The 60,948-nt window shown below is 35.2% G+C and overlaps 1 protein-coding gene and 1 non-coding gene across 2 annotated transcripts; one reads left to right on the top strand and one right to left on the bottom strand.

Annotated features, from left to right (window-relative positions):
• Positions 1 to 1,135: 1,135 nt before the first annotated feature.
• On the bottom strand, positions 1,136 to 45,116 carry LOC128555951 (uncharacterized). The gene is made up of 5 exons (XM_053539797.1): positions 44,926 to 45,116; positions 23,569 to 24,189; positions 18,845 to 18,923; positions 5,511 to 5,763; positions 1,136 to 1,201 (listed from the first exon to the last, which is right to left on the bottom strand). The coding sequence occupies exons 2-5, from the start codon at positions 24,176 to 24,178 to the stop codon at positions 1,136 to 1,138; spliced, it is 1,008 nt and encodes a 335-aa protein (XP_053395772.1). The 5' UTR covers positions 24,179 to 24,189; positions 44,926 to 45,116.
• Positions 33,589 to 33,660, top strand: Trnat-ggu (transfer RNA threonine (anticodon GGU)). The gene has a single exon. It is a non-coding gene; the product is annotated as a tRNA-Thr (tRNA).
• Positions 45,117 to 60,948: the final 15,832 nt, after the last annotated feature.

Below are 60,948 nucleotides of genomic sequence, written 5' to 3'. Positions count from 1 at the left end.
ACTGCTATCATGTTCACAAGGTAAAATTAAGAAATTTTGGCTCTTTCAGGGGTCAATCAGGGACCTATTATTGGATCTTACGATTTTATCATGGAATCCAAGATATATTGTTGCTAAAGATATTTTGCAATTTTGTTTCAAAGAAATCATAAATGAAATATGTATAGGTCTGCAAAAGTCAAAATAGCACACCTTACCCCTTTACAGAGCGGTGGGGGGGGGGGGGGGGGGGGGGGGGGCATTACTCATGGACCCATGATGGGATGTGGCCAGTTTTGAACGGAACCATGCCAATACAAGTTGTTTGCTAGTTTGATTAAAATTGATTGCAAAATGTGGTCTCTATCGTGTTCACAAGAACTTGTGAACGGACGGACGATGGGCAGACGGACGACGACGGACGATGGAACAAATGCGATCACAAAAGCTCACCCTGTCACTACATGACAGGTGAGCTAAAATGTTTAAAAACCATACCGTGTACCAAATATCCGGTTTCCGTTTCCCCAACGTGAATTTATTTTTCAGAAAGAACGTAGAATCAGGAAATTTCACATAGATGCTCCGAAAAGATGCATCTGTCAAACCAAATGATTTAAGTTTTCAAAAAATTTGTTCATAAACAAAGACATTTGTGTAAAACATTTTGTTAGTTTTTCCTTTCAGACTAAAACAATTGTTATTGAATTTCTAAAAAGATTACGGTCGTTTTCAGACCACAGGAGTTGTTTACAAATGTAAGCCACCATAACTGCAAAGTTCAATTGCAAGGATTGTTAAGTTTTTATTTTAATAAAAAACTCTACCTATAAGGTCGACCACGTTTTTTGAGCCGTGACTTATTTATGCGAGACAGTTTATTCGCCAAAAAGGGTAGGAACATATATTTAATACATAGTAAAGCGGTATACGTTATCGATGAATGTAAATGAATGCATGGCCTAAAGGATATGGCGGTGGCTTAACAAACTCGCTTTTCGAGGTTCGAGCCTTGGTAAGTTAACATTTTAAAAAAAAAAGAATCAATGGTTTGTTTCAATAAACATTGCACGTTAGATACTGCTATAGACGATCTTCCAGCACCGGTGGTCATCGATCTTAACTCGGATTCCGATACATCATCTGATTCAGAGACTTACACAGCTGAAGGGTCGTCAACAAACACAGCAAGTAAAGTTGAAATTATGTGACATGAATTAAACTGAAATAAAAGCAGCAAAATATTAAAAATGCAGAAACAATGAAAACAAATAAGTCAAACATTAATCCGTAATCTCGTATTGAACGGTTTGTAATCATTACGCTTTACCAACTGCGCCGGTGATATAATCAAGATCATGGTAAACAAAACATAGAACGTAGAACATAGTTTATTCAACTTGTACACATATACAAGTACCTTATGGTACAAAACATTCATACAATATTCATAATGTGCATGGTCATTTCAAAATAGATATTTTATCGATAAGTCTACAAACAATATTTTCTCTAATACATCTGTTACATATAATGATCTTTCATCATACCAGTACTTGCTTAAATAGTTAATGACTCTTGTTGTAACAAGCACAATGGAAAGAAAAAACTTAAAATAATAAAGTTAGGATTTGGAGAATGAACTGTAACGTCGAAAATATAGTAAAGTGTAATTTCTCGTTTTAAGAGCTATTGACTCATGTAATTATAAAACTCGTACACACACAAACATACTACGTACTACGCTTCATGATTCAATAATTCATTTCTCTTCTTATTAGCCTGAAGAATGTATTTAGCAAGATTTCTTATAACAATTATATTTTCTGACTTGAGTAACTGAATGAATTTGTACGTACCGAGACGTCTATAAAAATAATATTTTTTATGAATTGGTGTCGTAACTGCTCATATACTTTACATTTAATGACAAAGTGGTACTCGTCTTCTATGTCACGCGACTCACATAGCTGACAGATTCGTTCGACCCTTTCGATACGATTTCTACCGTGTTTACCTGTTTCAATTCGCAACTTATGCGCTGAAACCCGTTGGCTTGTGCCTGACGTAAAGTTTTTGTATCAAGAACGTAAAGATAGTCACTTGGGACAAATTCATTCTTTACATAAAAATATAAATGGTTAAGAACATTGTTACTTTGTAAATCTGCCCGCCATTTTGCACGTAACAAACTATAAGCCTTTGTTGAAAGAATTATTTGGAATCTACATTGTCCTGATAATTACAGACGCCCGGAAAGCCATACTGACATATTAAGTGCTTGATTTTTCTAGCCCAGTTAGCTTTACCATTTAAGCATTTGTTAAACGAATCATTATAAATATATTTTAGTAGTATGTTATTGGACGATGGAAGTTGTGACAAGTATTTAATAATTTGAAAATGTCTCGAGATAAACAGCGGATATCGTCCCAAATCTCCGTATACGGTCGCATATCCGGTGCCTTGTCTGACTCCCAAAGTTGCCTTACAATACTTCAAGTACACACGTTCTATTTCTTTGGACTTGGAGAATCCCCAAATTGGACAGGCGTATTTAAGAATTGAACCAACGAACGAATCAAATAATTTGAGAGATACAGATGGTCTTAATTAAAACTTACTTACATTGCACAACAATGTTGCTTTTAGTGCCTTTCCTACTACATACTGGTTATGCAATGCAAATGAACCAGTGTAATTGAATACAACGCCCAAATAAATAATGTCATCTACTAATTCTAAAAGATGACCATTAAAATACCATATCAACATTCATTGCGTTTAACTTGACCCCTTTTCCGAAACACTACCACTTTGTTGTTTTTTTTTCTATATTTACCTGTAAACTCCAGTATTCACAATACTCGTATAGCCGGGTTAAGCTATTTTGTAAATCCTACACAGAATTTCCAAACATAACCATATCGTCAGCAAACAGTAAGATGATTACACATATATCATATAAAGTCAGCCCTGGTGTATTTAAATTTTGTAAAAATAGTTCTAAATCTTCTAAGAAAAGGGCGAATAATGCCGGTGAATTTTTAAGACCTTGTCTTAAATCAATGGATATTTCGAAGAATTCTGAGCACAGGTTACAACTTTCAACACATGGTTTTACCACGGCCTTGAACGTTTTTAGTATATTACCATCGAAACCCATACCATAAACCATAAAGTTTGAACCACAGGGCATTACGATAGGCCGAGTCGAATGCATTTTGCAGGTCGGTTAACGCGCAAGGCAATCTTAAATTCTGTTTTTAGCATGTTCAATTAAACTTTGTAATATAAATATTGCATCGACTGTACTACGACCCTTTCGAAAACCGAACTGTGAGTCCGAAATAACATTGCTTTCCTCGAACCATTTTTTTTACCTAATTCTGCAAATTTGGACTCAACACTGGGATATTGTGATCGATTTATTAGTTTTTGATTTAAAATGCTTCCAAAAATCTTGAGGTTTTTTATTCTTCAACTTGTCTAGCTCACGTGAGTGCACTTTTATATGCCCGCAGTAAATTTAAAGCGCTTTCTTAAGTAATACAACTATACCCTGTTATACTCAGACTTGCTACTATTGAAAATCCTTAACGCATTCTTATATTCAGACTTTACATTCCGCATCGAACCAATCGTCATTGTTGTAAAAAGTACGCCTCGTTTTGGAGCCGTTCTGTTTGAACTCATTCTTAAACAACGGTTTTGTCGTTTCAAGAGAAAATGCATTGACCATAGAATTAACTTCTAAGATTTCGTTAAAAATGATATCATTAAAATCATATAGTTTTCCAATAATATTACTTCTTATTTTTTCTTTATTGTCGACATTCCACTTATAATAAATATGCATGCCTGAAAACTGAACCCCTTCCAATAACTATCACGTTCGCAAGTGTTAGCTATCATGTTCGCACGTGGTAGCTAACACGTGCGCACGTGATAAATAAATATTTTCCTATGTGAACGTGATCGCTATCACGTGCGAACGTGATAAATAAAATATTTCCTATGCGAACGTGATAGCTATCACGTGCGAACGTGATAGTTATCACGTGCGCATAGGAAATATTTTATTTATCACGTTCGCACATGTTAGCTAACACGTGCGCATGTGATAAATAAAATATTTCCTATGCCACCGTACAAAAGATATCTGCACTTAATAAAGTAATTTTTATGATGGTTTGTTGGCAAGCTTCTTCTGAATTCATAAAACGTTTCATAATAGTACATGTTGCATATTAAGTAATCGACATAGAAGCTAGCATATCCTATTTCTACAGCATACGTGTTGTTGTTGGTATATTTAGCCATTCGGACGAACGCAGTGAGGTACAAAAAAAATCTATCTTTGATACACCCGGAAGATTTATTGATCTTGCCTTACTTCGGTTGATAAATATAAATAACGTTTTATTCTGCACTTCACAAGGAAGTTTTAATACCTTGAATTGATATCATGCCAATTCTCAAAATTTTGAAATGTTTCATTCTTTATCAAATAAAAAATTTATATTTATCAAGTACGGTGTCCCGTTAGGGCCATCGTTAAGCGATTAATGGTTAAATTTATTTCAAAAGGCTTATATCCGACAATGACTGTGTGGAGTAAGCTTTATTTAATCCGTAGGACATGAAAATAAGAAGCGACAGACTCGCCCGCACTCTGAGAGACATGTTGTTTTAACCATGACGAGAACTGACCTAGATTTTAACTATATATCAGTAAGAGCAGTCTGTCGCTTCTGACTATTGACAATAAATAACAAATGCTGATTGAATGGGATAAGGCCGTGACTTTTATTATTATAATATCATTACAGAAAATTAATGAAATATCATGGCATATTGTATGAGATAGAAGTATCATGAAATGAAGCATGAAATGATAGAGTTTTAGCCAAATTGCATAGAAACAAAATAGGCAACGCTATGATGCTGAAGCTCTAAATTTATGATAAGTACACATGTACTAGACAATGGAAGGAGAATGCAAAATTTCAAATTCTGCTAGCAAATCCAGCTGACGAAATTCCGAGGCCAAGATGCTCAACGAATTCTCAACATCATGATAATGGATTTTGCTCTAATTGCCTAAATTATACTGATGACTGTGTGTACAATATGCCATACCGAAATGCACAAAGTATGTTGAGGGCCACCAAATATTTTATGAAATAAAATTCGTCCATAAAATGGTACATTGAATATTGTATCTAATTACTGAATAGCCACATGCAAGCATTCATTTCTTTAATAATACCAGATTTTCCGGATAATTTACTTTCAAAGATGGCAATACAAGTTATATTCAACTCTATTTGGCCATTATTTCTGTTGATTTTATCTAATCAAGAATATGCAGCAGTTACTTTTCCCCTCATAATTTGTTGGATTTAACCCGAATTAGGTCAGGCGGTAATCTTTATAAGACACGCACTTTATAATTCAGCCTTTATTCAAGTATGTAATTACGTATATTTGAATAGATAAAAAGTTTTACTTAATAGTGTTTTGCTTACCCTGCTGACAAAGTTTCCATTTACTTTCACCAGTCTAAGGTGAAAGAACTCTACCGAGGTCATGCCACCCTGCCACTCCGAGTGTATATTTAGAATTAGCAAAGTCTCATGCAATCCACCAAATGGTTCGACAGTGCTCTCAGGCTGCCCTTCTATTCCTAGTGTATTGTTTGACTCGACAGTGCTTCCTCCTTGGTTCCGGTATAATGACATATATCGACAGCACAACGCCTGTGACAAGAGGATATAGAAGCTGCATACACAAGCATCTAAATAAAAGTAAATATAATATCAAAATTATTATCTATTATGTTGGGTTAACCCTCTCGGAATCAAATAACTAAATAATAGAAATACTACACAGTTGTTGATTATTGATAAATGATTTCGTGATTACGATAAAGTCACAAAGCGCACAGCCCTAGATTTGGCACTGTGGACGAAAATTATTAAATAGATGGCGGCATTAAGATACCATACTAATGCAATATTCAAGAATCAATGTTACTGCAATTCCTGTACGACTAAACCACTGACAGTGTAATACGGAATATTTTCTTACATAATACATGCATGCGCAGGCACCATCTAGCACTGAAAACACAGTCAAAGTCGTAATTCGAAAGCAACATTTGTATGACATATGCCGTTCAAATCAGTTCGATCAAATTAACCTCCTTAGAAATTTTGATTTAACAAAAGCCACAGTAAAACATTTTAATTACAAGCGTAAACATAGATATTACAGGCATAAACCAATGTATAGTCTGTATCATATACGGTAGAACACGGACCAAATACAACTTTTTAAATAACATCGGCTTTTTATCTTTCGCTTCTACAACATCCACATAAAAATAGTTTTTGATAAAAAGCGTTAACATAAATAATGTGGTCATAAACCGATTTAGATGGTAGAACAAAAGGGACCGAAGACAACGGTTTAATAACATGTAGCCTTTACCTGACTACTTACCTTCAGGTATTGTTACCAAATAACATATTTTAACTACTTTACCCAACACCAGCATAAATTTCTATTGTCCACATGCCCGTTTTCTTTACCCATCGCCCAAAAGAAATTTACTTTCAATATCTGCTTAAAATAAAAAAAAATACCCACAATAGATTGTACTGCTGTATAATGGACAAAATGTGACGCAATCTAATACTTAATGTATGATTAATTTTAAACCATTTCCAGTTTCGAAAGGTCAACATAGTACTGCTGTAATTATTACCCGATGTACAGTAAAATGCATAGTCTAATCATCATCATCATAACCGCCGCTACCGTCATCATCATCACACTATTTTAATGTTGCGTTCAAAGGTATGATTACTAGCCCAACGTCATCATCAACATCATCATCATCATGAGGATACCATCAAAATTATAAAATTAGAACAATTAGTAAGTAACCACGATATTATATTTTTAAACTAGAGATGCTTTTGAAAAAGACGCATGTCTCCCACAACTGCCTTATCAGACTTTCAGTGCTTTGATTATAACGCGACTGCCTTATCAGACTTTCAGTGCTTTGATTATAAAAAAAACAAGTTTCAAGGGCCTTTATTCCGAAGTGCCTGAGCCGACTTGGCAAGTTAACAAACTTGGCCGAGATATTATGATCAAACACATTTTCGTGAAATTTGGTGAAGATCGGATGTGGAATGTTCATCTTAGAGTGCGGACAAGCTTTGTGACAGACGGACATATGCACACAGACAGACAGACACGCACGCGCGCACGGACACACACACACACACACACACACACACACACACACACACACACACAAATACACACACAGAGGAATTAATAATATATGTGGACCTGGAAAACTGAAAAGATAAATTGATATCCAACGCACAAAATGCTGGAGAATACTATTCTACAAACAGATAAATTTATTTAGTTATACATTGTACGCAACAGACACGGGTGCAAAGGTGAGGATCGGGCACATTGTGCCGCGCAATAGTTAACCCTCCAAGCAATCAACTGCACTAAAAGGTAAAAGGTAAAGGTAATTTTATTTACCGTCGCTTTGTGAAACAATTGAAACAATTAACATAAGTTCTGCAGAGCTTTTGAGCGACCCTATTTTAAGAACAGTTAAAACCATTTATACCTTACCCCCAGCAGTTTGCTGGTACCCATTTACAGCTGGGTCGACTGTGGCAAACGTGATAAAGTGCCTTGCACAAGGACACACCGCAATGGGCGTAGCCAGGATCCGAACCAGGGGCCTTCACCTCCGTGGGAAAGCGTCTTAGCCCTCTCGACCAATGCGTCCACTAAGCGGCACTCAAGGACATAAACAGGGGGGTGATGTCTGTTTCAACATACCCAAATGTTAGAGGTTTGTAGCAAATTGATCCACAAATATATAAAATATATAATTTGTACTGACCTACAAGTACACATTTATAAACAACTTTCGACGGGTCAAAGACCAATTGGCCGAAGAGTTGTAAACCCTGTTTAATATAAGATACAGTCAATTCGAGGAATTTGGTTGAACGGCCGACCATGTAGGTCAAGGCCCCCTCTAACGGTTAAGAAGCGCACGCCCTTAACACCAATAATAAGAGAAGGCCAGTCGAACGCCAAACTTAAGATGCAGATCTAGTGGCCAACCTAGGAAGTGAGCTTGAATTTTAAGATACTACCGCAGTATCAAATCTTTAAAAGGCAAATTGTAGATCATATAAATTTTATATAGCTCACGTGATCAACACGGACAGCGTAAAAAAGCATTTTTGAACAAACAAACAAACAAAATTAATTCTCCTGTACGAGTGCGTTGGACCAGTATCTCCTCTTAGAGACATAATAACAATGTCAGTAATAAAACTGTTAAACATTGTGATCATCATCAAAATCGTCCATTCCAATATCATCATAAGAACCGTCTTGACCACTAGTCGTGTTCACCAACATCGACCTTTTCTGTACATAAAATCTACTAAATGCGTTCTAGTATACTTAGTATTATAACCATCTGCAACGACAGCAACATGACCATAATGGACAGCATGATAAATTATTACGCTTTATAAGTATTCAGCTGCTAGTAGCAACAACCATAGAAAGATGCGTTCATTCATTCTCAAATTTTCAATCATTTTTTAAATTTTTGCATTACATTTGTAATAGAGTGTATATCTAAGGCAGTAGTGAAACAAATAAAATGTTGTCGATAATGCTGTTGTAAAATATGCAGGTATTGATGCCTTCGGTCTTGAAATGTTCAAATATATTTCATTTATTCGTTGAGGATAGTCGTTTAGTTTTGACTGTATAAGCAGTGTAAACTGTAAGCTTTCATCCTAAATTATTAGAATTTTGCGACGTGTCAAAGCTTTGACATGAGACATGTAAAGCTTTCACCCAATAACCAAAACTCAACGTCCCAACAAAACGGCAACAAACAAATAATGACGATTGCTGCTACTTTTCAATAGAAACGGGGATTTCCCTCGAAAAGAACCCAGCCCCTGATACCGCAAACAACAAATGACTGTTGGATACAAACAACACATGAAAACATCCAAACCACAATGCATTCATGTGCCCCAGCGGCCAACCACTGCAGCCTTGCACCCTTCTTTAATTTAATGAAATACACTGTAAAGGAAAAAGACAATTTGTTCAAAACTTATCTGCATTTTTCTTGCATCCTCCTTTCTGTGGCAACATTACTGGAAAACGCCAGCTCTTCAAACATGTGATGAACATATTTTATACACGAAGTGTCGACTTGCCTGCTTAGTTATTTGTGAAGGAATGAACCGGTTTGAAATATAAAAATGATCAAAACGACCCAACCCGTGAACCACTCGTGCGTGAAAGTGATTAATCGAGGTACGTTATATTATATGGACTGGATTAGAGTAACAGAAGCAGAAATTATAGCTCATGCGTACCTACTGAAAAATAACATAGATTTATTTCTCAAGAGAATATAAATTCCTTCATTTTCCACTTTATAGCAGGCCAAACACGTTTAAACAACCTTTTATACATTTTTTTTTCTCACTTTTATATTCTATAAGAGATTTATATTCCATTACATATAATTAAATCCGTATTAGAAATTATATTTTGTTTTAGTAAAATTTTGTACTTCCTGCTGCTATGTAAAATGTTTTAAAAAGCGGAATATAAATTTTGATTTTAATAGTTTCTTGCGTTATCAGATTCCCAGTTAACAGGTAATGGGATATCCTAAAAGAACAGAACAGAACATACGTTTTATCTTTAAGTGGAATTATGCGCATTTTTCAAGTATAACCAAGGTGAAATAGATGTGTGTGTAAAAAGGGCGGAGGAAATTATAGTTTTTAACCCAATATACCAAACTCTTCCTATTACCAGTACGAAATAATAAGTTTCAAAATATGACTTTTTCTTATTTTGACTGGGACAGTCATTTTTAGAGAAGTCAACCTGCATGCAGGAGTTGATTCTCTTCAACTACAGAAATCTCTACCTATAGGTAAGGGAGATCACTGCGTAGAAGATTGAAGAAAAGAACTACTATTTCATTAGTCCGATTTCGATTTTTTTAAAGCATCAGCTTCAAATACTTATGTGGCATTATCGTTAATTTAACACATATAAATGCCCAGCGACCGACAAAAACACACTTTGCCAGTAAGATGCGCATAATGCCTTTAATTTAAGCTAACAGCTGATCGCCATAACATAACATAACATTAAATGACAGTCACAATTTTACAAAAGATAATGTGTCATATCATAAATACAAGGAGTATAAATTTACATTTGAAAATTTAGAAATTTGAGAGTGATCACCTTTTAAGATGGTCTTATATTGTTGAAAATACAAAAAAACAACAACAAAAAACATACGCTAGAATGTCTGAATAATCTTGACCAAAAGACAGGTATTAATACTTCGTATAGCTTCGGAATTTCTTTATTTCCAATTGCACAATAAAGATAAGCAAAGTGAAGTAATGATAATTTTACAAACTTGCATTTCTTATGAATTTCGGTTAAACATCTAATTCCTAAACAAATCCTTGACAAATATAATACAATATTCTTAGACTAGTAGCATTCTCCAGGATAAATATACTTATCAAATTTATATTTATGCTTAAATTACTCTATCTTGGTTGAGCAGCCAGGGTAGGAACATCTAATTAAAAAAAAATACCTCATGTGAAAATCAAACATGTATTAAGCACTTAGTGAACATACCTAAGAACAAATGACGATGTGTTAATTTAAAGTATGGCCGAAACTGACTTACCATCTTTATGCTGAAGCAGTGAGTGAAGAATATGATTTTACACATAAGGGTAAAAAGTATTACATAAATTATAGTTTCGAACCGGTAAAGTATCTTGCTGATTATGTCTTACTGTCTTATTTTGATTTGAACGCGCTGATTTCTGTAAGCTTTAATTAGCGGGCCGTGCCGCCAACTTTTATATCAAATAAATGTATTTATCACATACTCGTTTCTATTCCCCATTAAGTTACAATGGTACCGGAAACGTCAATATATTTCCATACACTGACGCCTGATTTTCATATCGGGTGCGTGACGTAATTCAGTGTGTGTTATTGCACTATTTTTTATTCAGTCCAGTATTGCCAATCTTATTCAGGTTATTGAACAAATTCATGATATTTACAATATATTTATACGTGTAGATGCGTATGTAATAAAAAGGGTATTATCTTTGCATGGGTAAATGTGTACTAGTTTTTCAGAGGAAGAATATTGCGCCCCTAAAGCAGTGCCATATTTTCACTGAAGAACTCGTATGAAGCTAATCACCTGTAAGTAAGTATTGGACACAACAAAAGAACACTGCACCCTTTGAACTTTGAGAGACAAACGTTGTTCTTTTCATGATTCCAGTATTTATTAACTGAAGCAATTGGATAGGTAAAGTCGAGACATTCACTCTTAAGCTAGCCCCTTTCATATCACTGTTTTATCTATGGGTTTGGTTTATTTGTTTAAAAAATAATTAATCATAAACAGTGATTTGTCATTGAATTAAAGCATTGTTTGGAATTTAGATGCGAATGAATATATCATGTGGGCGGAGGGCGTCCTAAGTATCATGAATAATAAAGAAATTTCCACACTGTCATATCGGGTACACTACTACTTGCATTACCGAACAAAGCTTCTAAATCCGATTACATGTGCTCCCTTTTCCGAAACCCTTTGTATTTTCAAAGTACATCATTTATGTCTTCCAAGGCAATATATTTATTTATAATACTTAATTTTAAGCACTAAGTATAATACTTTTATGCTTCAAGGGAAGGAAAATGACAACTCCTCTAGCCAAAATTCCTGTTTGAAGTAAGTCACAAAAACTTAAAAGTAATATAATGTTTACCTTTCAGGTTTTTAGATTCGCATGCAATGACAATTTAATTACCTACCAATCAAAGTCTTTGCAACAGCGTTAGATAAATTATGAAGAATAAACATGGACAGTGAAATAAATTCTGTCATGATGCTTTAAGTCATTGTTGGAATATGTTCCGACCAATTCACCAATTTATGACTCTTCATCAGGTGTGTAGGTCCAAACAAAGTATTTAGTACAATTAATATTTGGTTACTAGTACAAACAGTAAAAAGTAATTTCATGTATCATACGAGTTTATGTGACATATTGCTAATGCAGGTTTACACTCTCCAAAATAATTCTTAAAGAAGGAATGATACATGTATGTAATACTTCATTTGTCAATTCAATATGAGATAAGGTTGTCAAAGCATTATTGAAAGTATTTATGATAGGTATTCCAGAGCTCTAGAAAGAGGTGGTCAAATGATGCGAATACTGACAATGCATCATGCTGTTTAAATAAGCAGTCGAGAAAACATGCACAGCATGAATTACTGTATGCTTTTTCCGAACACCTTCACAACTCAGACAAATTGAATCCAAATCGTTTTAAGAATTGTTTCATATGAATTGTACATGTGTATAAGTTAAAATTTTCATATTTTCAAGTTATATGTTGAATGGATATCAGGCCGACATCCTTAGAAGTTTGGTCGTATATGTTTTGAGATTTCGTAAAAATCACATGGTACAAATGCAACCAATACAATGTGGTGAATTACAACATAATCATATATGCTACCGTGTTGTTACTTGGACAGATCTATGAGAAACAGGGATGCAAATTAGTGTTGATTTTATTTTAACCATTACTTTTACATGTACATTTTAATCAAATTTTTAAAAAAAGATCAAAATTACAAGCACGTGCGACAATATCCGTTCCCGCTTTAACAATTGTGACGTCAGAAAAATGAATAGTTCAATAATAACACAGTTTTCAGCCTTCTTTGTTTCGTGTTGTTTAATTGGAAAACAAAACGGGTCGTGTTAGAATGGGTGTTTAACGACGTTTTTCAACAGTATTTCGGTTATATAACTGAATGCAGTTAATCTGTGAGTGAATTTCAGTGTTGCAGCATGGTCGAATCAGACAATAAGGAAAGTAGGTATTAGGGCTTATATTTTCTTGGTATGGTAATCTTTTATCCGATGCTTATGCTTCCTACTCAAAAAGTTTTTTTTCTCGAAATTTTCGTGGCTGATGGTAAAAATTAAAAATCAATGTGGAATTAGATCTTTTTATGAAAAGGATGATTATTTCCTGGCTTTCATGCATGTATAAACCCTGCCATCGAGTGTTAAAGGGACAATATTAATCTTTTAAGAGAACGGGGGAGGTGAAGACGACGGTGGTATGTCGCATTAGCATATTTAAACGTTCTTTGCGAGGAGTCAAAACGAGCATCCTGAGTATCATCTTGTACAGATGATTTTATCAGATACTACCTGTATATGTTAAAAAGTTTGCATCAAAAACTCACCAAGTTAGCCGTTGAAAATGTTGCTGATTGCGTGTAAGAAGAGGAACTTGTTGAAACAGACATTCCGGGATGATTGGTTCAACGAATTTCATCTCTTCTAATCTTGTTGGGGAGGACCGTCATCTGATGTTTTCAGAAAAAAACTTGCAGCCCGACCCAGTGGCGCCAGACCAGAAAGAAAATGCCTCTGTTCATGTTATACCCTACCCCTAGGTATTCTATAAGAACCATGGTCATGAAGGGGAAAATATACTAACCTGTTTCAATCGCGCGTTTCATACCTAAAACACGCAGTTCGGTAAATGTGTAATATGGATATCAAACAAGTGGTAAGTTATCGCTTGTGTACCGGTCAGATTTCTTCAATACTTCTTATCTTAGAAAAACAACGCGTAGTTTATAGTTTTTTCAACGTTAAACAAAAAACTTGCTTGAACTTCCCTGGTGAAGTTCCGTTCTAGATTACAGAACCATTCTGATTGGCTGTTGTGAAAATGTATGTCAATCGTTATTTTACTACACGTGTTCGCTTAAATGTGAAAATGCAGCATAAATGTGCAAAATGAATAAAATAAACAGAACAGATGTAGACCAATGTATGATTTCAAATTTAAAATCATACAGAAGATGAATTTCATTCATCATTTTGAGTTTTAGTGTAAAATCGTGATTTTTGTTTAATTCTGTTTTTGTTTGTTTACATTTCGCCTTGTTCAATATACTAGGTATTGATTCACCGAACTGCGTGTTTTAGGTATGAAATGCGCGATTGAAACTGGTTAGTATATTTTCCCCTTCATGACCATGGTTCTTACAGAATACCTAGGGATAGAGTATAACATGAACAGAGGCATTTTCTTTCTGGTCTGGCGCCAGTGGCCTGACCCATGTATTTGCTTATTTATTTGTGTTTGTAAAATTGTTACATATATTTTTGTAAATATTGAATGAACAATAAAATATGTTTAAACTAAATCTTCTAATCTTTGCACTTAATAAATTTGATAAAATTTCGGGATTGAAAATAAACATTGAAAAGACAAAATGGCAAAGTAACAGTTGTCAAATCCCTTGTAATTTCGACATTTGTGCATTTGTTTATAGCATTACCGAATCCCCTGTCTATCTTTGTTACACCAGGTTAATATACTCACTTGTTCAGTAAATAGATGTATTTTCTTACTGAACTCATGTACACACACGCACCCATACAACATATTCACACCACATGAAACGAACACAACGAATACACTTGCAATAGTTTTATTGTGATTTTAATAGTGTAACATTTTATGGTTTGAGTATTACATTTATACAGTCTCTTGTAAATCTATACAGAATGGCCATTTGCTTGTATGATATGTGTTATTTTAAGTTTGTATTTGTGTAAAATATGTAAATGCATGAGACTCTAATAAATGATCTAATCTAGAATTATAAGTTTGAAATACATTTCAGCCATAAATTATTAAATATCCGAATTCGAAAAGAACTGGTCTCAAGTTATCGAAACGATATATAACTAAGCTACTATAATAAAAATAATGTTAAATATTTCCTAACCTGCCAAAATATTATCTTTAATAATACCAAAATATTAAGAAATAAATACTTGTTATTTCCGATCTTTTATTAATAGGGCTAACCATAAATGTCTACTAAGAGTTATTGAAATCGAAGGGATTTTTCATTTCTTGTTTTGTAAATTGTCAATCAGTTTTCTTCATTTTCCCCATTTTCTTTCATTTGCAAATACGTTTCATACATATGTGTTCTTTTTCCTGTCTATATTTTTGACATTTATTTTCATACACACTGCTTCTTAAACATTTAATATGTGAATATTACCCCAATTTGAAAATTGCCAGATAACAAATGGTAATGACAATGTATGACTGTACCCAGTATGTGAAGTAGTTATAAAAATGTGTATACATTAAATAGGTCATTAAAATTACATGTTAATACATCTTGATATTTACATTATTTATTCATGTGATTGTACGTATCCATCATGTGTTTGTATGTATCTATATATGTTTACAATTTGAAATAAACGGGGTTTCCCGAACTGGGGCCTGAAAAGAAATCTTCTAATCTTACCATCTCTATTGTTATGGTACGTTGGTTCTATTATTGAATTACGAAATAGAAACCTTTAATCAGGTTAGCAGGAAGTTTTTGCCAGCTTTTTAAACTAATAAGGCGATGGTTTGTTAACCTAAGCATCATAATTTATTCACCTTGAAGTTTAAATATTCTGTGTCAGTCGTGTTTCATTTTTACTTCAGGTGGTCCTTACAGTTTGTGTTTATACAGCTGAAATTTGGATAAAACATACGGAGGTTAGTTCTTTTTAAGTTTATGTTATAATGTATCATTATGAATAAACTATTTATAAGACAGAAAAGCTTTAAACCGACAATATAATTTGATGATTATGGGTGTCTTAAATCAAATTTGGTAGTAAAGTCCACTTGAATTTTTTGTCTGAATCACCCTAGTTTCTACTAGTAAATGTAATGCCTGAAAGTGTGTTAAGTTGGCAAAAATAAAGATTTACTTTCTTCCAATATGGTACTTATTGTTTGTTCTTAATTTCATGGAGATTGTTTTGAGAGGCAAGTTTAGCTATTTCATCTCAAATGTTTCTATAAATGATATTGAACATGTCACTATATTTTCTGTGATTTTTGAAATATTTTTAGTATTAATCAACCCTTTTCATTGGAACGTGAGAAAATGTGTTAAAAACGAAAACCATTGAAAATAATAACAACAAAACAAAAACCGTTTCAACTAATTCTCGCGTTGCTGGAGCGTATTTTTGCTCTGTTTATCACAATTGGCTCTAAGTTACTAGCAAATTGCACATCGACTCCTAAAAATACCAAATCTAACATCTGACAGCTATAAATGGGCAAAATCAAAAGTCTTCATTCCATATTTTCGTCAAACAATTGACAAAATATCTTCTTTGAAAGGTTAAAAATACAAGAAAAATAAAGTATATTTAATTGCCGAATTGTCCTATGCATTACCACTACTGTCGACAGAGTATCAAATATATTTTTGAATGTTTGAAAACTACAAGGTGCATGGATAAAACATTTTTATGTTCAAAATTCGCTCGTGCTTTTTTCTGCGACATTCCATTTGAAAATATCACAAAAACTACCTAAATCGAGGCAGAAGGTAGTATCCGACGTGAACCTGTCCTAAAATTATGTCGGATTGTAAAGCTGCATTAAAGATACATCAAAAATATTGAAAATATATTTGTTTGGTTTTTATCAATTTATCCTGACACCAGTTTGAAAAACTAACCTAAAACTGACATACAATGCAGAGGAGAGTATCTACTAAGCGTAATTTTTCCAGCCATTTTTGCCTATTGCACAAAATCACATCAAAATCACACCGCTGTGACCTGGGGCCGTGTTCATAAACTTTAAGCATCTTAAGTATAAGTTTTGACTTAAGTTTAAGATTTTACTTAAGTCTGTGGTGATTTCAACTTAAGTCTAAGTAAAAACTTAAGTTCTAGTCATAAAACAGCTAAAACTTAAGATACGTAAGAAATGACTTAAGTCAGAAAATAAAATAGCGTGGTGAGTACGATTAAAGTGTTGTTTTCAGATAAAAGCACTTTAAACATAATTGTGCATGTTATATCTGTCTGAAATTAATGTTGTGTTTTTAATGTTTTCGTCCACAATAAAAAACAAGAATTACTTATTAAGTTGTTTTATGAATAACAAATATACTTAAGTAAAATAAATTTCTAACCTAAGTAATACTTACGATAATTGTCTCTACATCTGGGTAAAACTGAATCTATTATATTTGGTTCCAAGCCTAAACTTAGGACTTATAGGGACCTTAATATAAAGTGTAATGGTCAAAATATTAACCCTATCTCAGCTGTCAAATACTTGGGTGCAACCTTAGATCAGAGTTTAACTGGTGAATCTATGGCTAGTTCCATTATTAAGAAAGCTAATGCCAGGTTAAAATTTCTTTATAGAAAGAAGGCCTATTTTAATGAACCTACTAAAAAGCTTTTGGTTTTATCCCTTATTCAATGCCATTTTGACTATGCTTGTTCATTTTGGTATCCTGGTTTAACAAAATTTTGGAAGGACAAACTACAGGTTACACAAAATAAATTGATCCGATTTGTATTGAACTTGGAACACAGATGCCATATTGAACAACATCATCTTATTTCCCTAGACTGGTTACCCGTTTCCAGAAGAGTTGAACAAATTACTCTTTGTCATGTTTTTAAAATAAAAAATGGTCAATCCCCTGATTACATGGGTCATCATATCGTTAAACAGGATTCTGTTCACGCATACCAAACTAGATCTAGCCAAAATGGGTCATTTGTGCCACAGAAAGTTAAAGGTTTTGGTCTAAAGTCTTTTTCCTACTTGGGCTGCAAGTTATGGAACATGCTGCCTCCCCACATAAGACAATTGCCCAACATATCTAGTTTTAAAAGGGTGGTAAAGGACCACTTTCTTAACGATAAGCTTCGTTGCTGAACTTATGTGTTCTTTCTGTTATCTAGTCCCTGGTTGTAATGCATTTTTTAAAGAAATTTTATTTTCACAATGTACTGTGATATTGATGTGATATTGGTGTCTATTTATTCATCTGTCTTTCGTTTAATTAAGAATCATAAATTGATTAGTTTGAGCAATTATAATTACATATGCATAACATATACGTTATTTTATAATAATTAACTCAGTATTTTTTTTATTTATATATATGTTAATGTTTCATGCCTCTCTATGTCAGACCTTTGGTACCAAGGACCACAATGGAAATAAGAGATTTTTTTTTCTCTTTCTTGTGTCATCCTTGATATTGATGTGACTGACATAGTTCATAACACATTACTTCATATGACAACTTTTATATGTGATTATAAATTTTATTATATGCATGTATTGTAACTATGTTATGTTTGCTCAATTATCGAAATAAATCTATCTATCTATCTATCTACTTAAGTAAATAATCAATTTCTTATACTTATACTTAAGATGCTTTATGAATACGGCCCCTGGTGTTACTACACATAATAAAACTGAATTTTACTTCACCAAATACAAAAGCATCTCTCCCATTTCCCCACAAATAGGTCAAAAATACATCCACTACGTAATTTAAACAAAAACAAGCTTTATTTAATAAGTGCATATTTATGAACTATAGATAAATATTCCCAACCATTTCCTAGATATGGCTCCGGACGGACGGAAAGACGGAAGGACGGACGGACGGAAAGACGGACGGAAGGACGGACGGACGGACGGACAACGCCAAAACTATATCCCTCCGACTTTCGTCGGGGGATAAAAACTTGCCGCCATTCGGCTAAAGGTTAAAAGGCAACTCTGTTTTGTTCAAAAATACTTACTGTAAACAGACAGTATGGCTTCGTTATCATCACGTTCAGCCACTCTTCTAATTTCTTCTCGCAAGTTACGCACCTCTGTAAATACACATGTTCGTCATTTTAGAGGTACCGAAATAAAACGCCAGAATTATAAATAAGGAATTTTGTAAAATGGTTAATTATTGCAACAAAAACCACTTACTTCATGATAATAATAATTATCATCAAATTTCGTACTTCAAAAAAAAGTAGTCTCCCCGTTCATGGATTTTAAAACCTCTGACACTAAAGATTTTCGACAGCTTAACAGATTAATCTAATTTTGTGTTCATATCACCTCTCTCTCCCAACTCCTCCTTTCCCTTTCCCTTTCCACCTCCCGCCCCACATCCACCAACATACATCTACTAAGTTTCCCATGTTAAATTTGACAAAGGCGGACATAATCTCCGCCCGCCATTCTTTGGTTGTATACAATTAGATAACTATCATCTTTAATTAACTTTTATTTAACAATACCAAAGGATTAGGTCGCGGGGATGATGGCCGCAGCGGTCAAATTTAATAGGGTTGGATGTGTGTGTGTGTGGTGGGGGGAGAGGTCAGGGCAGCTGACCTCCATTATGACCTTGACCATAGAACTAATAACTTGGTCCACGTGCTATCGCCACCCGTTTATGTGCCAAGCTTAAAGTCAATACTTTGAAAAGTTATTAAGTTATGCTCTGACTTTTGAGCTCCATTTGTGACCTTGATCTTTTAGCCATCGTCCTTGTTCGTGCCTACATCGTCTCATCGCTACCTATATACATGTACATGCAATGCTGGAAATCAATTCTTTAAATGGTTAAGTTCAATTCCGGACATGAAATATGTCGTACAATTTGACCTTCGATTATTATATAGTAACTGACCCTAGTTTACATGCTCTACACACTGTTTCATTACCACCTACCTTTATGCCAAGCTCAAAATCAAAACCTTAAATTTTTATTGAGTTATGCTCCGGACATGAATTATGACAGCAAAAAGACGAACAGACGGACGGACAGAGTAAACATCATCAAATAATACGTCCTTTGTTTTCAACCGGCATACAGAAACTTAATGAAACATGCATCCACTCAAATTTTCGATCTTGAATTGGTGTTGGGTTTTTTTTCGATCTTGAACTGATGTTTTTTTCTGAAATGTTCCGTGAAACGTGAAAGAAGAGACAAATGAAATAGTTAAAGTAACTTATATATTAATTATTATAAGGTTATTATAATACAATATTGATCTGCAATATTGTATTCGGTACGAGTGGAATTTGGCTGTAGCCTACTGGACCCCATGAAGCATTTGTGCCGGGTGTGAGTGCCAAATGCTTCTTTGCAAGTCAATGTACTGTTTTAGTGTCCCCTTTACATTTATACATATACCTATGTCTAGCGTTGTTTCAAACAGACGATTGTCCTAGAACTCGCCAGACTTTTTTTTACGTTGGACTTTGTGACACCACAACGTCATTGCTGTTATTATTTATGTATCCCACGGGAGATGCATACAGGGGTTTATATTCGTTAGACTAGGAAAATACATTTTGTACTGGAGACAGAAAATTCCTAGCTATATAATAACAAAGAATTTAACTGCTTTTTTTATCTGTCATTACGAGTAGATTATGGCATTAAAAAGAGCAGTAATATCAAATAACAAAAAAAAGTGTATTAAAAGAATTTCTTCAAACATAAAATCATGCACGTGCCAATTATGTCTTTGATTCATGGGCAAGGTGTATACCAAGTACCCCTGTTCATCATTCTGAGTCTTACTGACCGCGAATGTTTCTAAGGACAGACAAACTGAGTAACAAATACTCGACTTGTTCACAGACCACTAATTTTAGTCATTCCCGACACAACCATCAACTGACCCTCCACAGCGATGTAGCGCGTCATCACATAATCTCCTTTCGATGAATGAAAAATGCTAGAAAACTGTGAAAAGTAAAATTTAACAAGAGATCACAGAGTGATCTTGGCGCCCACCAATGTGCCACTTTTGAGTGTTCCAAATTTCAAGACTTATTGACTAGCTCAAGGTCAAATTTCATTTCTGTACACAAAACTGTGCATGTGGTCCAAATTCAAAAGCTGTAGCTTGAGAAATGTAAAAGTAGGTCACTAGATCAATCTTAAGAACAAAGTTCTTTGTACACAAAACTATGCATGTGCATCAAGTTTGAAGGCTGTAGTTTGAGAAATCTGAAACTAAGTCACTAGGTCAATCTTAAGGTCAAAGTTTTTTTCGGTACACAAAACTATGCAAGTGGTCCAAATTTGAAGCCTGTAGCTACAGAAATGTGAAAGTAGGTCACTTGGTCAATCTTAAGGTCAAAGTTCATTTCGGTATACAAAACTACGCAAGTGGTCCAAATTTCAAGGCTGTAGCTTGAGAAATGTGAAAGTAGGTCACTAGGTCAAAATCAAGGTCAAATTTTATTTCGGAATACAAAACTATGCATGTGGTCCAAATTTGAAGCCTGTACCTCCAAAAATGTGAAAGTAGGTCACTAGGTCAATGTAAAGGTCAAACTTTGTTTTGGTACACAAAACAATGCATGTGGTCCAAATTTGAAGGCTGTAGCTTGAGAAATGTGAAAGTAGGTCACTAGGTCAAAATCAAGGTCAAATTTTATTTCAGAATACAGAACTATGCATGTGGTCCAAATTTGAAGCCTGTACCTTCAAAAATGTGAAAGTAGGTCACTAGGCCAATGTAAAGGTCAAAGTTTGTTTCGGTACATAAAACCATGCATGTGGTCCAAATTTGAAGGCTGTAGCTTGAGAAATGTGAAAGTAGGTGACTGGGTCAAAATCAAGGTCAAATTTCATTTCGGAACACGAAACTATGCATGTGGTCCAAATTTGAAGCCTGTACCTTCAAAAATGTGAAAGTAGGTCACTAGGTCAATACCAAGGTCAAAGTTTTTTTCAGTGCACAAAACTATGCATGTGGTCCAAATTTGAAGGTTGTAGCTACAGAAATGTGAAAGTAGGTCACTAGGTCAAAATCAAGGTCAACTCATGTCAAGGTTCATCTTGCCACTCAAAACCATACATGTGGTCCAAATTTGAATGTTGTAGGTTATTGACAAGAAGTTTTTAAAAGCTTTTCCCTATATAAGTCTATATGAACCATGTGACCCCCAGGGCGGGGCCATATTTGCAGTGTTCGAAATTCACGGTAGTCCGACAGCCCGTGGCTACCAAATTTCAGCTCGGGCTACCGATTTTCCACAGGTACAAGCCCGACTGGGCTACCGAATTTTCCTCATTTGTTTAAAAAAACATGCTAATCAAACGAGTACTGCATCGTGATTTTCCAGACTGAGAAACGCTTATGGAATATTATTGGTTTTTGCACTCTTACGTGTTGACAATCAAACACAGTGTCAAAGACGTAACCGCAGCGCTAATTGGCTGAATACAATCACCTCTGGCGTAACGGATAATTTGATTAGCTTTCACACTTCTCGCGAAAATCTCACAAGTACCTGCAGTAGGCGGAGCTTAAATTATGCTATCAGCGTGTGTGTAATTGTGTATTCAGCACTCGGTATTACATCTTACAAATTGTCAATAGTCCGAGTTGCAGTAATTGGCGAGTGCGGATCCTAAAAAATCGGGCAGAACAGTTTAGATTTCGTTTTGGCAAGGAGTGTCATGTCCGATGCTTTTGGACACTGACGATGCTGATCTGGACTGGAGTATTTCGAGTTAAAATGTTTAAAAAACATGGCAAACATGTACTGTAATCTCTGTATGTCTTTTTTATTACTTGAAACATGCATAGAGATGTCTGTAAAACAAAATGTTATATGGTGCAAAAATTATGTATTTTAAGGTGTTAAAGTTCGGGCTAGTGAAATTGGTGTCGGGCTTGGGAAATTTTTAATCTGGTAGCCCGAACGGGCTATTGGATTCAAATCTGAATTTTGTACACTGTATTTGACCTTAGGGGGATAATTTTAACAAACTTGGTAGAGAACCACTAGATGATGCTATATTGTAAATATCAAATTTGAATGTTGTAGGTTATTGACAAGAAGTTTTTAAAAGCTTTTCCCTATATAAGTCTATATGAACCATGTGACCCCCGGGGCAGGGCCATATTTGACCCTAGGGGAATAATTTGAACAGTCTTAGTAGAAGACCACTAGATGATGTCACATACAAAATATCAAAGCACTAGGCCCTGTGGTTTTGGACAAGAGGTTTTTCAAAGTTTTTCCCTATATAAGTCTATATAAACCATGTGACCCCCGGGGCGGGGTCATATTAGACCCCAGGGAAATAATTTGAATCATCTTGGTAGAGGACCACTAGATGATGCTTCATACCAAATATGAAAGCCCTAGGCTCTGTGGTTTTGGACAAGAAGATTTTCAAAGTTTTTCCCTATATAAATCTATGTAAATTATAGAAATAAAGGACCATAACTTATTAAAAAATTGTTGAACCAGTCTGATTTTCAGGGGGACATAACTAGGGTACCAATACATCATTCTGACAAAGTTTGGTCAAAATCCCCCTGGTAGTTTCTGAGGAGATGCGATAACGAGAAATTGTTAACAGAAGGACGGACGGAATGACGGACGGACGGAAGGACGACGGACCACGGACGCAGAGTGATTTGAATAGCCTACCATCTGATGACGGTGGGCTAAAAAGATCAATTCAAAGGTCAAACAAACCTTGATAAGTCTGTTGCATGTCCCGCTGTAGCGTCACAAGGTGCCCATTTATCACTCCAAACATCCCCTCTATACGTTCACTCGATTTAAGGTCTAGGGTCTTCAGCTGTTCTAAAGCTGGATGAAGTTCTAATTCTTTGATACCATTTATTACCTCGTCTATTCTTGGTGGCTCACTTGGAGAATACTTATGGCTGATAGTCCTTATAACATTGCTTAGATCTTCAAAATCTCCGTCATCTACTGTGGTGGTTCCGGAATGAAAGTATTTGTTCCTCCAAGCCCTGATTTTTTCTACAGCTCTGTGATCTTCCGAACCCGATGTGGTGAAATATTTACGCGCTAAAAATGCCAGTAAGGAAGTATCCCAGTTTGAAATATCAGCTGTCTGGCCGGAAGATGGATACAAGATTTGTTTTTGCTCCTGGTTAATTCCTTTTGATCTCCTTATTTCTTCTTCATTTCTGCTTAGGAATTCGGAAAGATCCACATTTCTTTCTTGCAGTCCGTTTACTACAATAATTCGGATAACACCAGTACCTTCTTTAATTAGAAGGATTATAAATCTGATAAAATCCAAATTCTCCAGGGATATCTGCCCAGACATCATTGTACACTTTTCTGAAAAAAAAAAAAAATTTAATCGGTTTTCATTCGCAATCAGCCATATTCGAAATAAATTTTGAAGTCGTTTATAATAAAATCAAGAAATAACATATGATAGATGTATAAGATCATGTTGAAAGAGGTTCAGTCTGCCTTACTTGCTTTTTACACGCCGATTGAAAATTTTCAAAATGGCGGCGGTAATACAACAGCGCGACAGGGACGACCTGCTATTTTTAGATAAAGTTGCGACGGCCGATATTATAATCGATTTGATTTTTTGTATCATTTTGAAGCTAAACACTGAATCAGTTAATCATGAAATAAAACGCTAGTGTAGGCGAGTTTAAAAGAAACAAACATTTTTAGGCCTTATCAGTACGATGATTCACGCTTTAAACAAAGGAATACATTGTGTATTGCCAATCACTTAATAAGAATTTAAAGCTTCCATTTAAACAAACCGAATATTCGAAAATATTCGAATATGGCAAACCGAATATTTGAATATTGATTTCAGTATTCGTTCCCATCTCTAATCTATTTGGAGTGCGAAAAAGTACTAAGTGACATTTTGATTAAAATTTGTTTTCTGCCAGACATTCCTTTAAAATGTCCACTAGATTTTTAAAAAAAGTTGTTTTCAATCAGATTTAAAAATATTACAACAGCTGCTAGAATTATAAAGCAACAAGGTTTCTTTTCTTTCTCCTGTAAACTTTCTGAAATGCACTTAGCACTTTGTCGCATTCACCCCTCAATTTTCTTTAGTAGAGTCTAACAGCACTAGAATTATATTTAAGTTTTCGATTTCGATTAGCCTAAACTATTGAAACGGATAAAAATCTCGAATTTATTTATTTCAGGTGGAAATTTTAGAGGAGTTGAAGAATCGTGCAAGAATGACAAGACTTGAAAGTTTCAATTATTGCAAATGTGCTAATTACTTATTTGATAGCAAATTAGCCTACATTGATTATATGGTCTGAGTTTGGTTGGAAAATGGTCCAATAATCGCGACTTCTGGCCAAACGGGATCCGACGTCTAATCTGTTTGCAAGTCCAACTAAACTTCAACGTTAATCTGACGTCGGGAACTGACGTCCATACAACGTCTACCCAACGCCGAATGTTTACTGAGTACTGAACTCCGCGTAGTAATATTGTCAATGATACCTGCTTCTAAGCAAATCACGTGCCGGCCAATACATTTCTAACAATCCGGGATATGCCGGTCACGTGGCGGACAAGAAAAATATTTTGAAGAACAAGTGTTCCGGAGCACGCCGGCCATGTGAGCTGCAAGCTTCCATATAATAACTCAGCGAATTTTGTCTTGTGACATGTTTCTATCTTACCACATATGTCAAAATGTTTATCTGAAATTATACCTCGGAAATATGTATGACTCGCCGCTTAGCCTATCTGAAAGACCGACACAGAGCGGCGTACGTCGGACAGATCCGGGCAGTGACAGAAAGTCAAACGAATGCCTAGCTGATTGCCAGCGCCAAACCCGTTTAAACGACGTTACTGAATGCATCAAATGCGAGTTGACTATGACATTCTAAATCTGCAACACGCTTGGCAACGCCTGGCAAATGTAATGCTTTCCATAACATTTATGTAGCTCTAGACTTACCCTAAGCCTTCTTTACACAAGGGAAACAATCTGTGAATTTGTTTAGTGAACACAGTTTGACAATCATAACCCTGTCCATGTTATACCAGTGAAGAAAGCTATCTATGTTACCTACTATACATGATAACACAGTCATGCTTCTAACAGTCCTGATATTGTTTCCTTTGATTTTCTCGTATTTCTAGATAGTTTTCCCATACTTTGACGCACATGTACGGGTGGCAGAGATCGTTCTCTTTCCAGCAATAGCTTTCTAAACAAATTTTACTATAATTCTGTGGGTTTTAACATTTCTAAACAAGAGGGTCATGAAGACCCTGAATTGTTCACCTGAGTAATATGAGCCACATGTTTTAAATGGCAAATTGTCGCTAAAATATTATAAGGTAGGTCAGTAGGTCAGTAGGTCACATTCATGGTTGCTGAAAGTGAGTTTTAAGATTGGTGTGCAAAAACTGTACATGTCATCCAAATTTCAAGGCTGTATCTCAAAAAACAAGAAAGTAGGTCAGTAGGTCAAGGTCACAGTCAAGTGACCCTTAATTGCTTGGGGTCATCAGATAATTATAATTAAACAGTCTAGGAAATATGATCTGATATTTTTTAAGTATTTATTCCTATATAAATCATATAACAAGTGACCCCCAGGGCGGGGCCTCTTTTCACCCCAGGGGCATAATTTGAATAATCTTGTTAGAGATCCACTAGGCAATGCTACATACCAAATATCAAAGGCCTAGGCTTTGAACTTTCAGAAAAGAAGATTCCCCCCCCCCCACCCCAACCCCTATATAAGTCTATGTTTAATCTGGGACACCAAGGGCAGAGCCTCTTTTCACCCAGGGGCACAATTTGAACAATTTTAGTAGAGGACCACAAGGCAATGAAGCATACAAAATATCAAAAGCCTATGCCTTGCAGTTTCAGGCAAGAAGATCTTTAAAGCTTTTCCCTATATAAGCCTATGTAAAACTTGAGACCATCACCCCGGGCAGGGCCTCTTTTTACCCTAGGGGCATAATTTGAACAATCTTGGTAGAGGACCATACGGCAATGCTTCATATCAAATATCAAAGGCCTAGGTCTTGTGGTTTCAGGCAAGAACATTTTCAAAGTGTTTTCCTACAAAAATCTATGTAAAACTTGGGACTCCTGGGGCCGGGCCTCTTTTCACCCAAGAGGCACAATTTGAACAATCTTCATCGAGGACCATTAGATTATGCCGCATGCCAAATATCAAGGTTCTATGCCTTGCCTTTTTGGACAAGAAGACTTTTAAAGTTTTTCCTCTTGGTTGCCATGGCAACTAGAGCTCTGCATGGAATTCAATTCTTTGAACAATTTTGAAAGGGGGCACTCAAGGATCATTCCTGTGAAGTTTGATGTAATTCTGCCCAGTGGTTTTCAAGAAGAGTTTTTTAGAAAATGTTGACGGACACACGACGGATGACGGACATTCAGCAGTCACAAAAGCTCACCATGAACCTTTGGCTCAGGCGAGCTAAAAGTCGTCCATTTGTTGACAAATTTCACCACAAAAATGTCACACTTTTCCCCAGGGCAATAAATGAATTGATCTTTACAGATTTTTCTTATCAAAGTGCTGATGTTTACAGTAATTGCTACTAATAATGCATGAATTGTTATGCCTAGAGGTAAAAGAGCATGCTTTGCATGAAATACTATGTATATAACCACCTAAGCCTGCAATAAAGTTTTAGCGGAGTTGTCTGCATTCTTTCCAGTTATTTTACCCAGGATCATTTTTTCAGCTCAAATAACTCTTTTTCAGAAAATGATATTTAAAATATTTTTTTCAGACTGCGTACTTCGATACAGATAGCTACATATAATATCTAAAATAGATGGTGGCAACTTGAAGTTTGTATTTCTAGTTATAACATGTTACAATGCCTAATTTATGTCTCATGAATAACAAAAGTCTTCAATGTATCTATATTTTGCAGTAAACTATTTTTTTTTCAAATTCAGTAAAACATTATCCGGCCAAAAAAGAAACGAAAACACTTCCTTTTGATAGTAAAGTTCCCTTAAAAGTGGTCAATCACATTTAAGCAAAATTTAGTGACATCTTTTACTTTTTGTATATTCTGTTAGAGATTTATTTAAGAAACAAAAATACCCATTACTTAGAGACAGATCCCTGTTAGAAATGTATACTTTATTGATTTTCATAAAAATTTGTAATTACTCCACTTTAATATGAAAATATTTAAAATGCTTGGTATTTCTTTTTATTTTCATATAATTCCGAGTTTTACATTCGCATTGGATAGATATACCAAATATTTAACAGTCTAAATCAAAAGGTGGGTTTTAAAATGCATGTAGCTTCTGAATTTCATTTTTTTTTCCATTCTATCTTGGTTGCGCAACCAAGATAGACAAAGGGAGGTAATAATAATTTTTCAAACTTGCATTTCTAATGAATTCAATCTATATATGTAATTGTTAATGCAATTACTTTACGAATATAATACAATATATCGGTTAGTTATACATTTTCTTAGGTAAAGTATGTTTATCACATTTATACTTATGATAAAATAACTCGATCTTGGTTGGGCAACTGCAATAGGAAAACCAATTATTAAAAATATCTTCAGTGAGAACCTAACTTGTATTAAGCGCTAACTGAACATAAATGAGTGTAAATGATCAGATGTTAAAGTTTAAAACAAATCCGTTACTTAGCCAAAATCTGATTATCCACATTTAAAGGATTCGATGGATATTTGATGTCTTGAAATTTGAACATCATTGAAAGAAAAAGTTATATGACACGAAAATTGAATAGGTTATAAAAAGGGTATATTATTCTAAAAACCGATTGTCAATTTATTAATAAATGCTTGAATTCCCGTATAGGGTCGAAATTTAGGGGTCACAATTCTGGACAGTGAAGCGCCTTTAAAATCTCACCGTTGTCAAAGAAATGTTGCTCGTCTTTGTTTTGAAGCATTTGCAGCACTGTCCGAGTGCTGAAATTTCGAATGACAAGGTTAAACAATTAACATCGTTTTCAAGAATTTTGAAAATTGTTTATTTTCATTTCTTTACAAACGGAATTGTTTTTCAAAGGGGGACAACTTTGGAAAATAAATACGAGACAGTACGGAACACAATGGGAAAGAGTATATTGAATGACTAGAATGTCTGTAAAGACGTTGCTTGTTTGCAAAACATTGTAAGAACTCATTTTCACGGTTTAAAATTCTCTCTTTATTGATTAATCATTTTCTTTTCATGATAATGATGATGCACATTTGCTTAAAATATTGTATTTAGTTGTTTCCCTTGGATCTGATTGCAAATGGCAATCTGTCAAAAATGTGTATGGCGGACAAATAGAAAACAAGAGGGCCATGATGGCCATATACATCGCTCACCAGAGTTGATCTGGCCTGCTGACCTAGTTTTTGACCCCACATAACCAAGACTGAAACTTGACCTAGAAATCATCAAGCCAAACTTTCTGACTAAGTTTCATAAATATTCGGTCACAACTGTGGCCTCTAGAGTGTTAATAAGCTTTTCCACTGTTCTGACCTACTGACCTAGTTTTGACCCAACATGACCCAGATTCAAAATTACCCTAGAGATCATCAATACTAACATACTGATCAAGTTTCATAAAGATTGGGTCACAAATAGTGTGTCTAGAGTGTTCACAAGCTATTTATTTGATCTGATGTACTGACCTAGTTTTTGACCCCACATGACCCAGTTTCGAACTTGACCTAGAGATCATCAAGACTAACTTTCTGACGAAGTTTCATAAAGATTGGGTCAAAAATGTGGTCTCTAGAGTGTTCACAAGGCAAATGTTGACGTACGACGCACGACGCACCCCGACGGACGCCGGACAAGACCGGTCACAATAGCTCACCTTGAGCTCTTTGTGCTCTGGTGAGCTAAAAAAAGAATCTAAGTAAATCAATGACAATCTTACTTTTTTATATATATATTAGGATGTCTGTAATATAATCAATATTTCAGTTTGTCATTTACAAACTTTGCACATATAATGGCTTTCATGAAACAGACATGATTATCCTATAAATAGATTATGAACCGTGAATTGAAGGTCTCACAATTGTCTTTAAATGGACAACATCTTTACCAATAAACTCGGTCCAATACTTTTGTTTAAACGCATTGTCGCTCACTATTCCAAACATCAAATATTCACAAGAAGTTATTCCCCTTTAAAATAGAATTCCATTTTTTAAAAACATAAAAACAACCAATTTTCAAAATTTCTAAAAAAGATGATCGATCTTGTTATTCGAAATTTCAATACTCGTACATTGTGTTGCAAATATATACATCTAAAGGAAGATATGTAACATTTCTCTGAAAATGGTTATATTTTTAAGCATCTTAACTGTCCAGAAGTGAGGCCCCATACCGTGGTCTCTTTCTGGGAACTCGAGCATCTATCATTAAATTGACATGGGAATTTTAGAATAATGTAGTTATTTAATAAACTGTGAAATAATTATTTATTTCTATCATTTTATGATGTTCTAATTTCAAGACGTCAAATATTCATTCATCGACTCTTCAAGATTTGCCAAATTCCAACCAGCGGTTGTTGAGAAATACTCCGGACAAGAAATGCGGGACAAAAGGACGGACGAAGCGGCGACTATAATGCCTCCCTTTGGATGAGCACAAAAATATACACGGTGTATGATCACTCTTACATTTTTGGTACAAAACTTGCTGTGATTTCATTTTTGGTATAAGCAACAAACTTTTACGTACAAAAAATGTAAACATGCTACGGAGCAGGAGGCGAGTACGTGCAAAAATACGACTTTAGAGACGTAAATTGATTTTACTGATGTTATCACGGAACATAAGTACCTTCTGAGCTTCAACAAAATGGAAAGCTTCAGCACTTGTCGCTAAATAATCGTTACAGTTTGAGTACTGCTGTACAAATGACGCAAAAGTAAATGTTTTATTGCAATTCTTTTACAGATTCGTGATGTTTGAGCACAATTTTTTACAAATATATTAAAATTTTATCCGCAGAAACAGTAAAAAAAGAAACCATTTTTTTAAAATCAATTTATACTCTTAACAAGTTAAAGCATAGCAAAAGTTCCTTCTAGGGAACATCTATATAAATATATATTAACCATCTTGTGAAATTTTGGTTGCAATATTTGTTTTAAATATTGGTCATCAGTGTGTGGAACCCAAGGGTCGGACACAAGGCAAGACCATTCTACCTTACTGATATTCCGTATCCCCCACCCCGTTTAAACAGGTAGTCGGTGGCGCAGTGGTTTACAGGTTGGACTACAACGTCAGCGATCCAGGTTCGATTCCCGGACCAATCAGAGTTCGATTTCCGAACCCGGATGGATTCCCGGTAAGGTCTGATATCCCTACTAGTGTTCAGTGCTGGGTCATTTACTTTAATTGGTACTCTTTCCAACAGTATCGGTAAATATGGTGCCTGCAGTGGGCTCGGCTGGAACTAAGTTGTCGACTACCCACGTTAAACAAGAAACTTTACTTATTTTTAAGCGCCACTGGGGGCGTTACATTTTATTAAATATACAAAAAAAACATTCTTCAAATTCTGGAAAAGAACTATGTTGTTTTATATACTGTCTAACAATGTCAGGTAAGTATTTACGCTAACATAAATTGTTAAATCCAACAACAAGGTAAATCCGTTACCACTTTCAGTTGAGTAAATACGGCAATAAGAATTACACTAGCTAAACAGGTTGACCCGGTCAGTAGTGTCACATTGTCATTCGGTGCGTGAATTTGATGCGCATAATAAGAGGGTCGCAATGGGGTTTATTTTCAAATATTGACCATGCATTCGAAAGTAACGATAATATTCAGTTATTTACATGTAAATTTGCTGATATATGTCTACCTGTTCGTACACATGTTATGCTCTTCAAGAATAAAGGAAATAAAAGAATCAATCAATCATCCTCGGGTTTAGTAATATGTAATCCACGAAGCGCGTTGTCAGAGAGTCGCCTCAATTAGGAAAGAACAATTTTAACGTCACAGGTTATTTCTAAGGTCACGGAGTTTGATTGGCCAGCTTGTAACGACAACACCTTTCGAGGTCATTGCTCAGTCAAGTGTGACTTACCCACCCTAAGTGTTTCTTCTCAAGAGAAGGAACAAAAACACGATTTCATCAAAATATAAAGCACCTATATTTTACGTATAACACTGAACTGAGGCAACTCCGTTATTTTCCAAAATGTTCATGTAATATTTAGCAAGTATGTTTTGTTTTTCGTGCCAAGACTGGTAAGCAGCACGGTTACCGAAGTTCCGTATCTCCAGATAACCCCATGACAGGCTAGGATTACGGAACTATTTATGAGACAAGAAATGGATACGTAAATATATACATTTATGTTGTTGTTAGCTTACTTATTTTACTTAAAATAGCGAGTTACAGGTCTGCCGTTGATTTCTTCATTATCTGACCGCCATTTCCGATTAAACCAATTTCATGGAGGAAAAATATCGTTGTCATTCTCGAATGATTTAAGCTTAAAACATGGCAAATTAAACGCCATTTTTTTCGTCATTGCCTTTTTCATTAAGGAATTTTTTATTAACTTTAAGCATGTTTTAACGTAAATTTCATGCTTATAAACACTTCCGTAGTCTTAGCCTATCCTCATTACATTTGTATATATACTGGTTCGAGTCGTAAATATTCGGCCACCCGCTTTAAAACTTTTTTTGAGTCAGATGCTTGAGAAAGCATCTTTGTCATCACAAGCACTTGCGTGAGCAACAAAATCGGCAAAAACAACAAGTTGAGGTAAGTAGAAAAAAAGTTGTCCTTCCATAAAGTTGTTTAATTTAAATAGCAAAATTAATATTTTGTCTCGCGGGTGGCGTGACGTCATCGCACGCGCTAGTTTATGCGGAGGCCCGGCAAGGGTTAATTGAAATCTAAACTTTAAAACACGAAAAGAAAATACGTTAACTAGCATAAAACACGTTTAAAACAAAGTAAATAGTATACAGTCCCTCAACGTCATTGAATTTCCATTTCTACGTTGTTTTTCACGTTGACGTCATTTCCTTTTGAATTATCCATTTCGGAGCCTTAACTCTCCTGTTAAAAGACCCCCGAAATGTGACAAGGACAGCAGTTTTATGCTAGAATGTGGTATTTACAGTGACGTAAAAATTAAACTACGTCATGCTACTGTAAGAAGGATGACAGGCGCTGGTATGCAACAGGCACCAGTATCGGACCTGGGACAAAGAATATGACCTTGTTTTTCATCCTAAATGAGTTCAAAATGAAAAATATGTAATGAAATATGAGCCCCCTACAAAAGTTACATATATGTCTACTGTAGACATACATATCTTTTGAAGGGGGCTCGTGTTTCATTAGGCTACATATTTTTCATTTTTAACTCATTTAGGATGAAAACGAGGCCATATTCTTTGTCCCAGGTCCGATACTGGGGCCTGTGAGGTATGCTTTTGAAAAGTGATTGCAATTTGTTGAAAAAAAAAGAACGATTTTTGCTATAGCATCGATTTATTTCCAAGACAATGTTGAAAATACAATCAATTTTATGTTTAGAAAGTGGCCGAATATAAATGTCACGGGATCATGTTTAACTTGTTCCCTATCCCATTAGAAATTCGAGGACGAATTTCATATAGCGGGGGAGTATGTCACGGTATAGAACGTGAATATTGAAATGGGGAGAAAATGTGTAGGCGGCCGGATAGCTCAGTCGGTAGAGCATCGGAACGGTATTCCGAGGCCCCGGGTTCAAGTCCCGGTCTGGCTGCACATTTTTCTCACCCTGTGACATAAATGTACAATCTCTGGAAGGTAAAATGTGGAGGCTAAACCTGTCCGTTATTTTAAGCGCCGTTTTATAGTTTACCATACTGTAAACGACCAGTAATGATAATAATCAACGTTGCTTGTATTAAAGCACATATGGTAGAAATTTTGTACAAATAAATTGTATGAAGAAAGAAATATTCAGGAAAACCCGCATAAAGTGGTCGAATTTACGACTCGAGCCAGTACGTTTATTTGGAGATAAGGAACTTCCGTACTCCTGGAATCGGAAACTAGGGTTATGGTACCGTAATCCTAGCCACTGCCATAGTCACCCGATTTTTTGGGCTATGCCCCTGCACTGCAGAGCGCGCGCGCGCGCCGACATATATCGTACCATGTAATGCACTGTAATTCAACCTACCTATATAAAAGGTGAAAAGTCCACAAATCTCCCGTTTAAGAAATGACAGATTTTCTCCTGTTACTTAAAAAACAGTTTGAATTACAGTGCATGACATGGTACGATATATGTCGGCGCGCGCGCGCTCTGCGGTGCAGCCACTGCCACAATTTTAGCCCAAAAAAAGGATCATGAATTTTTGTGTAATATATGCTAATACAACTGAAAATACAACATTGTATCATTTATTTATTCATTCTCGATTGCGAATCAAGATAGATAAATTGAGAGAGTGTGTGTGTGTTCGAGTTTAACATCTTTTTCAACATTTGTTTTAGTTATATAAACGACGGTGTCTACTTGTAGCAGTGAGGACAATGTCCAGCTTTATAGGGTTGCCTCACTGGAATATCACGCCGTAGACACGTGGCATGATACCCCACCCAGTCTCATTATACTGACACCGGGCTGACCAGTCCTAGCACTATCCCCTTAATGCTGAGCGCCAAGCGAGGAAGCTGCTAGTACCATTTTTTATGTTTTTGGTATGACGCAGCCGGGGATCGAACCCACAACCTCCCGCACTCGAAACGGACGCTCTACCACTAGGCTACCGAGGCGGTTAAAATTGAGAGAGAGAGGGAGAGAAATCGCTACATCTACATTTACTAAGGTAGCAGGGTACACTTCGAATTTTGGCCCCCGTCAGTATTTGTTATAAATAGAACTTCGTGATTTTGGATGTCTGTAAATTAAGGTGAGAGATAATGATTATTAATTCTTTAGAAAATTTATACAGCCGATACATGTAAAATTCTGATGTCAGTTGGAAAACCAACTGCTGGTAGCTTTGTACGATCAATGAGACACCTTTTCGCGGAAAAATTCAAATCACGGAAGGGTTCCGTGCTTGTTGATTGATACTCAGGAACATTTTCGCTATTTTGTGACAAAACGAGCTGGATGGGCCCCTATTCCGTTTATATCCTGACGTTCAGTAAGGACTATTAAATTGAGAAATGTAATAAAATTGGGCATTATTCTTGCAGCGGGATCATTGCAGGCTGTTCAAAAAGTGCAAAATTGATGATTTTGGCATGCTATCTTTCATGGATGGTGTAAACCTTTCGTTTTGGTAACTTTCTTTATTCTTGTATGCCATTAATTAAAAGCACAAAACATGCATGCAATTTATAAAATGGCCACCCTGATTCTGCTAATAAGGGAAGTGCAATACTGCGACTCGCTACATGTAAGACCGTCCGTGCCCAAAATTTTCGCATCTAAGTGTACCCTGCTACCTAAGATATTGTACTATTTAATTGACCTGTCAAAACATGTTCCCGGCTTTTAGGTTAATCTTATATAGGCTCGAACAGAATATAATGAAAGCCGGGTCCATTTTTTTGACAGGTCAAATAAATTGGACAATACACCCTAGGAACACACGTACAAAGTTTGCGTCTCCTTTGGCCTAGCGTCCGCCTTCGGAGTGGGAGATCGAAGTTCGAATCCCGTCAGGCCACCTGACCTACAAGGATAGGATTCGGGAGGTAATGCGCACAGAGAAAATATGTTTCATAGTCCAAATTTGACGGGTCCATTCAATAGGTCGACACTATTAACAAAAAAGTCTTATAGAAAGATTAAAAACTGGCACGCGCATGTTTTGACAATTAGGCCTATATGCCGAAGGATAAAGGAAGTATTTTTTCTGCCAGAAACAGACACCCCTCGCAAATACCTCCCAAAATTAATGTTTCCTAAGCTCTGGGAAAAAATATTTGTAAATAATATAGACCTGTGCCTTTATACTAAAAATATAGTTGACCTTCTAAAAACTAAATATTGCAAGATTTTTGCATTTGCTAGAAGTTATTTCCGCTATTTTTATGTATAAACATTATTCTAATATTAAATACCATAAAATTAAACATCCCATCAATACCAACATACCAAGATTCGTATCTTAAATGCATTTTCAACACACATGTCACCTTCCTCTAGCCTACTATGACATGAAACTGAAAACACATTTTATTTCATACATCGGATACAAAATTTGACAAAATACTGCGTCGAATACATTTTTACATCTTCGATTTGTTCCGTAAAATCATCCACGAAATGAAATAAAGACGAACCTAAGAATAAAAGGATGATAAATAAGATCACTACACTTCCGACTTACAACATTTCATCTATGTAGGAAAAATTAGGTGCTTGTACGCACCAGTGACTTTTGTATCAAATATAGGATTGATCATACACCATATTGTAATCGCAACTTGACCGCGATGGTTGACCTTAGGCTGATTATTCATAGATGAATTCATTGTAGAAAATAAAGGGTGCTAAGGGAAGCCGTTGTTCAGAGTATGGAATTAGTAAGTGTGAGAAATTGGCGAGAAGTTCGACATTCGACATTGAACATTCGTTCTCAGAACGACATTAGACATTTGAAGCGTGAAGTTGGCAATATTGAACATTCGATTTCAGAACGACACTGGACATTCGCATCTAGAACGACATTCGACATTCGATTTCAGAACGGTATTCGACATTCACATCTAGAACGACATTCGACATTCGATACCAGAACGATATTGGACATTCGATTTCAGAACGACATTCGACATTCGATTTCAGAACGACATTCGACATTCGATTTCAGAACGACATTGGACATTCCATTTCAGAACGACATTCGACATTCGATTTCAGAACGACATCCGACATTCGATACCAAAACGACATTCGACATTCGATACCAGAACAACATTAAACATTCGATTGCAGAACGACATTGGACATTCGATTTCAGAACGACATTCGATTTCAGAACATTAGACATTCGATTTCAGAACGACATTGGACATTTGATACCAGATCTACATTCAACATTCGATACCAGAACGACATTCGACATTCGATTTCAGAACGACATTGGACATTTGATACCAGATCTACATTCGACATTCAATTTCAGAATGACATTCGACATTCAATTTCAGAACGACATTCGACATTTGATTTCAGAACGACATTCGACATCCAATTTCAGAACGACATTGGACATTCGATTTCAGAGCGATATTGGACATTCCATACCGGAACGACATTGGACATTCGATTTCAGAACGACATTGGACATTCGATTTCAGAACGACATTGGACATTCGATACCGGAACAACATTGGACATTCAATTTCAGAACGACATTGGACATTCGATTTCGGAACGACATTGGACATTCGATTTCGGAACGACATTCGACATTGGACACGTGGATCGCTGGGTCAGTGTTTTCTACCTTGGCACCGTATCCTGAAAGTCTGCGAGTGCTCCTGATAGTGTCGTAGACCATTCTAAATGATTGAAAAAGAAACACGGACTATTGTGACGATGTTAACTCCCTTAACACCGTTTCCTGAATGTCTGAGAGTCCTCCTGAAAGTGTCGCAGACCGTTTATAATCGGTTGAATTGATACATAGGCTAATGGGACGGTGTTGTCTCATTTGGCATCTTTTCTTGAAAGTCTGCGAGTGTTCTTGAAAGTGCCGCAGACCTTTTTTAATGATTAAAAAAGAAACAAGAACTACTTGGTTAGTTTTATCTCTTTTTGGTACCGGTTCTTGAAAGTCTGCGAGTCCTCCTGAAAATGTCACAGACCGTTCTTCATGGATTGAAATGATAGTTCTTGTTCCTTTTGGAAGTTCACAAGAACTATCATTTCAACCCAGTAAGAACGGTCTGTGACATTTTCAGGAGGACTCGCAGACTTTCAGGAAACGGTGCCAAGGGAGGAAACATCGTCACAATAGTCCGACGGCGTGTTTTTTTTTTCAATCATTTAGAATGGTCTGCGACACTTTCAGGAGGACTCGCAGACTTTCAGGAAACGGTTCCAAGGGAGAAATTATCATCACAATAGGAGTCCATGTTTCTTTTTAAATCATTTAGAATGGTCTGCGTCACTTTCAGGAGGACTCTCAGACTTTCAGGAAATGGTGCCAAGGGAGAAAACATCGTCACAATAGACCGTGTTTATTTTTCAATCATTTAGAATGGTCTGCGACACTTTCAGGAGGACTCTCAGACTTTCAGGAAACGGTCCAAGGGAGAAAATATCAACACAATAGTCCATGTTTCTTTTTCAATCATTTAGAATGGTCTGCGACACTTTCAGGAGGACTCTCAGACTTTCAGGAAACGGTCCAAGGGAGAAAATATCGTCACAAAAGTCCGTGTTTCTTTTTCAATCATTTAGAATGGTCTATGACACTTTCAGGAGGACTCTCAGACTTTCAGGACACGGTTCCAAGGGAGAAATAATCGTCACAATAGTCCATTTTTCTTTTTAACTAATTTAGAATGGTCTGCGACACTTTCAGGAGTACTTGCAGACTTTCAGGAAACGGTTCCAAGGGAGAAAAAATCGTCAGAATAGTCCATGTTTCTTTTTCAATCATTTAGAATGGTCTGCAACACTTTCAGGAGCACTGGCAAACTTTCTTGAATCGGTGCCAAGGTAGAAAACACCGACCCAGCAATCCACGTGTCCTTTCAAACCATTCAAAACGGCCTTTGACACATTAGGAGGACTCGCTGACTTTCAAGAACTGGTGCCAGGAGGGACAACACTAACCAAATAGTTCCTGTTTCTTTTTAAACTTTTAAAAGGTCTGAGACAATTTCAGGAGCACTCACAGACTTTCAGGAATCGGTGCCAACTGATACTACTAATGTCGTTTTTGATTCGAATGTCCAATGTCGATCTGATATCAAATGTCCAATGTCGTTCTGAAATCGAATGTCCAATGTCGTTCTGAAATCAAATGTCCAATGTCGTTCCGGTATGGAATGTCCAATATCGCTCTGAAATCGATTGTCCAATTTCGTTTTGGTATCAAATGTTGAATGTCGTCCTGATATCGATTGTCCAATGTCGTTCTGAAATCGAATGTCCAATGTCGTTTTGGTATCAAATGTCGAATGTCGTTCTGAAATCGAATGTCCAATGTCGTTCTGAAATCGAATGTCGAATGTCATTCTGGTATAGAATGTCGTTCTGAAATTGAATGTCCAATGTCGTTCTGGTATCGAATGTCCAATGTCGTTCTGAAATCGAATGTCGTTCTGGATTCGAATGTCTAATGTCGTTCTAAAATTGAATGTCCAATGTCGTTCTGGTATCCAATGTCCAACGTCGTTCTGAGATCGAATGTTCAATGTCGAAAGTTTAACTTATTGCCAACTTCACGCTTCAAATGTCCAATGTCGTTTTGAGATCGAATGTTCAATGTCGAATGTCCAACTTCTCGCCAACTTCACACACTTGGAATTAGTTTGTGTACAGTGCGCTATTAAAGTATATATACTAATAAACTTTGATAATTCGGCAGTTGACCTAAATCCAACCGACACTTTATTTTCCAATACAGGTAAATCCAATATTTGCTTTACAATAGATCTATGACAGATAATCTTTGAACATACCTGGACATATTGGACTCAACTGCCACATTATCAAAGTTTATCAGTACTACTCTCGCACGTTATTTGTAACAATAACATGTTAATATTTATACTAGTGAGAAAAGGGGCATCGGGTAGTGAAACCATTATCCGTGACAAAACAGTTTTACTATTTCTGAATCGTATTGACTATAGAAACAAGAGGACCATGATGGTCCTGAATCGCTCACCTGTTCCCACATGACCCAGTTTTGAACTGAGTATGACGTTGTTTTTTTTATTATTTGACACAGTGACCTAGTTTTTGAGCTCATGTGACCCAGTTTTGAACCTGACCTAGATATCATCAAGATAAAAATTCTGACCAATTTTCATGAAGATCCATTGAAAAATATGGCCTCTAGAGAGGTCACAAGGTTTTTTTATTATTTGACCTACTGACCTAGTTATTGACTGCACATGACCCAGTTTCGAATTTGACTTAGATGTCATCAAGGTGAACATTCTGACCAATTTTCATGAAGATCCATTTGAAAGTATGGCCTCTAGAGAGGTTACAAGGATTTTCCATTTTTAGACCTACTGACCAAGTTTTTGACCGCAGTTGACCCAGTTTCAAACTTGACCTAGATATCATCAAGATAAACATTCAGACCAACTTTCATACAGATCCCATGAAAAATATTGCCTCAAGAGAGGTCACAAGGTTTTTTTTATTATTTGACCTACTGACCTAGTTATTGACCGCACGTGACCCAATTTCATACTTAACCTAGATATCATCAAGGTGAACATTCTGACCAATTTTCATGAAGATCCATTTGAAAGAATGGCCTCTAGAGAGGTCACAAGGTTTTTCTATTTTTAGAACTACTGACCTAGATTTTGACCACAGTTGACCCAGTTTCGAACTTGATCTAGATATCAACAAGATGAACATTCAGACCAACTTTCATACAGATCCCATGAAAAATACAGCCTCTAGAGAGGTCACAAGGTTTTTTATTATTTGACCTACTGACCTAGTTATTGACCGCGCGTGTCCCAGTTTCGAACCTGACCTAGATATCATCAAGTTGAACATTCTGACCAATTTTCATGAAGATCCATTCAAAAGTATGGTCTCTAGAGAGGTCACAAAGTTTTTCTATTTTTAGACCTTCTGACCTAGTTTTTGACCGCACTTGACCCAGTTTCAAACTCGACCTAGATATCATCAAGATGAACATTCAGACCAATTTTCATACAGATACCATGAAAAATACGGCCTCTAGAGAGGTCACAAGGTTTTTCTATTATTTGACCTACTGACCTAGTTTTTGATGGCACGTGACCCAGTTTCAAACTTGACCTAGATATCATCAAGTTGAAGATTCTGACCAATTTTCATGAAGATCTTTTGAAAAATATGGCCTCTAGAAAGGTCACAAGGTTTTACTATTTTTAGACCTACTGACCTAGTTTTTGACCGCACATGACCCAGTTTCGAACTGGACCTAGATATCATCAAGATGAACATTCTGACCAATTTTCATAAAGACCCCATGAAAAATGTGACCTCTAGAGTGGTCACAAGCAAAAGTTTACGGACGGACGGACGGACGGACTGACGGACGGACGCACGGACGCTGCGCGACCACAAAAGCTCACCTTGTCACTTTGTGACAGGTGAGCTAAAAACCCTGAATTACCAATAAAGACATAATCGACTTTTCCGATAATGTTTTTGTTATCGTTCTCTATTTATACTTATATTTGATCAGTTAAAACTTTCCACTACACTAATTTATATATTTCCATTTTCTCGTGCAGTTCATGTTTTTTACAACACTGCAGTAAATCTATATCACGATAAATGTACGTAAAATTTGAATTTATGAGTACACACCTTTTCAATAATAGGTTGTGCCTCATTAGGCGTAAAAAAAAATGTTTGTTTCCGGTATCCCGACCTACCCTAAATTTTTGGCCCGACCCTAAATGTTTTTATGGCCTTGGAGAATTTTTTTTTTCAACTTTTTAACAAAAAGATGCAAAACTGCATTTTTTATGCTTTAAACGTGGCCAGTGATGTTAGAAATCAACTCACTGATGCTCTAAAGGCATAACCCTCTTATTTGTAATCATTTTTTGACAAAAAAATAATTTCCAAAAAGTCTCCCTTAATAAAAAAAATTTCCAAAAAAGAAAAAAAAAATCCTAATTTTTTTGAGCATGTTACCGGAAACAAAGAATTTTTTTAGGCCTTATAATCTATTATAATACAAAGGTCAACCATCGGGGTAAAGTTGCGTCTACTATACTGTAATTCACAGTGCAAAGTCTGATTTAAGGTAGTTCTGCACGTCTGAAAAACCGGAAGTGATGGCGTAACGTCATTTATCCGGAAAACGTAGAATAACGCCTGGATTCGGCATACGGAAATTAAAATCAATTTATGAGTAAATCTAAACCTGTGAGTAAATTTGTTATAATGGCACTGCTGCTACATTTCTAAAGTCAAAATATAATATTAAAACATATGGCACGTTAAAAAATCAAAATAATGTCTCAAAATTAACGTAAAATGCCCGGTTCCCTTTAATCATGGTAAAATATCTCAAAAATAAGCACACGGACCTATACATTTTATTTCACCAAATTATAGGCCATTAGTTTATTTACAACTGTGAGAAGTTTCATCAAAATCTACATTGTAGAAATAATTCTGTCCGCGAAAGTGTTATGAAAGTTACGATTTTCCCATAGACTCCCATTATGAAATATTGCGTGAGGTTCAAATTTTTCAAATCAGCCTAGCAAAAAATCAAGCACACGACCCTATCTTTTTTATTTGCTGAATTTTCTAGGTATATTCTGAAGTTTTGAAAAATAGAAGTTTAATCAAATTCTACATTGTAGAAAAAAAATCGATCCAAACGTGCAGAACTACCTTAAACCGACAGTGATCATATTTCAATATATTCTATTCAATGCAAATGATTAGATACTATGCTTTTTGTAAAGTTTACTAACGAGTATTAACTTTTCTATGTCTACTGGTACTGATGATAAACCCGAACAGATGAAAAAGTCGAACACCTTGGAAATATTCGATTGCAATCGGTTATTTATAAAATTGAACACACCATCTAATAGTTTCCACTTACAACACCAACTGGTGTAAACAAAAACAAAATTGGTAAATATTCTGTATAAATAAATGACTTACATAAATTCGTATAAATTTTTTTTATCCAAAATTACTGGGGAAGAGGGTGTTTTTTTGCGCATGCTCACTGTCGAAACATGAAGGCCTGACATTTGTTAACTTTTCATTACTTGATCAGGAATGACTGTTGCAGCTTTTTGGGGAAAGTTTCAATATAATAATACCAAGAAAATTTTGTAAATGACAAAGGGTTCGAATTTATCATCAGTCAACTTTCATAAAGTCCCCTTTTTACATACCCCTTTCAGGCCCCCACTTCGTGTAGTTTGCTTACTAAATATAAATTTGAATTATGTAAAGTTTTCAGCAAAGGTTAAGCTTTATTTTGATACCGACCATCGATTTCAATTTGCAGAAATAAAAAAGTTACAGGTAAAAAACCTCATTTTCTGTTCGGGTTTATCATCAGTACCAGCACAGGAGTCTGAAATTCTATCAATAAGACCATAGAAGTCGATCTTTACAAAAAAATACCCCCTATAGAAGTCGATCTTTACAAAAAAATACCCCCTATATAGGCTGAAATTCTATCAATAAGACCATAGAAGTCGATCTTTACAAAAAATACCCCCTATAGAAGTCGATCTTTACAAAAAAATACCCTCTATATAGGGGGTATTTTTTGTAAAGATAGACTTCTATGGTCTTATTGATAGAATTTCAGACTCCTGTGGTACCAGTATGTATTCAAACAACACGGTGATGTAGTTTCTTATTTTCTATTCAGTTTCCATTCCGTTTCCAATACAAAAAGAAATATCATCATTCACAGTTAAATAACAAAACGTAATAACAAACAATATGAGTTTTCCGTCGTTACAACCGAACGATTTTCAAAACGGAAGACCATTACATTCCATTTTAATTTCGTTCATATCGTTTTATTATTAATTAAATTATTAGATCTAGCAATCCTAATCATAGATCCTGTAAATTTCTATTTCAAATATTACCAAAATTTTTACTAAAATATCAATACTTACAATGCTGGGATGAAAATCAGATGGAAAGATTTTGCCAATATTTAGTTTATAAATCCAAGATTACACATGGCATAATTTATTACACTAGCTCTATGACGCGCAGAGCTCTGCACTGTGCACATGTACATTTTGTTTTGGTTTTCAGAAAATAAACTGACCTAGATTATGCGGAGTAGATGTTAGTCGTACATGTACATTTAAACACGCTACTTAGCCGCACAGTCCACAGATGAGGGTCAAAATGGGGAATTTGTTTTCAAACCAATCTAACTACAGATTTGTTTATTTTTAAGTATGATTTTCATATCAAGTAAAAAAGCTGATTTTAATGTATTTTAGTAATTAATAATATTAAAACATTGTACAATAGGCTTTAACTTAATTTAAAGTAATTTACAAGTTAAAGCATAGCAAAAGTTCCTTCTAGGGAACATCTAGATCTAGATCTATATAAATATATCATTAACCATCTTGTGAAATTTGGTTGCAATATCTGTTTTAAATATTGGTCATCAGTGTGTGGTACCCAAGGGTCGGACACAAGGACAAGACCATGCTACCTTATTGATATTCCGTATCCCCCACCCCCGTTTAATCAGGAAGTCGGTGGCGCAGTGGTTAGCTGGTTGGACTACAACGTCAGCAATCCGGGTTCGATTCTCCGACCAATCAGAGTTCGATTCCCGAACCCGGATTGAATTCCAGTTGTGTCTGTAGACTAGATGTTGGGGAGGTAATGACGCCTGCAGTGGGCTCGGCTGGAAATAAGTTGTCGACTACCCGCGTTAAACAAGAAACTTTACTATTTTAAGCGCCCCGGGGGAGGGGTGGGGGGTGTACATTTTGCACTGGAAAATATACTGCCTAACAATGTCAAGTAAGTATATACGCTAACATAAATTGTTAAATCCAACAATGAAGTAAATCCGTTACCATTTTCAGTTGAGTAAATACGGCAATAAGAATACCCCGGCTATACACGTTGACCCGGTCAGTTATGTACCAATCGTTGTGCATTCGGGTGTAAATGTTCTTTTAACTCCGTAACACACCTGCTGCGGCGCGGTAAGAATTACCACCTGACGTCGAAGAACATTATCTAGCCTTATCATAATCACACTCGCATACAATCAGTTGAAATCATGCAGGGAAACATTATTAACTTATGTGTAAATTGAAATATGCTTACAAAATATTCGAAGTTTGAACAAATATTTTTTTATATCCAATTTCGTCCGTAGCTTATATCCAAATAGAACAAAATTTTCTCTTCGAAATATTTACAATTTTAACACACCTTCTGCGTTTAATAGATATTTGAACATTAAATTCCCATAAATAGAAATGCATCATTAACAATGAATACTTAAATCAGCGTTACGCGAAACTTACACCCGTTTTTGTGTGAATGTCAATGGTTTATATTTCTAAACATGTAAATGTTGTGTGTCACGCGCTGAGACAGTTAAGTTGTAATATTTACATCCATCTTTGAATAATTATTAAATTTACAAACATGCGTTTATATATATATATATATATATATATATATATATATATATATATATATATATATATATATATATGTTTTTTTGGGGTTTTTTTTTGTATTTTATGAAACATCCTTTGTTGTGTTATTTTTTATCCATTTGTATCGTATGTGATGCAAGTGTACCAATATTTAAGCCTTCTAAAACTTAAAATTTTCCGACCATTCATTTGTCTAATAATTGAATCGCATCGTCGGAATCATCATGCGACGGAACTGATATTTCTGAATCAGTATGACAATAAATAAATATTTTTCTTCATTTTAAGTAAGATCTCTGGCCGACGGCATTATTTTACTCTTACAAATACAGTATGAATGAAACATAGCGGAGATCGCCTTTTTAATTCATTTACATTACCGCATAGTTATACAGACATTTATATTATTGCACCTCAAAATGGTAGCAACGCATTTTGGTAGTCGCTACCGAAATTTGGCCGAGTTTTGGTAGTCACTACCAAATTGCATTTCACTCAACGCAGTTTGGTAGTTTACAAAAATATAGTACCAAAATACGTTGGATATATACACAACCAACGCAAAACTGTATTAATAATAATCTCATGATTTACAAAAAGAATATTTTGTGACGAATGGACAATATTATTTTAAAGAGAGTCATGATGGAACTTAGTCGCTCATCCGAACTTGGCCTTTTGACGACGCTAGATTCAGTCCGACAGGGCCATTGGAACCGATCTCCAACGCGGTCAACTTTTTTTCTTCATATGGGATTTTTTTTAATAATTTTGAAACAAAAAAATCATTTTCTATTATTCATAATATGACCAAACTTTAATTTGAAAGATAGCCTTGATGAACTGATAATTCTGCTTCTTTCCGAATCTACTTTGTATGTATTATAGATCAAAGAGCTATAATGTATTTTATACTTCTTTGTATAGATGTATTCTTAAATTAATGCATGTTTTTGGTACATTCTTAAATCATGCGATATCTATTATTTGTTTTAGTCCCAAGATTGCACACAATCACATCAAGCATAAAATAATTTAATTGTAACAAATATCTTAAAATTACCCTTTGACTTTTATTGTGTATTACAATATTGCCTAGGGGTAAACAGTATCCGTTCAGTGTTGTTTCAAGCCAGGTCATAAAAAATATGTTACCCCACTTACTACAAGTGATAGGTATTTTTATGGTTTTATGGTTTTTGCGTTTTAATATATTTATTTCACTTTCTTCTGTCTTTATATAGTCTTTTCCCTTTCTTTCAGGAACTTTGTTTTTACGATTTTTACACTTATTTCATGAATCGTATGACAGTACAAATTTAGAATTCACGTCGTTGTTCCGTAAATATTTACTGAGTAAAGATCTTGGCCCAAATTTCACGAAAAAACTTATTTATTCTAAAATTATAGTTTAGTATGTCTGCTATTCTAAAATTGAGGTATTGATTAAGTTATTGTTATTTAATGTTGATTTTTTCCTGTAACGATATATTTATAGTTAAAGTATACTATGGTAGTAGTATTTGTCAGCAGTACCTATTCAAGTCACGCAAATATGATATTTCTATTTAGGCACGATATAAGAAGCTTAATCCTTACCATGCTAAATTACAATAATAAACTTGTCAATCTTTCAATTTGGACAGTACTATGAAAAGGGTGCATACTAAAAAGTTACTGGCTGAATGGCAGACAGTGCAGATGATGATCAGTCTGCACATCCGTGCAGACTGATCATGATCTGCACCGATCGCAAAGGAAGAACAAATCGTGTCCAGCATGGTAAGGGTTAAATATTTCCTTTTAAAAGTATAAGTCTTATTTCTATACTTCTTTTTCTTTAAAGCGACTGGTCTCCAAATCGTTCGACAACAAAAATACTTTTTAGATATCTTGAAAAAAAAGCTATATTTCTTATGAAGGCTTCAAAACTTAATTACTGACAAACTTTTTGTTACGGAAATACATGAGAACTTGCTGTTTTACTACCCTTTACGATAAAAATCGAAAAGCGTTAGTGATTTAGAATTTTGAAAATATTTTAGAAACAAAAGCTCATACTCTAATGTTCATAATATGTGAAAGAAAGCGCGTATAGAGGAAGTATATACGCTTTCTAAATATTTTAGATAACATATTCATATTCATGAATATTTATTTTATTTAGAGACAGTTTCTTGTGCGTAAATATTTCTTTTCTGTAAATAGATATATGTTAGCATGATGTTTCATGCATTAAAAAGAAAGTAAATCTGTGTTCGATGTATAAAATGTAACGATTTCTAAATATTTCAGATAACATATTCATATTCTTAAATATTACTTTTATTTGACAATTAATAAAGTATTATAATAATTTTATTTTATGTTTTTCTGTGGTTTATCGAAATATAACGGTGAATTATATCCTGATAAACTCACTGGCCACTCAGTGAAAATTATCAAATCTGATACCCGGATTAACGTCAAAAAGTTTACCGAGCGTACTGAAAGCCGGAAACAATATGACGATGACGTCGTTAAAATGACGTCATCTTTGCGATGCTTCCTGATAAAATTTCCCGCAAATTTCGACATTTTATTGAAATAAACACAACAAAAGTAGAGTTTTAGACATAAAATAAACAGAAAAATTGTTGGTATCGATGTAATATCACGGTAATTTCACTCGTGAACACCAAAAGTTGTTATTTTCACTCGTGGCTGCGCCACTCGTGAAAATATCACTTTTGGTGCCCACTCGGTGAAATTATAACGTGATATTACACCGAAACCAACAATTATCCTCTATATAATGATTTTCACTTTAATAATTATTAAAACTTCATTCAGATATATCATATAGAAAACCGCCCGCCTGTAAATGCATCAGATAATGACCAAAGCTGTTAATTATCGATTTTTTGCCCCCGTGTTACTACAACAACAACAATTAGTACGGAAATCAACGAATCCGTCCGGTAGCGATGATATTGGATTACTGGTTTTATTGATTTTTATGATAGGTAGATCTGCCCCGCTTTATCGGTTTAGAGATGTTACTAAAAGTTGGTAATGATACGTGAGAGAGGTCAAAGCAACTCTATCTTTGACATACATCGAGAAATACTGAAGGAACTTGGCACAACTGTTCACCACAATTTACTTAGTGAAACAGGCTTGCCAATGATCCTTAACTAATCATATGACCCTTGCAACGCATTTTGTGACAAATGTCGCTACCAAAACTCGGCCGAATTTGCTGAGCTTCATTTCTTATAAATATGTAAGAACTCAAGACTGATTGTGAAGCCTCGATATTAGGAATACATTGATTCTTTACTTGGCATAAATATTTAGAATTATATATTTTTTTAAATACAAATAATAATATGTTATCTCCGAATAAAAGTACTCCGTGTTATTTAGAGATAAAAAACTGACCGCACACTACAAACGTAGTACTTTTGCGAACGAAGTAAGTATGTTTCAGATTATAATAGCAACACATATTTAATAGAAGATTTTAAATTAGCAATTTCTTTTATTTAGATTTAATTCAGTACACCATTTGCGTATAAATATAAATACTTATATTTTGATATGTAATAATGACAGCAAACCAGCATTAATATGGATTTGTTTCAATCGTGACTGATTGTGCTGTTGCACGACCCTGTCACAGAGCAGACTCGGCCACTACTACGATCAAAATAATTTGAACAGGAGTTTGAAGAAGGATGATACTCAACAGGGCCTATGTCAGTTTTTTTTTTTTTTTTTTTTTTTGTATTTTCACAGTGTTTTTATTGTATGCTAAAGACAAAAAGGGGTTATAGGAAATACGCATAATGAATATGATTAGAAAACCACTCTAGTACCAGCGCAGGAGCTATTTGATCAAGTAGCGTCATGAGACAGAACGATTAATGAACACTTTTTTCGCTTTGGGATTTAAATTAAAGCTAGTGTTTGTTTTATTCACTTTGGGGATTTTTTGACATTATAACGTATAAGGAAGAGAGAGAATATTAAACTCTATTTTAGGCCTTACCCTGCTGAATTTCTATAATGAATTTGTCCATCTTTCAGTTTGGACCATACAATTAACTGTTAAAGGGGGTGCTTACAAAAGGATACCGACTGAATGGCGAACAGTGCAGATCATGATCAGACTGCACGGATGTGCAAGTTGATCATGATTTACACTGGCCGCAAAGGTAGACTCAAACGTGTCCAGCATTATTAGGGTTAGTATGTAATGGTTACTGACCGAGTAGGAAGTGTTCCTGAATATGAAAAATCTGCGCACGTGAAAAACGTGAAAACCGAGAGCGCGTAGCGCTCGAGGTGTTTACAGTTTTTCACATGCGCAGGTTTTTCATATTCAGGAATACTGAACTACGAGGTCAGTAACCGACTTACACAACTGCGGACAACAACGCACATGTCATCATGTCTGACAAAGAATACGATTCGGATCACTGGCTCTGGACATTTTCGATGAACATGAATGATGAAGCCAACACAATCTTTCTGACACAGAATACGTACAGGTAAATTAATATAGCTAATTATTACATACTTTTAGGACTATGCTATTATGTATAAATCAGGTGGGTGGGGAATATGATACTATTTCTGAAGAATTTACTTTAAGTTACTGTAAGATGATAGAATGTACTACTTCCGGTAGCAACAAAAAATTTAAAAACGTAGAAAAAAATAATGTAAAATCAACCTTTTCCGAAGACTTCACGACCAGAACTAGAACTAGCGGACAGTCTAAATAATGTATAAAACAGTACAAGTGATAAAAATGCTATAAAGATAATATAAACTGTAATAATGATCAAAAGCCCATGACCGAAAAGTATCCGAAACTAAAACATAGATGAACTTCTGGACACCAGTATCCAACATAGTGAAATAACACAATCCTGATCAAATGAATTACATAATGATTCGTTAATTGACATTATGGGGCATTATGAGTAATACAGAAACACGTTCTTCGCAGAAATCAAAGAGTATTACAAGGGTTAAACATAGAAGTAGATCGACATCAGTAAAAAGAAAATTTACCTCCCCTGATCTAAATACAAACATAGAAAAGAAACATAAACAATTAAAGAATAACAAGGGTAAAGATCCTGAAGAGATTAAAGTAGTCAATAAAGAAAAAAATACAGATAGTCACAAAATGGCAGCAGTAGAACAAATTGCTGATAAAGCTGAAACAAGTGAGCCTGATCCTATGACTGATATGACTAATATGACTGATCCAATGGTTGATCCAATGTCTCTACATGGAAGCACAATGGTAATGAGTTCTCCACATACAGCCCATATGCCACTCTTTTCACATGCATCAATGTTTGGATCACCAATGGGCCTTATGCCACCCATGGCTCCACAGGGTGTTGTCTCAGCCAGCATCCCAGATCATGAGCTTGTGAAGCTAGCAGCTATAGTAAAGACAGCTGTGAAGGAAGAAATAAGAGCAGAACTCAACCTGCTTGTTGCTGCAAAAGTTGAAGAAGCAACTGAAAAGATGACTTCAGAAATTTCTGAACTTAAGGAGGAAATTAAGAAATTGAAAAGTAAAAATTCAGAGTTAGAACAAAGACAGGATGAATCTGAGCAGTATAGTAGAAAAAATAGTGTTAGAATAGGAAATATAGAAGAAAAGAAAGATGAAAAGCCAGCTGATATAGTTCTAGAAGTAGCCAAAAAGTGTGGGGCAAATATAAACATCAATGATATTGACAATTGTCACAGATTAGGTCAGAAAAAGAAGGACAAGAATAGAGACATCATTGTAAAGTTCACAAGTTATAGAGCCAGAACAGAATTTATTAAAGGCAGAAAAGTTCTGAAAGATAAGAAAGAAAATATATATCTAACAGAGGATGTGACAAAGAAAAGGAGTGAAATTGCCTATCAAGCAAGGCTGCTGAGAAATAAAGATGAAACAGATGTCAAAAGTACTTGGATATTCAGTGGAAATATTTATATCCTCACCCAGTCAGATGAAACAATCAGAATAAACTGTTTATCAGAACTAGAAAAGTATAAAGTCTCCAGTAAACTATAATAATCTGAGACAGTTACAAAGGAGTGTTCAAACAACTCATATTCATATTGCCAACTGTAATCATGGCAAAGTGATCAAATGTTCCTAATATACCACATATAGGGAAAATAATTATATATTAAAAAAAAATTGAGAAAACTGCAGTCTGACAGTCTCTAGAAATGTTATAATTTTGTTGAATAACATGATCAATATGACTGTAACACTTAACACTTCTCTGACAATACAATAATTTACATGCATGTACACCTGTGCAAATGTGTCATAAACATCTGAAACACTGATAATGGTGATGATAATGTTGATGATGATGATGATGATGATGGTGATGATGATGATAATGATGCAAGTATAAATGATTATAGATGATGATGATAGTTCAAGCTTACTTAACTGGCTTGCAGACACTAATATCACTCAAATATACTTCAATACATGTATGTATTAATATGACATTTAAATTTCAGGTATATTAGATACTGACATGTACATGATTCTGTCCATATGTGTATATATGTATGTGTATGTATGTGAGTTAATAAATAAATGAATATACATTTGAATGAAAATTGAATTAAAAGATGCAATTACAGGTATTTTAAACACATGTATTCTCAAGTCTTATGTGTTAAAACATATATTATGTAACTGACCCACACATAACAAAAGTGAAAATCTAACTATACACATATGTTTGAATCTTTATTTATACTGCAGTGTATGTATTTTATAATTAACCTATATGCTCCTATCTGTAGTCATGTATTTTGTCTACACTACACTGCTATTACTGAAGTGCATGTAATTTGTAATTGACCTACATGTTCCTATCTGCAGTGATGTATTTTGTAATTGATCTAAAACTACAACTGCTATTACTGCAGTACATGTAATTTGTAATTGACCTACATGTTCCTATTTGTAGTGATGTATTCTGTAATTGATCTACACTACACTGCTATTACTGCAGTGCATGTAATTTGTAACTGACCTACACTTTCCTATTTGTAGTGATGCAATATGTAATTGATCCACACTGCATTGCTACTCTGTTTTGTATCTGTCATTACTGTAGTGTATATAATTAGTAATTGACCCTCATGTTCCTATTTGTAGTGATGTATTTTGTAATTGATCTACACTCCATTGCTATTACTACTGTTTATGTATTTTGCAAGTGACCTACATGCTACCATGTGTATTGATGTAATTTGTAATTGATCTACACTGTATTGCTACTCTGTTTTGCATCTGTTATAGTGCAGTGTATGTTATTTGTAATTGACCTTAGCATGCTCCTATCTGTACTGATCCAATTTGTAATTGATCTACACTGCAATGTACTCTGTTTTGTACCTGTTATTACTGCAGTGTATGTAATTAGTATTTGACCTACATGTTCCAATCTGTATTGATGTAACTTGCAAATGATCTACACTGCAATGTTACTCTGTTTTGTATAAGTATTACTGCAGTGTATGTAATGTGTAATTTACCTACATGTTCCTAGCTGTCTGTAGTGATGCAATTTGTAATTGATCTACATTGCATTGATACTTAAATTTCACACTGAGCATAGTCTAATTAAATTAATTTGGCAGTATACCTACACTAAACTTAAAATATATTTTGTTTGAAATACCTGCCACTGGGATAAATAGTATCAAGCTTCAAATTAAATCCTATAGTATTCTAAATTTAGATCAACATCCAAACCTACCATGGTCAAAATCATCCTGTTACTTTTCATCACCTGTGTCACATTTTTATCAATTTTTCCATTGAAAATACATTTGTATAGCCAGCAAATTTGAAAAAGTTTTTCACCACAAGCTTAAAGCAACCTTTATGCTTTCAGTTTATAAGAAACTATGATTAAGAATATATTTGATAAAATGTACCAGAATCCAAATCAAAAACAATTGTGAAAATATGCATTTTTATGTAAATTTTATGATTTCTTGTAATTTTGCTACAGTTTGTATGTTGTATATAGTGTTTTGTGTACAAGTAACTTTCAAAGAATATATTAGTCAGCATGTGGAACTATGTAGAAAGCTTATTTAAAACTGCTTCTTTTATATACTACCAACACATTTAATATACAACTTTCTAAATTGATTTAAAGTACTACAAACATACAGTAGCATATACCCGGTATCAGTCTTAGGACAATAGTAACAGTGCCTATGCTTGCAATTTAGTAAATCTAAATTTGTCGCTGCTTATTACATTGAGTACGTAATTATTTATAACAAATTTTCTCAAGAACAATACCATTGTTTAAAATGCATGCATTTCTGTATGAGTATAAATCAAACTCCATCCCTACAGCACTTGAAATTGTAAAGAAAATACCTCTTTTTAGCTGCCTATAGATTTCACCCAATTTAATTGTTGAAAATGTTAGTAAATCTCTAAAATCAAGACCGTGTGGTCTTAAGACCGTGCGGTCTTCTCAACTGCGCATCTGACAGAAAGTATAATCCATATATTTAGATACTACACATCACCTACCTTATATTCTCAAACTAAACTGACAAATATGATAAATTCTATACACTTACTTTTAAGCTTATCTCATTGTACATCTTCAAGAATGTCTCCTTCTCCAAGTACTCTTTTAGCATAGAAATTCGCAAAAAGTAAATTCCACTTGTAAACAAAATGAAATATACATAACGATTGCATCACTGTCAAGTTGTCAATAGTAACCAAAACACTGTACGTCTATAATTTCGAACAACCTAACACGAAAACTTGTTCTATTTAATTCCACATTGAAGCGACGTTCGAATTAAAACATAAATTCCCATGTTCCAAATTAGTAGCTCCATTTATGAATTAACTGTCAAGAACAGTATTCTTTAAAATACACTTTTACTAAAACACGTGAACGCATAGTAAAATGAAATAGTAAACATCCCATCGAAATACTCATTCACAATTATGTGTAAAAATTCACAAATTAATCCAAGCGTTTACATCAATGAAATAGACACCATATCTATTGTGTTACCCGCTTTATTGACCAATCGGATCGCTTTACCTCAACTGACCTGTCACTTTATGTGTCAATAAATATACATACTCAATCAACCCGACTTTCAACTAAAATGACCTGTCATATTTAAGTAACATAGGTTCATGGGGAACAAAAAAAAAAATCGCCATAAGAAAAACATGATTATACACAACTGTATGAATATTTTTTTTTTATTACACTTGAAATATAAAATCTTTAGTTCTGGTCGTGTGTTATGACCAAACAAACATACAAACACATTATGTTCGCACATACCTCAATCCTCTACCTCAACTACTATCCTCTCTTTTACTTTTCTATCTCTATCTCATGTAGTGGTCACTTTAGGCTCTGGTTCTGGGTATCCTCGCCCAATTACATTTTCAATCCTGGAATAACCTATGTCAGCTGATATTGATACGTATCGGGTGAGGATTGGACTTTTTGCTATCTGTCAAATGAAAACAAAGGGTTTGCGCTATTTCACTTACTTTGAACTATTAACCTGGATGGCATTGCTTCTGCTTAGAGCCGGAGATATTCACGAAAATCCTGGTCCTGATTCCCACATCTCGACATCAACTGCCTCTTCGGTTTCTGATATCATGGAAAACTTCAGTCAATCTCTATCTTTAGTACACTATAATGTTCAAAGCTTCACTAACAAACAGGACACCTTACAAGGTGAACTCAATCATTTTGACGTCATTTCTTTCACTGAAACATGGCTCGGTCACAACACCAAATCCGACTCTATTTGCTTTAACAACTATGCCCCTCCGTTTAGAAAAGACAGACCAGGAGATAACCATGGCGGTGTTCTTGTCTACGTGAAAAACTATATTCCTGCTGTGAGAAGACATGATCTTGAACCGACGGAGTTGAGTGCATTTGGGTAGAAATTCGAATTAATAATAAAAAGTTTCTTTATGGAACGTTCTATCGTCCTCCAAATTCCTCTCCTCTTGTCTTGTCTAGTATAGAAAACTCAATCGGACTTGCCTTTGACACAAACATAAACAATATTGTCATCGCAGGGGACTTCAATCTAGACATGAGGGAAAACTCCATACACAAAAAAAAATCAGCGACATCGCGGCACAATATAATATGACACAAGTGATTTCTGAACCTACTCATTACACTGAATCTTCTAACTCTCTCATTGATCTTTTTCTTGTCTCTTCTTCGTGTAGTGTTAACACATCTGGAGTTGGTGATCCCTTCCTTGATCAACATGTTAGATTTCACTGTCCTATATTCTGTTGTCTGAGCTGCTCTAAACCTAAATCTCGGTCTTATAAGCGAATGGTATGGAAATTTGACCAGGGTGACTATGACAGTCTGAGACAAGAGGCTGCATCTACTGATGGGACTCCTTGAACACCATGACATTAATGCACATGCACACAATCTGACTGAACACATACTATTTATTTCAAAAAAGCATATACCTAACAAAATAGCCACAATAAGACAAACAGATCCGCCATGGATGCACAACGACATACGCAAATACATCAGAAAAAGAAAACGGGCATATGACAAAGCAAAACAAACGCAAAATGAACAACATTGGCACAAGTACAAACAACTACGTAATAAAACAACCCAGCTACTCAGAAACGCAAAATCACAGCTCTCACAAAAACTGTCAGATCAACTAAAAAATGAAAACCTTAAAACATCAGACTATTGGAAAATCTTAAAAAATTCATTGCACCAACAACGCCAAATACAAACGTACAAACTCTGAACCACAATGGTAAGCTTATCACCTCTGACTCAGAAAAGGCTAATATATTAAATAACTTCTTCCAATCACAAACTATCTTAAATGACACTAACAAAGCACTGCCACATATACATAACATATCAAATCATCCGCAACTCAGATCAATCACAATAACAGAAGATGAAATAGCTACTACATTAAAATCATTATCAATTGGAAAGGCTTCTGGACCGGACAATGTAAATAATAGAATTCTAAAGGAACTATCGCACCAACTGTCACAACCACTTTGCAAACTTTTCAACAAATCACTAAGCAACGGCAGAGTTCCTTCACAATGGAAACTAGCACATGTCAGCGCTGTTTCAAAAAGAATGACCCTCAATTAGTTTCAAATTACAGACCAATATCATTACTTAGCACAATTAGCAAGGCACTAGAAAAAATTATTCATAAGCGGGTATTCAATTTCTTCTTACAGAATAACACAATTTCTTCTCTTCAGTCTGGATTTGTACCTAATGATTCAACAACAAACCAATTAGTATCCATATACAATACATTCTGTCAAGCTCTAGACGAAGGGAAAGAAGTCCGTGCAGTCTTTTGCGATATCTCCAAAGCTTTTGACCGTGTTTGGCATAGAGGTCTTCTCCATAAGCTCGAGTCTACAGGAATTTCTGGAAGTCTCCTGGAATGGTTCCGAGACTATCTATCAAATAGAAGTCAGAAAGTGGTCCTTCCTGGTGGCTCTTCCGACACAGTTGCTATTTCTGCTGGTGTCCCTCAAGGTTCTATTCTTGGTCCTCTTCTCTTCATCGTTTTCATCAACGACATTGTCAAGGACATTAACTCTACTATCAAACTGTTTGCTGACGACACAAGCCTATACATCATTGTTGATAATCCAACTGCAGCTGCGGATATTCTTAATTATGATCTTCTGAAAATCACCAACTGGGCGAATGATTGGTTGGTCGATTTCAATCCAAGAAAAACAGAGACTCTTCTTATATCACGCAAACATAACAAACCTATCCATCCTCCCCTCTCTATGAATGGTTTCCAAATAAACGAAGTTGATTCCCATAAGCATCTTGGAGTTACATTTTCGAACGATGGAAGCTGGCACGAACATATAGAAAACATCAAAGAGAAGGCCTGGAAACGAATAAACGTCATGAGATCCCTAAAATTCGTTTTAGATAGAAAAGCACTTGAAACTATTTATCTATCATTCATAAGGCCACTTCTGGAGTATTCGGACGTTGTGTGGAGCAATAAAAACTCAACAACAAGAGACAGAACTTGAGAAAATTCAGTTAGAAGCCTGTCGAATTATCACCGGCGCAACAAAGCTAGTCTCATTTGAAAATCTCTACACAGACACTGGATTCGAGCTTCTTAAAACCAGAAGACAAAAACACAAACTCATTCTATTCTATAAAATGTATAATCTTCTATCTCCTGAGTATCTCTCTACACTAGTTCCTCACACTGTTGGACAGGCCTCTGCATACAATCTTAGAAATGCAAGCAATACCAGAAACTTTCAATGTAATACCCAACTTTTTGCTAACTCTTTCCTTCCATCAACTATAACTGATTGGAACCAATTACCAACAGACATTCGAAACTGTCCAACTTTGTCAACCTTCAAAAGAAGACTATTTGCTGATATACACAAACCTCCTTGTCATTACTATATTGGAGATCGCAAATATCAAATACTGCACTGTAGGCTTCGGACTCATTGTAGCCTCTTAACGAACACCTCTTTTCCAAAAATATTGTCAACAGTCCTCTATGCTCATGCGGTGAAGCGGAAGACACCTATCATTATTTCTTTCTTTGTCCAAAATATATCATGGAACGCACTGAACTCTTAAACAATATCAGACCACTAACAACTATTACTTTACACCCCATGCTTTATGGTGACACCTCTATTACAAACACACACAACAGCACAATATTCATGCACATACAAAAGTACATACAAAAAACAAGGAGATTCGAAACATAATTACTATGCACTGCCATACTAACCCATATTATATTACACACGGTATACAGACAAAGTTCAAATCCAAGCTAGTCTCTAAAGCGACCACTCAACTCATTTCTTCTCTAATTTCCTACTTTCGCCTCCTACCTCTTTTCTTTGCCACATAGACACACACATTTTATAACAATTAATATATTGCCAACCTATGACTTTAATGTTATATTATTTCCTATTTTGTTTTTGCGTTCATACACGTAACGTGGTTATAACCTAAAAACCTATAATAAGAACAAAACAAATGTAGATGAATAAACTGCAAGCAATTTACATTATCAATCACTTTATAAGTTACCGTGATTTAACATGCTAAACGTAAATATTTAAGGAGAGAGTTTCAAATAAGCTTTCAGCTTCCTACTCAATCCTGTATGCTTTTTTTGATATATATATACATGTTGTAAATTTTGTGATTAATAAAATATTGTTTAAACCAAGTTACTGTAAAAAGAAAGATTTTATTCCAATGTAACAATGCGTTTAAAACTCTTACTTCAAAAAGAAGACTAAAGTTGGAAAAGTTGTCAGTATGTTTGCATCACAATTTTCGGTACAAGAATTCTATGTCATCAAGCATAAAATTAATGCAAAAAGTTATAACATACATAATAAAGCTGAAAACCTCTGTAATTGAGCTAAGCGCTAATTCTCTATTTCCATATATTACTTTTCTAAAATCACATCTACAATTAACCACATGTTGGCAAAATGTGTCATTTTTGTGCACATGCTTTTACACATTAAAACATTACAAATTCAGAAATCCATGTAAAAAAACTGCAAGCATTGTGAAATATATCACGTAAGTCACGTGAAGTGGAACTTTTGTTTTTCCTCGCACAGCATAGTTACAACATTTGCAGATTTTATTCGGCTGTTTTATGTCCATTTGAAGGAGGGTCACAGATTTACAATATTTAAATGGTGTATATATAAATAATTTAAACGGATTGGCATCTTATGAAACTATAAAATATGAATTCACGATCACTGCTTGAATTTATCTATATAGATTCACAGTGACCTGTGACATTTGACATTTGACATTTCAGGGCCATAGGAACAGGGCGCGGGGGGGGGGGGGTCCAGGGGGAGACGCTCCATCCAATAATTTAACCGATTATTGTAATTATCTTAGCAATAGCGAGTCAAATAATATATTATAAGGTTTTCAAACCTAGTAGAAGCGTCAACTTATTGCCTTTCTATTTGACCGGTGCAATGAAGTATTTCGACCCCCATAGAATAATGACCCCCACCCCCGGTCATTATTCTATAGAAAAAGTGACCCCCCCCCCTCCCGGTCATAGTATTATGACCTGCAGATCATAGTACTATGACTCCCCCACGTGAAGTAAACTGAACCTCACGAAGAATATTGTCTTCCATAAAAAAACGACCCCCGGTCATTTGGTCAAATTTAGTGATAACTCATGTATCCAAGGCCTAATTGCTGCATTTTATGCCCCCACTCGGGGGAGGGGGGGGGGGGCATATAGATTTGCCCTTGTCAGTCCGTCCGTCCGTCTTTCCGTTTGACCATTAGCCCCAGATACCATCACTTGACACAGAAATCAGAGCATTCCGCAACGGGAAAAGGGATTCTATTTCTAGACTCTGTATCTTGGTGTATACATTTTTTGCAGGAAAATAACAATTCACAATACGTTCACAAAACACACCAGTGTCAATAATCCCTGCAAATGTCGGTATGAAGTAATTCTTCAGAAGAAAACTGCACAAGAAACTGCTAGCATAGGACTTAGTATTAATAGAAGTTGCAATACTTAGCAGTGGCAGTAAAGTACGGTAGCGGCAACAATAGAAAGTAGTTGTAGTAGTAGTAGTAGTAATAGTAGTGGCAGTGGTAGTGGCAGTTGCAGTAGCAGTAGTAGTAGCAGCAGCAGCAGCAGCAGCAGCAGAGGAATAAGTGACAGCAACAACAGTAGCAGGAGAAGAAGAGGTAGATGTACAAGACGTACTAGTGGAAGCAGGTATAGTAGTATCAGTAGTAGCAGTTGTAGAAGTAGTAGTAGAAGTAGTAGTAGTAGTAGTAGTAGAAGAAGAAGAAGAAGTACATGTAGTAATAGCAATAGAAGTAGCGGCACCAGTAGTAGTAGTACAATCAAAATGTTAACTATTGGCAATGGAGGGTATTAGAGTTGTAGATCTAGTAAAATTGTCCGTTAGGTTTGATGGGGATCACTTTTTAATAGATATTATCGTCGAAAGTCTTTTTAGGAGCCGGTGTTTTCCACGGAAAGAGTAACATTTTTAAATAGAATAATGTCCGGGAATCGATATTGTATGAGAGTTCGAATGTAGTAATTTCGGCGGTGAGTATTTTACATGGAAGGAGTCACTTTTTCTATAGAATAATAACCGGGGTCGTTATTCTATGAGATTCGAAGGGAGTCATCTTTAGGGAGTCAGTATTTTACTTGGAGGGGTCAGTTTTTCTATAGAATAATGACCGGGGGTCGTTATTCTATAGAGTTTTCAAAGGGAGTCAGTTTTTTATAAGGGGAGTCAATATTTTACGGGAAAGGAGTCACATTTTCTATAGAATAATGACCGGGGGGGTCGTTATTCTATGGGGGTCGAAATACTTCATTACACCGGCATCAAAATAATTCTTCTTATAAATAAATGTGATTTTTTTTTGTTTTTGTTTTTGTTTTATCTGAAAAGGTCAAATCTCACAGATCGGTGTTGTCCTATACAGTAATCGAACGATAATTTGATATTTGTAAACAAACGCAGTCGACTGTATTATTTACC

Source organism: Mercenaria mercenaria, chromosome 3, assembly GCF_021730395.1.
Source record: "Mercenaria mercenaria strain notata chromosome 3, MADL_Memer_1, whole genome shotgun sequence".
NCBI classification, from domain to species: Eukaryota; Metazoa; Mollusca; class Bivalvia; order Venerida; family Veneridae; genus Mercenaria; species Mercenaria mercenaria.
This window is presented reverse-complemented; position numbering and strand designations above follow the sequence as displayed.

What these genes read in the sequence shown, in the direction of transcription:
- LOC128555951 (XM_053539797.1), bottom strand. Translation starts at nt 24,178, where the DNA reads ATGATGTCTGGGCAGATATCCCTGGAGAATTTGGATTTTATCAGATTT. An exon ending in CATGCAACAGACTTATCAAG is followed by an intron (nt 18,924 to 23,568) that starts GTTTGTTTGACC and finishes GTGTATTTACAG; the next exon opens with AGGTGCGTAACTTGCGAGAA. An exon ending in ATGGAAACTTTGTCAGCAGG is followed by an intron (nt 1,202 to 5,510) that starts GTAAGCAAAACA and finishes CTTTTATTTCAG; the next exon opens with TTTAATTCATGTCACATAAT.